The 66,973-nt window shown below is 56.5% G+C and overlaps 5 protein-coding genes across 13 annotated transcripts in view; 3 read left to right on the top strand and 2 right to left on the bottom strand.

Moving 5' to 3' along the window:
- Window positions 1–262: 262 nt before the first annotated feature.
- Window positions 263–9,306, top strand: CCDC9B (coiled-coil domain containing 9B). 7 transcript variants are annotated; one of them, XM_068549282.1, is made up of 12 exons: window positions 474–1,107; window positions 1,202–1,315; window positions 1,599–1,706; window positions 2,303–2,458; window positions 2,550–2,675; window positions 3,352–3,551; window positions 3,877–3,935; window positions 4,492–4,545; window positions 4,645–4,744; window positions 5,326–5,368; window positions 5,453–5,672; window positions 6,995–9,306. In XM_068549282.1, exons 1-12 carry the CDS (start codon window positions 1,012–1,014, stop codon window positions 7,072–7,074), a joined length of 1,356 nt encoding a protein of 451 aa, XP_068405383.1. In that variant the 5' UTR covers window positions 474–1,011; the 3' UTR covers window positions 7,075–9,306. The 7 variants fall into 7 exon arrangements, with proteins under 7 accessions (XP_068405355.1, XP_068405383.1, XP_068405373.1 ...); XM_068549272.1 differs by having other exon boundaries at window positions 6,214–9,306; XM_068549254.1 differs by lacking the exon at window positions 474–1,107 and adding an exon at window positions 263–389 and having other exon boundaries at window positions 5,453–9,306.
- A 4,831-nt stretch (window positions 9,307–14,137) lies between these two features.
- On the bottom strand, window positions 14,138–17,416 carry INAFM2 (InaF motif containing 2). The gene is made up of 2 exons (XM_068535449.1): window positions 15,902–17,416; window positions 14,138–14,453 (listed from the first exon to the last, which is right to left on the bottom strand). The coding sequence occupies exon 1, from the start codon at window positions 16,806–16,808 to the stop codon at window positions 16,344–16,346; it is 465 nt and encodes a 154-aa protein (XP_068391550.1). The 5' UTR covers window positions 16,809–17,416; the 3' UTR covers window positions 14,138–14,453; window positions 15,902–16,343.
- A 12,619-nt stretch (window positions 17,417–30,035) lies between these two features.
- Window positions 30,036–49,250, top strand: PLCB2 (phospholipase C beta 2). 3 transcript variants are annotated; one of them, XM_068535428.1, is made up of 32 exons: window positions 30,036–30,119; window positions 33,409–33,486; window positions 34,131–34,199; window positions 34,816–34,956; window positions 35,082–35,161; window positions 35,244–35,297; window positions 35,404–35,479; window positions 37,853–37,953; window positions 38,134–38,300; window positions 38,389–38,535; window positions 38,703–38,860; window positions 39,142–39,224; window positions 39,496–39,580; window positions 40,182–40,344; window positions 40,483–40,592; window positions 40,715–40,811; window positions 41,775–41,859; window positions 41,993–42,117; window positions 42,637–42,791; window positions 43,324–43,488; window positions 44,069–44,168; window positions 44,582–44,686; window positions 44,856–44,950; window positions 45,079–45,154; window positions 45,410–45,454; window positions 45,564–45,795; window positions 45,882–46,047; window positions 46,158–46,234; window positions 46,325–46,420; window positions 46,975–47,032; window positions 47,711–47,797; window positions 48,157–49,250. In XM_068535428.1, the coding sequence occupies exons 1-32, from the start codon at window positions 30,036–30,038 to the stop codon at window positions 48,358–48,360; spliced, it is 3,564 nt and encodes a 1,187-aa protein (XP_068391529.1). In that variant the 3' UTR covers window positions 48,361–49,250. The 3 variants fall into 3 exon arrangements, with proteins under 3 accessions (XP_068391529.1, XP_068391539.1, XP_068391519.1); XM_068535438.1 differs by having other exon boundaries at window positions 45,561–45,795; XM_068535418.1 differs by lacking the exons at window positions 37,853–37,953; window positions 38,389–38,535; window positions 38,703–38,860; ... (19 more) ...; window positions 47,711–47,797; window positions 48,157–49,250 and having other exon boundaries at window positions 38,134–38,237.
- Window positions 49,251–54,590: 5,340 nt separating this feature from the next.
- Window positions 54,591–55,739, top strand: ANKRD63 (ankyrin repeat domain 63). The gene has a single exon (XM_068535404.1). The coding sequence runs from the start codon at window positions 54,591–54,593 to the stop codon at window positions 55,737–55,739; it is 1,149 nt and encodes a 382-aa protein (XP_068391505.1).
- A 5,427-nt stretch (window positions 55,740–61,166) lies between these two features.
- PAK6 (p21 (RAC1) activated kinase 6) overlaps window positions 61,167–66,973 on the bottom strand; it is an 11,142-nt gene continuing 5,335 nt past the window's right edge. Inside the window, exons 4-9 of the mRNA XM_068535391.1 lie at window positions 64,344–64,841; window positions 64,087–64,220; window positions 63,594–63,720; window positions 63,368–63,493; window positions 62,753–62,887; window positions 61,167–61,334 (exon numbers count right to left, since the gene is read on the bottom strand). Coding sequence (XP_068391492.1) covers window positions 61,167–61,334; window positions 62,753–62,887; window positions 63,368–63,493; window positions 63,594–63,720; window positions 64,087–64,220; window positions 64,344–64,841 — 1,188 coding nt within the window. The remainder of the gene's footprint in view (window positions 61,335–62,752; window positions 62,888–63,367; window positions 63,494–63,593; window positions 63,721–64,086; window positions 64,221–64,343; window positions 64,842–66,973) is intronic.

The raw sequence follows: 66,973 nt of genomic DNA, 5'->3' as shown, positions 1-66,973 counted from the left end.
CATCTGTCTGCAGGCAGGCCAGACTGGGGTCCCACTGGAGCATAGGGCCCCCTGTGTGGACTCAACCCTCCAGGGAGAAGTCCCTGCCAGTCCGTCTGGGGATGCCGGGGCAGGGCAGGGAGAGGTGCTGGGCAGGGCCAGCTGGCTGCTGGGGCCCTGATCCTCGCCCTCTGAGGGTGGATGGTGAGGGCGGTGGCCACGGTGTTCCTGGCTGGGAGCCCAGAGGAGTCTTTTGTAATCACAACATGATCTCGTGTGCTGGGCGGTGAAGCCGGCAGGGAGAGGCCGGCAGAGGCCCGGCTCCGGTGGCTCCAGCTTCCCTCCTGCTCTGGCTCCCCCAGGGCTGCTCTGGAAATCTCTCGGTGCCTGCTGTTGCCATGCACTCGGCTGTGAGTGGCACCTTGCCTTTGGCGGGGGGCTTCTTGGGGCTGGGACGCCAGGCGGCCACACTCTGGGGGCAGCTGGGGGCAGCTGGGCCTGGGAGGAAGAGGGCTGTGCCTATGCCGGTGGGGGGCTGGGCAGGGGCATTGGCCACAACGGGGTCCCTGCAGCCAGAGAAGGAGGGACTCAGGGATCTCGGTGCTGAGGCACAGTGTGCCCCGGGTTGCTCCCCGGCTGGGCCTGCCCTCAGAGCTGGCTCTTTCCTGCCCCGACTGACTGCCGGCAGCTCAGGGCCTGGAGAGGCTGGGCCTGTGGGAGTGGCTGTTTCCCACAGGCTGGGCACAGGTTTGGGGAGTGGGGTCCAGGGCCTGGGAGCCGAGGACAGAGCAGGGGCCTCTCTTTTCACCGTGGTTCTTGGCCTGGGAGCCAAACAACCCCCCCTCGACCTCCTGAATACCCTGGCAACTTCCCAGTCACGGCAGGTTCCGCTGCCAGAGCCATTTATAACTCCCATTCCAGGCTCTGCTCGGCATTGGAGCTCCCTGGAGAGCCGGGGGGAGGGGCAGCCACTGCTGGGAGCTGCAGGCCTGGGTATGAGGCCCCGGCCTGGGCCGCGGAGGTGGCAGGAAGATGGGCAGAGAGGCCAGCGGGGTGGGGCTGGGGCCCTTCCATGGGCCATCTCCCCACGTGACCCTCACTCTGGGCCTGGAGTCTGCTCCTTGGGTGGTAAGAACATGGTAGAGTGGGCGAATGTGAAATTCGAGGAACTGGTAAGGGATGGGCCCAGCAGTCAGGAGCTTGGGCCCCCTGGCCTCTGCAGGGGCCCCATGGGGCCGAGTCCCCAGTGAGCAGGCAGGAGGACAAGGATGCAGAGCTGGACAGGAGGATCGTTGCCCTTCGCAAGAAGAACCAGGCCTTACTGCGCAGGTACCAGGTGAGTGGGCTGTGATGGGCCGGGAGGACTGACCGGGTTGGCGCTCCCTGCCCGATCTGCAGACCCTGAATGGCTGTCTCTCCCTGCAGGCTCTGGGCCTGGGACCAGGGTTAGGTTGGGTGTGTTCCATCTCAGGGGCTCTGTGAGGGTCCTGGGGACTCTGTGATGTGGTGCCTCTGCCCCCTGGTGTCCCACTGGTGTCTCTCTGTGTAGGCCTGTTGACATCTGTGTCTCTGTGCACCTGGGGGGCCATGGCCTGTGCTGACCCCGGGCCCTCCCACAGGAGATCCAGGAAGACCGTCGGCAGGCAGAGCAGGGGGGCATGGCTGGGACCACGCCGGAGCTCCTCCGTCCTGACGGCCTCACTGTCACCATCAGCCAGGTTCCTGGAGTAAGACCCACCCGGCAGACAGGGTTGGGTGGCAAGGAGGTGGAGGCCCAGCCCGTGCCAGGGGAGCACAGCTGCCCCCGCTCCTCTGCTTCTCCCGCTTACATTCTGGGGCATACCTACCAGCTCCCAACCTCATGCAGCCCAGGCCACTGCTGGCCCCCCGTCCCCAAAGAGCCACAGCTGAAAGGTGACCGACCAGATAGAAGCCTCTTCATGCCCTTTTCCAGCCCCAGAGCTCAGCACCCGTATCCCCAAGCACAGGCCGCTCGTAAACCCCAAGCCCCAGGGGCACAGAGACGTTGGGGCTGAATGCCAGGAACAGCGTCTGAGGGACAGAGCCTCATTGTCTGAGCGCTTTGGATTTCCCAGCTCAGAGATGATGGGCCACTGTGGAGCCTTGGGCCCCTGGGTGGCCCCAGGCCCGGATAACCTAATGCCACTGGTATGTGAACGCCTCGCAGCGTCAGCTCCTCTGTGGGCATTCCAGGGAGGGCCAGGGCTGGAACCCAGCCTGGGGAACCACCCAAAGGACCCAACCCCCAGCTTCTGTCCAGTGCCGTCTATGTGGCCTGACGGCACGGCCCCTCATTCTGCAGGGGAAGCGGGTGGTCAGCCGGAACTGGGCAAGGAGCGCCCTTGGACCTGGAGCAGCCAATGAGATGCTTGAGGATGAGGAGGCAGAGGCCCACACTGGTGCCTTCTGCTTGGGGGAGCGGGTGGAGCTGGCTGTGACCATGGAAAACAAAGCCGAGGTGAGCAGTGCTGGTGGGGGACGCCCGGGCACCAGGAAGGCAGCCTCTTCTTCTCTGGCTCTGCCACACTGCCCATCCTCGCTTTCCCCAGGCCAAGCGGATCGTAAGTGAGAAGCCCACCAGAGCAAGGAGCCAGGGGGCAGAAGGGTCACCTGGAGGGGGCTTGGGCCGGAGCGCCTCCATGCAGATGGCCATCAGCTCAGATTCTGCCCGGAAGGTAGCTCTTCAAGAGGGGCTGGGGACATGAATGTGGTGGTCCCCTTTTGGGGGAGGCATAGAAGCTGAGTCACATATGTCCCCATTCGTGGGGACGTGGCCCAGGCAGGACCTGCAAGAATTTCCCACTCCTTCTTCCTTTCTCTGGCCAGTCTCCACGTTGGGTGGGTCTTGCAGTGAGAGACAGGGTGAGCCAGGGGTGTGACCTAGCCCCTTACCCTGCCTGGACCTCTGGTAGCAAGCTCGGGGGCGGGGTGTCTGGAGGTCCGTCAGGAGGGTGTAAGAGACTGGCCATGTGCCAGGTGTGGCCTCTAGGTGGCAGCAGCCCCTAGTCTTGGCTCTCGCTCACAGCCACTGGGTGCCTCTCCACCCTGCCTGCACCTGACCACACACCCCAGCAACAACTCTGTGGATAGATGCTGTTATTACCCCCATTTTACAGATGAGGAAATGACACACAGAGAGGTTAAGTAACTTGCCCAAAAGACACCACTAACGCGTGGACGGAAACCGTGTCTATAGCAAACAGCATGTTAGAGATGGAATGGATCTAAATTTTTGGTGGGGGGACCTCAAGATCTTGAGAGAGGAAGGGGTTAGTAGACTCTGGATCCCCATGCCAAGCTCAGGGCTCTTTCTGCTTCGACCCCATGGTGCTTTGTGTCTTCTCCCTGCAGGGTGTCCGGGAGCCCCAGAGTCCAGGCCTGGTCCCAGGCCCAGCTCCCCGCCGGCCAGTGGGGGGCCCCCCGGAGGTGGGCTGGGACTATGTCCAGTGGAAGCAGGAGCGAGAGCAGATCGACCTGGCCCGCCTGGCGCGGCACAGAGACGCACAGGGTGACTGGCGCCGCCCGTGGGACCTGGACAAGGCCAAGCCCACGTGGGTGGCAGGGCTGGGCATCCTGCTGGGTCGACATGCTTGTGGGGCTGAGTCGGGCTAACTGTGGGTGTCTCTTGGAGGGCTGCTGGGACCCTCCCCAGGGTGGTGAGGCTCTGCCTGACCCTCTGTTCGGACCCTGGGCTCAGGGCTGTGTGTGGGCACTGTGTTTCCCATCTTTCTCGGGCCCACCCTCTCCATGCTGTCCTTGGTTCCGTGGCTGGGCTTGGGGCTGGGACTGGGGCAGGAGGTGTCGGCCCACCAGAAGCCTTGCAGCCTCTGTGCTCCCTGCCAGCAGCCAGCCTGACTCCCTCTCTCCGCAACGCAGGCCGCAGGACTCCAGCAAGCCTCGGGAAGAGGGCCCGGCCAGGGTGGGCAGCACGAGGGGTGAGCCAACACCCACTCCTCCTGGATTTTTTCACCCCTTGCCCCCGCTTCCTCTCTGTTCCCTGTCTCTTGGTTTACCACTTATTTTCAGAGCTGGAAGGAAGCATGGAAGGACATCTTCCTTCCTCTCCCTATCAGAGGAGGGCACCATGACCTCCCTTCCCATCCTCCGAACCCACAGCCCCTGTCCTGGATTCTGACCCCAGAAGGTCTGGGGAGAAGGGCTCACCAGGAAGTCAGCGCTGGGGTCCTTTTGAGGTGTTGGTCCCTTGTGGGCGGGCAGCTGCCCCTCGCCTGTTATAGGAACAGAACTTTGCGTCGCTGGCCCCTCATTTTACACACAAGGGAGCTTGAGGCTGGAGAGGCTCTGCCGGTCACCTAGTCAGGAGTGACACAGCGAGCACAGGGACACAGCTCCCCTGGCCCCCAGGCCAGGGCTCTTTTTTGGGAGCCAGAACACTCACAGCTGGCAGCTTCCCGGTCCCGAAAGAACTGATGTTCCTGCTTTGGGTCTTTTGTGACACCCACCCTTTCCCCATTTCCTTTTTCCACTTAGGCCCCAGGGGCCACCGAAAGCTACAGCCCCCACCGTTGCCCCCTGATGGCAAAGGTGAGTTGGGACAGGACGAGGAGCAGGTCCCACGTGCTGGTGAAGGAGCTGGGCTGCTATGGGCCTCTTCTCTCCTGATTTGTGGACCATCTCTTACAGGCGGTACTACTCAGGGTGGGCAACCCAGCAGACCTCTGGTGGCGCTGGCCACACGCAGCAAAGCTCGGGGGACAGAGAGGCTGACTGGCAGGGCCCGCAGGTAACATGTGGCAGGGAGCAAAATCGAGGGAGGCATCTGGGCTCCCTAATTTCCTGGCCCTCCCCTGCCCCTGGGAGGTCAGGCCCAGCACTGGCCCAGGTGCCTGCTCCAGCCCCCGGGGCCTCTGCCTCTTGGCTGACTGCTGCCTTGTGGCAGGTTAATGAGATGCGGGGAGAGGCCATCAGCAAAGGCAGCAGCAGCAAGAGCCTGGTGTCCAGGGAGGCTGGTGGTAATTACAGCAGTTACCTTCCCCTGGGAAGTCAGGCGCGCCTTTCCCAGGCAGCGCAGGCCGGGACACGCACGGAGTCCCCACAGAAAAGATGCTGCAGGCTTGGCCATAAACAGCAGTTGGGGACCTGCAACGGGGCCACGGTGGGCGGTGTTCAGAGGAAGTGGCTGGGTTTGGGGAGGAAGGTTGGGCTGGAAGGGAAGCATCCTGGAGCCTCGTCCTGGCTCTGAGGTTCCTCTGAGACCCTTGGGCTCTCGCTTCTCCCTGGAAGACATGGGCTGCTGGCTACGGAGCGGGTGACGTGAAGTGGGATGGGTAGGAGTGGGGCCTGCCATGTTCTGTGTTTCTGCAGGTGGGAAATGAAGGGAGGCAAGGAGGAGCTGGAGAGCCAGGAGGTGGGTACTTGGGCATAGGATGGGGCGGGCTAGGGACATGAGCCCTGAATTCACCAACCAGCAGAGCCAACCTCCTGTTGTCAGGGAAGCCCAAGCACCAGAAGGACTCCAAATGAGAAGGAACATGCGCAGACTCCGAGCAGGATGGAGCCGGGCGGACCCATGAGTGTCCCAGCAACCAGCCCAGCTCCAGCATCAGCGTCGCCAGAGGAGCCAAAAGAGGAGTCGGGAGCTTCGACAGCCAGTCCTGAGCCTGGCTCTCCGCAAAACACGGACTTGCTTCCCCTCGACCTCTCTCTAGGAGGTGCCAGTAGCCCTGGGCCTGGGGAGGGCACGTGTGTGCTCAGTCCGAGGCCTGGGACCCAGGAGAGCCCTGTGTCCTGGCTGGAGGGTCACGAGCAGCCCCTGGGGGGGACCGAGCCCCAGGCTGAGCCAGAAGCCCAGACTTGTTCTGGGCCCCCAAAAGAGGCAGGGCCCCTGGAACCCAGAGAAGACAGGCCTGGCAAGGCTGGGGCCCAGCAGGTCCTGGCACCTCGAAGCAGACCCCCCAGAGGAGGCAGCCAAAGGGCGAGGGGCGCAGGAGGTATGAGGAGCAGGACAGGGGGTCCTGCCCCTGCCAGAAGATGCTGAGCAAAGCTCTCGGGAGCAGGGGGCCGGGCTGGGGAGGGGAGGAGGGAAGACACCGTCAAGAGTCTTTGAGCTCTGGGCGTGCGGTGGCTGGCGGCTGTGGCAGCCTGGCTGAGCAGTTTGGCAGACTCTCCGGTGGAGTGACACTGTGAAGGCAAGGAGCCAACTCCTGCACCTCACGGGCACCCCCCTGTGCACGTGTGTGCTCTCACCTGCAGGTAGGGCCCCTGGTGTATCCCCACGCCATACCTGGTCTGTGAGGCTGGCAAGCCCTGTCCCAAGCCTACTGCTGCCCAGGCCACAAGCTCCCTGACCGTGGCGAGAGGACAAGGCTTGGAAGCACTCAGCACCTGGCTCTCCTGGCTTCCATCACCCCCAGGGCCTGGCCTCCCTCTCTGGCTGCCGGCTCCTGGCTCCTCAGGTACAGGCAGCCTCAGCAGCTGGCATGGCCAGCCCAGGCTCGGGCCCTTTCCTACACCCCTGCCTTGCACCCAGGTGAATCACAGTCCAAGACTCACAGGATGGCCAACCTGGGGATCTCACAAGCAGCTGGCAGCCTCCTGCCTTTCCCTGGGCCTCAGCCTCCTGGAAGAGGAGGCTGAGGCCCAGAGAAAGGGAGGCCACAGCCAGCAGGGACAGAGCTGGGGACAGAAGAGCAGAGCTCAGGTCTCCTCTGTGAAAGGAAGGGTCTCTGGAAAGTCTCTGAAATGGGGCGGTGGGGGGGAGTAAGGAGGGGCCAGCTTCCTCTCCCCACAGCAGGCGCGGGAGCCCACCGTCAGGGACCTCCTCCCCCACCCCCAGGTCAGACATGGAGTGCGCCCTGAGCGGGGGCAGAGGGAGCCTGCCACCCAGGGTCGTTTCCTGCCATCTCCAGCTTCCTCTTCCCACCGCCTCCCTGCACTGTGTCATGCCAGAGCAAGGTCTCAGGCAGTGACCCAAGAGGCAGAGAAACAGCGACTCCAGCTAAGTACGACACCAGGACTTGTCTTTCCTACTTAGTCTCCGTTCCCGTCCCTCCCCTGAGGCCCACGTCTCCGCACAAGCTGTGGCTTCCTCTCAATTCAACAAACATTTCCTGAGCACCTACTACCAGCAATGCAGCCGGTGGGCGATGGTGACTTTGCCAGCAAGAGGGAGGGAAGAAACCCCTGCATCCGGCAGACCCAGGCTGCGCAGCAGGAGCTGTTCTTGGCTGCAGGTGCCCGACAGGGACTGGGGATGGTAGTAGGAGCCCAGAGGGAACCATCCCACCGCTGCTCGCAAAGGCAGGCGCGTCTCCCTTTCTCATCGTGTGTACCCTTTGCCCCCAAGCCCCTGCTTGGATCTCCCCACGTGGCTCTGCCACGGTTGTTCCTCTCTGCTGAGGGTCCTGGGCCTCACCAGCCTCTCTGGGTTCTCCAGGGAGTGTCCAGATCATCCCCAGCATCTCTCCAGTGTCAGTGAGGCCTAAACTGTGGCTCAACTCTGTGAGGGCTGGGCTTCCTTACTGGCTCTTGCTCCGCTCTCCACCCCCTCTATTGAGGAAGCATGAGGAGGGGGTGTCTTTTTGGCAGATCAGATTGTTTAGAGCAGTGCCTCTCACACATTAAGGTGCAGAGTAATGCAGATTCTAACTAGGGAGGTCTGGGTTGGGCCTGGGAGCTTGCATTTCTACTAGGCTCCAAGTGCCGCCTCTGCTGCTGCTTCCTGGACCACACTGTGAGAGTAAGGGTTTGGACCAGGGTGTATGGAGGGCTAAGGGCAAAGACAGACTCTAGACTCTAAGGGCTGGCTACTGGCTCTGTAGGGGATGGGGGCAGGCTGCCCCTGCCCGGTGGGAGGTACCTGGCCTCAGAGTTGGGTGGGACGCTGATGCATTGGGTAGATGCTTGAGAGTGGGTGGTGTCAACTTCCTGTAGTGGGGAGTGAGAAAGCTGGTTGGGAACGGGATGAGGTGAAGGGGGTTGGAAGAGGTGAGGACTGATCAGAGGAATTTTGGAAAGGCTTGGGAACATTCTGTGCATATGGGAAGAAGACCCCTGTGAGATACAAAGAGGCAAGGGTGAAAGATTCCAAGCTCAAGTTTTCCTTTTGCCTTCCAGTCACACGTGCGTGGCTTTGGAATATGGCACTGGCTCTGGAACTCACGACTCCCAAAGGATGGAGCTGGGGTAGAGCAGGTTCGGGCAGCCTCGAATTCAGATGTCTCCCAAATAATTGTGATCCAGAATTTGAATTCTAAGATTCACGAACTTCCCCCAGCCCCCAGTGCCCCCAACTGTACAGATGTGCCTTCATTAAAGGGTCTGTGCCAAGGCATGTTTGACTGTGGGATGGGGATGTAGAACTTGGGCAGAGCTCTGGTTGAGGCCTCACAGCAAGACCTAAGCAGGAGAGGAAGCTGGACAAAAGGGCTATGGAGAAATAGGGCTTCTCTCCCTTCTGGATGTTAGGAGAAAGGGATGTCACGGGAATGAGTCACTAGGGCTTGGAGAGAATGGAGTCTGGCACAGGACGTCTTCGTTGCAGGAGGACTGTAGCGCAAGGCAAGTATCACCGAACTCTTCTCAAAAAAGGGGAGCCCTTCTTCAGGAGCAATGAACCAGCAGCTCTTGTGGCCACCCCTCCTGCTCTAGGATGGAACCAGCTAAGGAGCAGGAGGGAAGGGTAGACATCCCTCCACAAAGCTTGGGGCCATGGAAGGCTGCTCTGTTTCCTTCTGGCTCCTTTGGTTAAAGGCCTGGCTGGGAGCCTTCTTCTTGGATTCCCTTCTCCTCTCCAACCAACAGACAAGACTGCTCCTCAAAGGTGGGAAGTTCTTCATGGGACACGGCTTCAGGAGCCCAGGCACAGAGCTGGAGGAACTGACAAGGGAGAGTGCAGTGGGTAGTAGGGAGCCAGCAGGGAGATGACAGCTTTACCTAAGGCCTCAAAACAAGGAGGGCAGAAGAGGTGGAAAGCATCTCTGTCCTGGCCCATATCACCTTACAGAGGGGAGCAGCAGACCACATTGTAAGGGAGGTATTTTGGGGATGATAGGCAGCACGGTTGAGTGGAACAAACATGGGCCTTGGAATCTGAGAGACTGAATCTGAATCCTAGGTCTGCCACCTGCTAGCTGGACGACTCTGGTCAATTTTAACGTCTTAAAGCCTCAGTTTTCTTGCCTGCAAAATGGAGCTAGCAATACCTATGATGAAGGGTTGTTAAGAAAATTAAGGATGAGAATATGCAAAATATACCTGGCACACCGTAGGCACTCTATTCACAGTAGCACACAGAAGGCACTCAGTAAATATTTGTCGAATAAATAAAGTAGCTCTTTGTTGTGCTCTCTGTCTACTTGGTTTTCTATCTTTTCCACTGTCTTCTCTTTTAGTCTCATGGTCACTGGAGTCAATACACTCTCAGGGAAACAGGGATGGTTTGTAAATGTTACCCTGCCTTCTAGGACAGTGAGCTGCTTTTAATCCCCCGGGGTAGTCTGGCTGAGTTAAAAGCATCATGAAGTGACTCTGCTCTTACAGGGAATGTTCTTTGCCCTCACCCACCCCCTGGATCACAAGGATATCCTAAGCGTTTCCCCCTGACTTTGCACACTGCCTCTTGCAGCTCAGAGTGCTTCCTCTTTTCTTCTGTTTACATCATAGCAATCTCAGGAACTCACTCCCCAGAAACAAACTCCTTTGTGGAGTTTGCTGCATGCCTCCCAAAGTTTTATCACCCAAAGGAGGCAGCATGCCAGTATTTTCTTATAATCAAGAGATGGGTAATTGGGGATCCCTGGAAGCAGGGGATCCCCAGCTATCTAACAAGTCCCAAGTTTGGAAGGTTTGACCACCAGTCAGCTCCAGCCCCAAACCCTAGCCTCAGGGACAGGAATAACAGGAAAAGACGGCACTGGCCCCTGAAAAGAAAAAAGGAAATGGCAAAAATCCCACTTTGGCCATATCTTCTTATTTGGGGGACTAAATCGGGGGGGGTCAAGGGAATAGGAGAAACTAAAGGCACCGTTTCACTTCTGCCTCTTAAGTCATTTATCAGTGTCCACAGACCCCGCAAGCATCTCTTCCTGAGTGAGGGATATCAGGGCTTACGAGGAAGAGCTGACACAGGGTGACCACAGCCCCACGGAGGGGGAGAAGGCGAGGCTGGGGAAGGCAATGAGAGAAGCCGCGTAAGGCACAGACGAAGGCTGCTTTCTCTCAGCAAGTCTGCCGGCCTACGTCACGGCCTCTCATTAAGCATCCACTTGACGCCGGGGAAGTGAAATAGCACAGACCTGGCACCAGAAAGGACAAATGTGGCACCCACTGCTCCTTTTAAGGACCGGCTGGAGGAGCTGCAGGCCCCAAGGCAGGAGGTGAGGCAAACACATCAGTACCTTTGTGGGAGGGGGAGGGAGGACTCTTTCAGGCCTGCCTCCTTCTTAACAAGCTCTCCAGGGCAAGCAAGCTCTCCTGCAACCTTCAAGAATAACCAACAATGAAGGCTTTTTCCCTTTTAAAACTCTAGGGACACAGTGTTTCCTCTTCCCTCAGCAGGGTAGCGGGCTTCAACCAAGAAAGAGGGTCAAAAGTCACCTTTGGATAACCATCTGTTCAAACAGTAATACCCTAACCCCAAGTTACTGAATCAGAGGGAAAGGCTGGGCCAGTGTTTCTCACATTTTAGCGTGCGTCCGGAACACCCGGAAGGCTAGTTAAACACAGCACGGAGCTCCTCCTCCTGAATTTCTCATTCAGTCGGTATGGGATGGGGCCTAAGACATGGTGTTGCTAACAAGTTCCCAGGTGATGCTGATGCTGATGGTCTGGGCACTGGTGTAATGTTTACTCCCTGCCCCTTCACATTTCTTTCCATGCATCATTTTTGCCCAAAGGGACAGTCCCTCCCTTGAAAATATGCTAATTACCTCATGTGAATATACCGTACTTTTATTCCCAAGATCTTGAAGCCCTGTCACACCTGTTAGCTCCATTTGCTCTCATGAATTCTCAGTTGGTTAGGAGGCAAGAGAGAGGTCAAGGGCGATAACCAATGCCATCGCTGAGTCTGTAGGCTGCCTGTCTTCCAGTTCAGGGGTCCCTCCCAAGAGCACACTGCCTGCCCAACCCAGATCCGCGTGACATGTGAGCTGCCTGCAGCTCAGAGACTGGCTGCTGTGACTCAGCACTGCCCACTAGCAGGGAGCTGAAGGGACAGGTGGCCTCCAGCACAGGCCGGGGGAGACCTCAACTCATCCTCTGAGCATGGAGGTAGCACAGAGAGGTAGAGGTAAAAGGAAATCCTTGGTAACCAGCAACTGCTTTTTTGGACAAGTTGGTTTTGGGACTTTTGAGGGTCACTTCGCACACTGTAGGTGATAAATAAATAGTTCTTGAAATAATGGTAGTGGTTTATGGAAAATGTTCTAAGGAAAGTTAGAATCTTACTGCTGATTAACTGATGAGCTATTGTAAAAATCAGATTACTGAAGTTAAGGAAACCGGGAAGTAACAAGGGTAGATTCTTGTTGGTAAGCCATTTAGACTGGGCTTGTGTGGGTATCATTTCTTTCCCCCATTGTGCTGAGGAAGTGTTTCTCTGAAGTTTCTGGCATAAGAAATATTTTTAGCATTGGCCCTGGAGTCATCGTGGTGTCACTGTCATGATCTACTTGTGTATCCACAGCCGAGAATCTTGGTTCAGGGGAGTGAATTGCTAGCTCACAGCTGCACTGGGGCACAGGGAAGCTGGTTTGGCTCCGGTGCTCCTTACTGACCAGGTGGCTCAAGTACACTGTGTGCCACTGGGAGCCATGGCTGTTTCTGCGCTTAGGACAGACAGCCTGGTAGAGTCTGGGAGTGTGGTTAAAAAAAAAGATTTCGTCTTTGTATTTTTAAATTAGCTACTGGAGGGAACAAAGAGCGTAACACAGGTTTTCTGGCAGCAGAAACCTACATGTTATGTCAGCAAGTAAAACAGATGCGACCAAAAAACTGTTGATAGAGCAGATATTTTTAGAGCTCAAGATTGGCCACAGGGCCAGGACAAAGGAGACCATGAATGGGTTACATATTCTCTGTTGCCTCCTTGAAGCACCACATGGAATACAGCTGTGGGCTCCGGGCGCCTGGCAAGAACAGGCAGGCCAAGCCCAAGCCCCTCAACCTGGCAGTGAAGAAACCGCGGCCAGAACGGCCAGTGCAGCTGTGAGCTAGCAATTCACTCCCCTGAACCAAGATTCTCGGCTGTGGATACGCGAGTGGATCACGACAGTGACACCACGATGACTCCAGGGCCAATGCTATCCAACGCGGTGATCAACCAGGTGGTCAACAGTGCCAGGCACTGAGCTTAGTGCTGGTCCTCTGAAACGAGCAAGGCCACTGTGGTCCCTCCCTCCACCGAGGGAGACGACAAAATGTACAGCTGTGGCCCTTTTGTTACTGCACTGCAATTCCAGAAATACCACCATTCTCTGCAGACAGGAAGGGGAGGGCAATTATTATCCCTTTTAAATAGCTGTGGTAGTCCTAAAGCTCGGGACCTGACCTTTCAGTTCCCCTTAAAGAAACATGTAGAAACAAGTAGGTGCTCTCCACTCAGCATTTCAAAACAGGATATAAATACTCAACGAAAGAACACACTATCTTAGGATTCCCTAGTGAAAACCAAAAAACAAGGTAGACAGAAAAAATTCCAAAGCTGTGGTCTCATATGTGTAGGAATCTCGAGCTGTTAGGAAGAAAAATGTTTCTTGTGCCGGAAACTTCAGAGAAACACTTCCTCAGCACAGTGGGGGAAAGAAATGATACCCACACAAGCCCAGTCTAAATGGCTTAGCAAACTCCTCACCCCTCACCCTCCAGAACTACACTTTCGAAAGAGGATTATTTCATCAAATGCAGGCTGTTGAGAAATAAACGCACACGGTCACTTCTAACATAAGCAAACACCTAGAAATGATCCAGGTAGTCCCAGTGCAAAGCAGTTAAAGGAAAATAATCCCCCTTTGCCCAGACCTCTCCTTCCCGGCTCAAAACCTGACGGACAATTTTGCAGCTAATTTCTAACCCTTGAAAATAAAGCTATTCCAACCGCTGCTCCCTGCCACCAGGCCCTGTTCTGGTGGAACAGTGACCTTCGCATTGGCCAGCAGGCTCCTGCTGCACACACTGCTGTATGTGCCCAACGTGTGAAGCCGTGTGCAACTGCAGAAGCCACATGTCCCCGTCTACAGAAAGGAGGGGTTGGCTTGAAGAACTTTGGAAACTCACTCCCCTTCTGCTCTGCCTTACCAAGCCCTCTCACAGAAAGCCATTGTGTGGCTCAAGAGGGAAATAAAAGAAGGGTGGACTTTTTCCATGCTCCCCTGCGGACCACAAGGTGATGTAAAAGCACAGCAGCCACCCCCCAACAGCTCCGGAGAAGTACAGGCCTCAGGGGGCCCCACCGACACTGGCATCTCACTCGGTTTCGCACTGGGCAACATCGTCTAATAATGAGCTGAGCTCAATTGCTTGCTGTGTATTTGCAGCACAACTAATCCCTTCTATTTGTGCTTTCCACCCACATGTCTTTTATTGTTTGCTCTAGGGAAGAAAAGCCTCACCTTTGAAGCAACCTACACCTTCTCTCTGCCCTGTGGCTCTCTCACCTCCTCCACTGTAGACAAAGCTCTGTCCAACCACTGCAGACACATCCATTCGTCTCCCCAGTATTAGCACTTCTTGAGCTTTCTAGGGGCCAGTGGTTTAAGGGTGAGAACAGTGATGCTATCAGGCGGCTGATCCTCACCTCAGCTCTCAGCCAGCTCAATGTTTATAATAATTCTTAATCTGCATGCTTACTGGTCTCTTAGCTTCCTCAGCTGGGCAGCTGCTCAGAGTCCTTTAAAAGCAGAACTTTTTTCCAACCATTTTAGGGTTGGCAAAAGGTAGCTGAGCTAGATATCACTGTTCTTCCAACCCCGTGACTGCTTCCCGACTAAGATGGATTCCTGCCGCCTTTCAATTTGGTCAAACCGTCAGGCACAGAGAACATTAGAGCAATTGCTTTTTCCTCCTTCACCTATTCATTACCACCCGTCCACCACATCTTAGACCATTGCCTCTTCCAACCTCTACTCCTTCCCCAAGAAGCATGAAAAGAGAAATGATCAACTTACACAGGCTGATGTAGAGTTCTTAGAATGTATTTTTGTTCACCTGAAAAATAAAACTTTTAAAAAATATACAGGACTTTTTGAGTACAGGTATATCTTAAATGGCTGAATTATAAATAATGTCTCTGGTCACGCTCACAGCTAGAGCTGGAGCTAATGTCCCAATTCCAGTGAAGGCGTTAGAGAGTCAGGAGACCAGCAGCTGGACCCACGAGTGGTTTCTCTAGACTCTGATCCATCCCAAAGTGGATTAAACAGTCCAGAATGCAGGGGTCAGGATGGGGACAGGGGATTAGACTCCCAGATGTTCTCTTGCAAGTTCAAAGGATTCTTGGAATAAGAGATTGATTTACAAATTATTAAAATATAGGACTAAAAATTCACACAGTAAATATAAATTACAGACTATTATTTAAGTTACAAAGTGGCATTTTATGTTTCTTCCCCCAGGCCCTCACCAAAAATTTAAAAAGGCCTCAGGGCTTCCTAATGACCGAAGTGCTCAGAAATCTCCTTCAACCAAGACACCTTGGGGGTGCTACCAGCCTGCCCCTAGGCTATGATAGCTCAGCTGCTATTATCTTGCCCACACCAGGACATGGCTTAAAGCAAGGCTGTTGTCCTGTAAACTTGGATCAGAGCTAACTGGAGTGTAAGCCAGAAAACTGGAGAGACAAATTGTTTCAGGACTCAGGTGGATAAATTGTTGTTGTTGTCATTGTTTTAAAGTGCCTCATTTCCCAAAAAGGAAACACGAAGGGGTTTGATATCTTGTCACTACCCACACTCAACTGCCTAAAAGCAAGTGGCGGAAGGAAACGGAATTCAAATTGAGGATGTATAATTCTTGCTGCCCCAGAGCTAGCTCTACATATGTCATTTCACTCGATGTTTCTCATCTCAATAAAAGTATAGGCTGCATATAAGTAGAGCTTATCAGGAGAGGTAAAGACAAGCCAATTTAACCTTCCTACGGCTGGTCTATTATCTGGCTCTCCAAACACAATCCTGAGGTTGAAGCCCACCTTTCGGCCTTTTGCGTTCCACAGTACAACTCATAACCAGAGGGTGGGCTCAGAGCTCTGGTTTCACAACAGATTTCGTCCTAATCACAGGGCTACACTGTCACTACAGGCTCAGGGAAGAGGGAAGGTGAAGGTGATTACTGGAACAAGACCAGATCTTGAAGAGCAGGAAAAAAAAAAGATAAAACACTTGTGAGCCACTCTACTTACAAAAGCTTGCTCTTCCTAAAAGAACTCTGTGAGAAGGCCAAGGGGTGAAGCACAGAGGCATTACTTGTTCCCTTCCTTCTTCCCTGGCCCATATCCAGATACTTAGGGCTGCAACAGAAAGTCTCTTAGGTGGCGGCACTAAGGTGGGAAGAGGAGAGCAGGGGATCAGTACATTCCCCACCCTCCCTGAACTGCTTCTACTTCTCCAAAGGTTTTCCATTGTCCTTTCAACAACTTTAAGAATGATTATACTTTTGTCTTGTCTAACCCTAACGTGTCATAAATCTATCTTTCTGAAATAGGAGGGGGAAAAGGGGAAAGAGTGGGTAATGAAAAAAGTGTTTGTGCCCTTCTGGCTAGCTGCACTTTGGGGGCCAGCAAATAGCCCTTGCTTAGCCCCATCCATCAGTCAGTAGCTACCCAGGGTGTGGGAGAATACATGTAGTTCTATGACATTATAGCTTCTAGTGCATATATCAACAACTATATACAGGGATCTATAAATTAAATGCATCTGTGGCCACTGCAACTAGGTTGACGTACCTGAGCTCCACACTTTTGGTGCCCTCCTCCTTGCGAGAGCTTCGGCTTATTAAAGAAGAGCCCCTACAGCTCCCTCCTTCCCCTGAGTCTTGGGGGAAAGCCCGAGTCACCTCTCCCCGTAAGATACCGAAGAGCTAGCGGCGCAGAAGGGTTCGGTGCTGGGATCTCCCCACCCCTCCCCCCATCCCCCTTATGGCTCAGGGCCCTGGCGCAGCACGGTCCTAGGAAGACAAAACCCCGAACTCCCGGAGAATCGTGGTCCCTTGGCTGAAGATCCGACTTCAGGCCCCTCGCCCCTGCGGCGAGCGCGCGATCGTCGGGGGAAGGGAGGCGTTCACTCCCGTGGGGGTCACTACCGCGGGCTCCCCGCCCGGTCCTGCTGCAAAGTCCTGCCTCCGGGCTTGGGGAGGATGGTTTCCGGCCACCCCTGGCACGGAGGGGTTCAACGACTCCCGGGCGCCGCCGCCGCTTCCTTCTCGTCCTCCTCGGCCCCCTGCGGCTGCTCCAGCGGCCCGGCCAGGGGGCTGTCGGCAGAAGGCTCAGGAGACACGGGCCGCGCCGCCTGCAGCGGGGGCGCGGCGCGCGGCGCCTCGCGGCGGGACGACCCCGTGGTGTTGGGCCCCGCCGCAGCCGCCGCCCCTGAAGTCCCGGACGGGCCGGTGGCGTTGGAGCCGCCGGGGGGCGGGCCGGCGGCTCCTCCCGAGGTCCCGGCGCCCACCGGCTGCCAGATGAGGCTGTAGTAGACGGCGAGCACGATGGCGGCCAGCGACACGGAGAGCACGTAAGCGAACACGGTGGCGAGTCGGACCCACTTCTTGTTGGTCTTGGCCGCCATCTTCGCCTTCTTGTCCCCGGTGTAGGTGGCCGGCTTGCCCCGCTCGGCCGGGGCCGCGTCGCGCTCCTTCATGGGAGGGCCCCGGCCTTTGCCCCGGTGCTCCACGGCCCCGGCTGGAGGGGGCCTGGCGGCCTGCAAGGAGTGGGCAAGGGGCGGCCCGGTGCCCTCGGTTCCCGGCCACTCGGCTCTCCGCCGCCGCTCCTCACGCCGCCAGCCCGCAGCCCGCCACCGCGTCGCTGCAGCCGCCGCCGGGGCCTGGACCAGTCACCGCCGCCAGCGCCGCCGCCGCCGCCGGCCCGTCAGCTGCTTCCCCGCCGCCGCCACAGCCACAGCCGCCACAGTCGCCCGGCTCCGAGTCCCCATCCGCCGCCGCCGCCGCCTGCCCGGCCGCCGGCCGCCCGGTCTCCAGTGGCCGCGCGGACAGCGCTCTCCTCTCCTGCCCGGCTCCCCCGCCTCTCGCGCCGGCAACAAGGGGCGGGAGAGGGCGCTGCTAGGGGCTGCCTCTTAAAAGGGCGACGGCGGGGTCCGGAAGTGCCGCGCGGGGAGGCGGGCTGCAGGCGGGCGCCGCAAGCCCCACCGGGACGCCCCGTTAAGAGAGAGTTAACGGAGGCTGGCTCTTAAAAGGGCAACGTCGCCGCAGCCCCTTACGGGCTGGCGCGGCGAGGGTGGGAGCCCGGGGCGCTTCTTTAAAAGGGGAACGGCGTCCTTTGGGGCGGAGTGGTGAACTGGGATGGGGGGCGGGGCGGGGCGGGGCGGGGCGGGGCGGGGCGGGGCGGGGCGGGGCGGGGCGGGGCGGGGAGGGGTGGTCGGAGCCCAGAGCTGTCAACTCTGGCGCCTCCCCTCTGTGTCCAGACTGTCCGAAGTGACAGGTGGTATAGCAGCAACGGCTTCCGCTCCCAGGCCCCAGGCCTCAGTTTACCCCCAGAAGTGGGGGTGATTTCACGTTGGTGCTCTCGATTCGCGCCCCGTTCCACGTACCCGCCGGGCGGGGCTTTCAGACCCCTTTACACCTAGCGAGCCTGGACCATGTCGTCTGGCGTAGGCAGCCAAGGAAGCTGGAGCGTGCACTGTGGTTACAGCTGGTCGCGCCCTTTCCCAGCCCTCACCCCCGACCCGGCGCCGGATCCCGCCTGGGCTTCAGGGCTCTCCCGATTCTCTGTCCTCGGAGATCCCCGAGTCGGCTGCCCAGACCTTCCAGAGCTTTCGGGACAGTACAAGTGCGGAGCTGTTTCTCCTCCCACCTTAGTCCTGGAAGTTTGCAACAGGTCCCAGGTCCCGCTTTGGGGGGATTCCGACTCCCGGGTTTGGGCTTGATTCATGGACTCAAGAGGCTGCCCTGAACCGCTGGAGCGGCTTACAGGGCTTTTCCCTTCTCTGATTCTCTCCGGGTCTCAGAGCCCGGGCGGCTGTTCCCCTGCCATCCTTCCTAAGTGAGGCTTGTCATCCCTCGTTTAGGTGCCGACGAACCCCTCCAAGCTCGGACTCTCAGCAGCCGCTTACCCTGTGCCTTCCCCCTCCTTCAGCCCTCCTCTCTTTTGGCTTCTCTCCTCCCCATTCCCTGTCTATGAGGTTTTCTAGAATTTCTGGTTCTCTCCTCCTTGAGTTCTACTTCCTGTGTTCCCACAGCTGGGTGTGTGGACCGCCTGGGTATCTCAGTGGGTGTGGGAGACAGCCTTGCGGGGCGGGGGGGGGGGGCGCGAGGGGGGCAGAGGACTGCAGTCGGTCCTAATTGGGTTCTGTGGGCGAACCACCCTTCCTGACTCCTGGCTTCAGATTCTGTGGGGCTGGACCGTCCCTGCCTTTTCCATTTCCCCTCCTTCTCTACAGGAACCCTTAGCTTCCAGACACTGTGCCCCCTGATGAAGAAGCCCCACCCCACCACTGCTGCCCTGCCTCCCCCACTGCACGGAAGTCAAGTGGCTACCAGAGCTCAGTGTGCTGATCAGGGCTGGAACTCCAGGCCCATAGCCCAGCCCCTGACTCCTGAAGCTCAGGTGCGAGTCTGCCACTAGCAATGGCCAACTGGATGCTTATTTCCAAGAACAGGCTGCCTTTTTACTTTCCGAGAGATTTTAAGGACATTGAAAGTTTGGAGTGCTTATTGCCTTCTGCAGGCTGATGGGGAAAAGACAACCACTCCTTCCCCATCCTGCTGCCAGGGTGGTCAGAGCCCGTCTAGCAGGGCGACCTGTTAAGTCAAAATCCCTGAATTGCCTCTGGATGTTGAACTCTCTCTCTACCTTACTCTCTGGCCTTCCTGGCGGGACCGATCATACCAGCTGTACCAAGGTGAATTATTCTTAAAAGATTCCAGGTGAGGCCAACCCAAAGCCTCCTTCCATATGCTTCCTTGAATGCACTCTGAATTTCTTCTGTTGCAAATTAAACTTCTTTCTTCCTGCTTGGCTCCCAGCGGAGTAGCAAAACAGCCTGTCACTTTTTTCCACACTGAAGAATAGATACACTTGAAGCCCCTATTCAATTCCTCTCACCCTATTCTTCTCCAAACTAAACAGTGCCAGATTCTTTAACCTGTCATCAATAAGCCGTATTTATTATCTGGATTTACATAGTGTCTTTTACCCTAGGAACTCAAAATGCTTTCAGGTATAATTGAGGCTCATCTCCCTGGTGCCTGAGCCATTAAGAAACCATTAGTGTATTCCTGTTGCAGGCAACTAAACAGCCCCCTGGTGGCCTGAAACTGAATATGCTTCTCTAAGTGCCTCTCCTGGACTAAGGGTAGGCAGAGTCAGAACAGAGAATCAAGGCAGCTTGGGGATAGAATGGGCCCAAAAGGTCCTCTTTTGTAAATACCCTCATGGACCCTAGAACCTTCCCCACAGCATCCCTATGGAGCGCTCTCCAGCGTTAGCTAAAAGACCCTCCACGTTGGTGTACGTTATTGTCTGCTCCCTAAGGCAGCCCTTTCAGGCTTCGGAAAGTTCTGACCAATTGTAACAGCAGCAGTTCTGACCAATTGTAACAGCATCCACACCTTTATTATGTGTTAGGCACCATGCTAGGCACTTACATTCCTTGTCTCACAACAATCTATCAGGTAGTTACTATTTATCTTCATTTTAGAGATGAAGAAATTGCCTCAAAAAAGTTCAGTAACTTGCCCAAGGTCACATAGCTAGATAGAATTCAAACCTGAGTCTTTCTGACTCTAGAGCATTAGATACTGATCCCTGTTCTACTCTGCCTCACTGGCAGAGCTGAACTTTGTCTCTGTAGTGGATATTGGGAGTACCACGCACATCACCCTCGGGATGGAGGCTCTCATTCCTCCAGCTGCTAGGAATGTTGGCTACTGATGGCTCACAGCTGCCACTGTCCCTGGGAATTGCCCTGAGGCACCAAAGGAAGCTGTATCTCTCTCTTGGCCTACAAGACCAATAAATAGGGCCAAGTTGCAACAAAACCCAGCCAGAGATGTGCAGGGTTCCTGTTAGGGAAGAGGAGGGCTCTATCTCCAAGGAGCTGCAGAAGTAGCCAGTATGTACTGGCAGGAGCCAGGAGAGGATGTATCGGCTGGATCGAGGGGGAGGTGGATACTAAGTTGAATGAGGGGGAGTTTATTGATATGGGAACACTCTCCCATGAAACAGGATTTAACATCCTGACAAGGATCCTGGGAGACAGGCTCACCAAGTGAAATGGAAATGCCAGAAGTACCATGGCGGAAGATGGAAGAAGGGTTCAGAAAGCTCAGGGAAGTGGGCATGCTCTAGTGGGTATTCCATGTAAGATCAGAAACCCACTTAAGTTCTGCAGGAGGGCCCAGAGGATACTCTGGGTATCAAAGCAAAGAGGAGTGCACTGGTGAGAAGCTGAGTTTTGGCTGTCCTACGCAGGCCAGGGCTGACAGCAAGAGGCCAAAACAGAACTGGCTCCCTAATAGCAATGGGGATGTTAGGACTGTGAAATGATAGAAACCAGAGATTGGCACACTATTGTAATAAGCAGCAAGTCGCAGTGGCAGTGGGGGGGGTCCTGACAATAGAGCTATGCAGATGGTTAAAAGGTCGTAGCATCTCTGGGGCAAATTAGTGCGAAGAGTGCCTTTTTTTCACATTTTTGCAAGTCACTTAAATGTGGCTTTATAGACAACAGCTGGATTCTGATGTCTGCTTTGGTGGGCAATATGTTGTTTTGGTTAAAATATGTGAAGAAAATCCAGCCTCACGAATATATGTATTAACAGTTGGAAAAGAGAGGAGCATTTTAATAGACTTTTCAGCTAATTGTGGGCATTTTCCTTTGATACTACACCAAAACTCAACAAGTAGTATTTTCTTAAATGGTAGTTGTAATGTAGAATATGAAACTATGTCAGTGAACTTTTTGTACTCAATCATATTAAAGTCTATTGATCTACCTTGCATTCTGAATGGCTCTTCTACCTATGCATGATTTTGTAACATCCTTTGGTCATTTGGAAAATATTGGTTCATTGAATTATACAGATCTTTCAAATATTGATACAATTCATTATACAATACTAAAAATCATATTTGTTAGTATCATCAGAAAAAGTTTTAAGTATTGGGAATCTGTCAAGTTCACGATAGTGCATACAAGTTTCCTAAAATTCTAATTTTCATTCGAAAGCTCAAATTGTATCATTGGCAAAAAATACTATCAGTTGCTTTCCTCAAAGTCACAGGCCTACTTGGTTTGAATCTGAGAAAATATCTGCCAAATAACCAAGTCTGAATGACCATAGTTTACCTGTCAGTTATTTTGTCGAGTGAAAATGGTGTTCTATGAAAAAAATGGCTAGTTTAGCTCATACTTAATTGCACAATTGCTTTTTCTTGAGAGAACCATTATATTTCTGGGTGCAGTACGGTACTTTCTATTTAATTACAGAGAATATTAAAAAAACATGTTTTTAAGGGTTATGATTTAATAAAATTTAACAAACTTTATTGCTTCATTAAGGACATTCTTAAGTGAAACTGACTCTTTTCTTCCCTTCCTTCCTCCCTCCCTCCCTCCCTTTCTTCCTTCCTTCCTTCCTACCTTCCTGCCTTCCTTCCTTCCCCTTTCCTCCCTCCCTCCATCCTGTCTTTCTTTTTTTCTTTTTCCTTCCTTCTTTTTTTACAATGAACTACCAGAACAGTTTAGTGCCACTGCCTTGGTTTGATAAGTTGCCAGAAATTTTATCCAACATTGTGTTTGCACCATCAGTGCAAATGTCAACACAGTTAAAAAGGTATATAATGTCTTAGTATTATTATGCAAATATTTTGACCTTGTGAAATACCTGAAATGGTCTCAGGGACCCCCAGCGATCTGCAGACCACACACAGAATTGCTGAGCTGTACAATGAAAAGAAATCAGGAATGAAAGATCAGGAGGTTGGTGACAGTTGCTCCAATAAAGTCACGATACCTTGTCTGGTTTCCAGACCTGCCTCAATTTTCAGACCCAGAACGCTTTTTTTTTTTTTTTTTTTAATTTACTTACTTTATTTTTATTTATTTTTGGCTGCGTTGGGTCTTTATTGCTGTGCACGGGCTTTCTCTAGTTGCAGCGAGCGGGGGCTACTCTTCATTGCGGTGCACTGGCTTCTCATTGTGGTGGCTTCTCTTGCTGTGGAGCACGGGCTCTAGGCACGTGGGCTTCAGTAGTTCTGGCACGCAGGCTCAGTAGTTGTGGCTCATGGGCTCTAGAGCACAGGCTCAGTAGTTGTGGTGCACAGGCTTAGTTGCTCCACGGCATGTGGGATCTTCCCAGACCAGGGCTCAAACCCGTGTCCCCTGCATTGGCAGGTGGCAGATCCAGAACCCTTTGACTAAAGGAGAGGTTGGGTCTCCAGGAGGAAGGCTTCCGTAATACTATGGCAATACAGTAATGATTTTCTACTCCTTCTCCAAAGGGACCTGTGGCCATTTACTTGGGTAACTGTACAGTGGGGAAAGTGGAATAGCCAAACATTTTAAGGTCATGCCGTGTCTGAGTTGACACTGATATCTGGAGACCCGAATCATCATCATGGCTGCCTGGTAGAGTGGCTCTACATAAAAATATGTACAGCCTCATGGGCTGTAGAAAACAGCTTGATGAGTTGGTTAGAGGCCTAGAAAGGGAAACAATGGAAAATTGGGAAGAAGAAGAGGCACGTGGATGTATCTATGGGAGTGGACACAAAGTGTGAAGATCTATACATTGCATGTTAATGTCCACCCGAGAGCATCCACCATGGAGGAGAGGCTAAATAGCCAAGTAGATAGAAGGACTTGGCTAGTTGACATTAGCCAGCCTCTGTCATCTACCTCTTGTGCTGGCCCAATAGGCACATGGAAAAGTGGTCATGTTGCCATAGATGGAGGCTACACATAGGCATATAGTGTATGGCGGCAGGGGTGCACCCAGCAGAATGGGCTCCCACTCACCAAGGCTGGCCTTTTTATTGTTGCTGCCAAATCTCCAACCTGCCAACATCTGATGTTACTTGGTAACAAGGTGACTACATTGCACCTGTTCTAATCGGGAAGGCTTGATGATTCATCTTGACTTGAATCAGCATGTATTCTGGACGGCTTTTTCTTTCCTGCTAAAGGCCTCAACCAGCACCACTCTCTGAGAGCTTAAAAAGTGTTTGATTCACAGATATGGGATCTCATATAACATTACATCAGACCAAAAGTCCCACTTTACAGCAAAAGAATGGGCACACGGTCGTAGAATCTTCTGGGCCTATCACATTCATCGCTACCCACTGGTGAATAGAGATGATAGAGTGAAAGAAAAGCCTTTCAAAGGTGCAGCTGAAGCACTCTTTTAGAGATGATGGGACACCATGCTCCAGGATGAAGTACGTACCCTATTCAATAACTATAATATGGCGCTATGGACCAACAAGTAGGATATAAAAGCCTAATAAACAAGGGGTTGAAGTAGGAATAACCCCACTCACCATCACTCCCAGTGATCCTTTGGGGGGAATTCGTGGTTCCTATTCCTACAGTTCTAGGATCTCTGGGTTTAGAGAATCTAGTTCCCAGAGGTAGAACACTTCCATGAGGGCACAGAAAAAGAATCCCATCAACTTTAAGTGTGGCTGCTTCCTGCCTTTTAGATTCCTTGTACCAAGACACCAGCAGCAAAAAAAAAAAAAAAAAAAAAAAAAAAGAGTCGCTTCCTGCCAGAGGTACTTGACCCTGATCCTTGGGAAGAGATAGGGCTGCTGCTATATAATGGGGTCAGGGAAGAAGATGTTTGGCACCCAGGCGATCCTCTAGGGTGTCTCTTGGTACTCCCTTGCCCAATTTTGGTAGTAAGTAGACAAATTCAGCAGCATGGTTTGAAAAGGGCATGGTGGTCAGGAGCTCAGACTCCTTGGGGAATGAGGATCTGAGTCACCCCACCAGGTGAGCCACTTAGACCAGGAGAGGTACAAGCTGAAGGTAAAGAGAATCTAGAATGGGTAATGGAGGGATGCTGAATATCGGTGTGACACCAAGACAAGCTTCAGTAGTGAGGGCTACTTACCTTCCTATAAGTTTCTCAGAGGAAACAATCACTAGAATTCTGGAGGGGCTATTCCCAGGCAGAGGGTGCTTACCATATGATGCAAAGAGTTCCAGGCTGTGCAAAGGGGGTGCTGTCATGGTTGCTATGGTGCACCACCCAGATCCTGCCTCTGGGACCAAGAAGCTTATCCCCAAGTTGCTAGGAGTGTTGGCTGCTGAATGCTCACAGCTGAGTCTCTCCCTGGGCATTTCCGTCAGCTGCCAAAGGGAGCTGCCTTGCCTGACGTCATGAGGGATAATCTGCCTAGTCAATGTTGCCGGGTGGGGGTGGGGCGTTCAACCTCAGTTGGGCCAGCTCTGAAGTGTCATCCCAACCCCCGAGCTCCCTGTGGAGGCGTCCTTTGTTGTGACTGCATCCTTGATCAATTTCTTCCTCTGCTCAGTCGTGATTCCTTCACTCCCTCAGATGTGTTGTTTCTGAGAGCACTTCCCAATAAACTTCCTACAAGAAGCAAATCTCTGTTTCATAATGTTTCACGAGAAACCTGACCTAAGACAGTCACCTCAGTCACCTAAGATTCCAACCTTTAGGACCCAGGTGAACAAGTCTCATCCATTTGAAGGTGGACCGCCTGACCACCTTTATGTCCATGCTGTGGTTCCCTCCACCAGCCCTCACAGAATGTCAGGTGCCTCCTACATCCTGGCCACCTTCCACCAAATGCCCTCCAGCTTGTGCGTTTCCCCATGATAAAGCCACCGAGACTGAAGTCCCTGAGTGCATCAGACGTGGTCTGACATGCCAAGAATGAGAATGTGACCGACTCTTCCTTGGTTCCAGAGCCCTGGCTGCACACTGGAACCAAGACTGAAGCTCTTTGGAAATCCAAACGCCTCACTTCCTTCCCCTCTCCCCACCCACCCATCCCAGGTCCTGAATCAGAGGGTCTGGGAACAGTAAGGAGCATCCAGTGTTACCAGAGCTTCCCAGGCGATTCTGATTGATATCAAGATGGCAGTCACTGGGCTCAGTACTCCACTTTAATTCAGCAGCCTAAGAGTCTGTCCGTTTTTTGGGCAGCCTTCTCGTTTGACTCATATGAAGCTGGCTGTCGGTGAAAACCCTCAGTTTTATTCACACATGCTTCTGCTAAGCCGCTACTTCCCCACCCTGTCCTTGTACAGTCGGTGCCTTGGAGCCAAGCCCGGATCTCTCAGTTAAGCCCTGTTCATTTTACCTTGTGAGGTTCAGGCTGTTGCTCCAGCAGGTTAGGATGTTTTGGGATCCTGAGTCTGTCTCTCAACACCTCCCCTAGCCTCACTGGCTTCCTGCTGTTCACAAAGTTGAGGGGCCGGTTCACTGTGGCTTTGCCCAGGTCCTGACAAACAGATGGACCAGGACGGGAGTAAGGAGGGAAGCAATCAAACAGTTCTGAGGGCACTCCTTATGTGCAATGCACCATGCCCACCTGGAGAAGGATGTTGTCTAACTTATTTCCATCACACTTATGAAAATGGGTCCATTTCACAGACAGATAAACAGAGGCAGAGAAGACGAGTAATGTGTCCAAGAACACCCGGTGGGGGGAAGAGCCGATCCTTTTCCTGCCATCTTCACCTCTCATCTCTAGGTTTGTCATCTCTCAGAGGAAAGTGACAAGGTTGGCCCTTCTGATGGGACAGAGATTTTTAGAGCTGGAAGGAATCTTGGAAATGATCAAAAACTTAACAGATCAGGGAGCTCAGGTAACTTGCCAAGATCTCACAGCTAACCTTTGCTCTGGTTGAAACTAAAATCTAGGTTTCTTGAGGATGGATCCAGTGTTCCCCTAGTTACACCTCCAGGTAAGTTTGATCCAAAATGATACTTCAGGGCTTCCCTGGTGGCGCAGTGGTTGAGAATCTGCCTGCCAATGCAGGGGACACCGGTTCGAGCCCTGGTCTGGGAAGATCCCACATGCAGCGGAGCAACTAGGCCCGTGAGCCACAACTACTGAGCCTGCGTGTCTGGAGCTTGTGCTCCGCAACAAGAGAGGCCACGATAGTGAGAGGCCCGCGCACCGCGATGAAGAGTGGCCCCCGCTTGCCGCAACTAGAGAAAGCCCTTGCACAGAAACGAAGACCCAACACAGCCAAAAATAAATAAATAAAAAATTAAAAAAAAATAAAGGAATTCCTTTAAAAACACAAAACAAAACAGAACAACAAAAACCAAAATGATACTTCAAAGGGAAACACACGTGGGACTGATTCTTTTCCACTTCTAAGTCCAGGATGGTTCCTTCTATGATTCTAGGAGGGGTTGGCATGGGAGGACAGGCAACGTCTTCCTCCTGGGTTTCTGCAGAGAACTCTTGATCGCCTGTCCTTTTTCCCTAAGGGATTAGAGCCTCAGCACCTGCTACCCAGCCTTGTCCTTGTCTGCATTCACACTCAGCTCTCAGCGTGCAGAGGGTGGCTGGATCTGGAGCCAAAGCTGGACATACAGCCGGACTGATGGACACCTCCTGGTCTTCACTGTCATGCCTGCCTCATCAGCTGTGATGGTGTGGAGGTGGTGGGAGGTTGGCGTTTGCCCGTGATGTGACTTCACGAGTTCAGGCTGCTTGGGGGACAGCCTGCTTCACGAGCACCCCTAACTCAGCCTGCCCTGGGAAGGTGGGTCCAGGCCCTGATCCACACAAACTGTTGGAAGAAAAAACCACAAAAACCCCAAAGAGCAAGTCAGTGAAGATAGTTGTGGAAAGAATAGCAATATACACTGAGGAGGAAGTAATAAGAAACTGCTTTTCTCCTGTCAGCGTCTGCTAACAAGTAATTAATAATAATAATAATAATAATAATAATAATAATAATAATAATAATATTGAGCTCATGTGCAGGCAGGGTATTAAGTACTTTACATCCATTATATTATTTAATTCTTACAGAGTCCTGTGAGGCATAATTATCCCCATCTTACAGGTAAGGAAGTTGAGGCACAGGGCTGTTACAAGATAAACCAGCTAGTAAGTGGCTGGGTTCATAGAGTAGTGAGCCCAGCCTGGCTCCCTGTGCCTGACTAGGAAACAGATCTTCGAGGATGCAACATCTGAGCCAATCTTCATTCCAGAAGTAAGCTAGCCACTGGCCCAAGACACTCAACAGGCCTCCGGGCTTCTGAACCCCACTGCTTCATCAGGTAAGTCATGGCATCAGGTAATCTGACTCTCTTGTTTGTCTGGTAACTGGGCCACCCAAAGATCTGAGTTCAACTTCCACCGCTAAACTTCTCTGATGAACAGGTTGAGAAACCAAAAAGCAAGAGGTCCCCACACAAAGCTGCCAAGTGAGCAAGTGACTTCCGGACCTGCCCCCGGGGCTCCAGGCCACCAGTATCTCCCTGGGAGACAGCACGACCTTCTATGGCCCAAAGTTCTCACAGCCTTCTATGGCCCAAAGCTCGGACATGCCAAACTCTCCAGCATACCCATCTTCACAACTGATCCAGACCTAGCAGCGACTTCCCTAAGGGTCTGCCTTCGGGGTTCCCAGCCTTTCCCCAGGAGGCACGTGCTCTCCAGTGTGCCCAGCAGGGGGCATCCTCGCCCTTCCACCTTCTGCCCTGCGGGGGATGAGATTGGCAGACTGTCTGAGGCGCCCTCTTCTCAGCTCAGCCCGGGAGCCAGTCTCCCAAACTGTGTATTCGTGTGACCTCTCTGATTTTCTCTATATCCAGTCTACCATTATTTACACAATATTTTTGTCAATTCACATTTTAAAAAAGCTAAATGTATTTTTAAAGGAAAAAAATCCCTCTTGGATGAAGGTTTTCCCAGCTCCCTTTGCTGCTTGGATTTCTTGCATTCTGAGGGCTGCTTTGCAGGATGTGGGCAGGCGAGGACAGACGAAGCTGCGGCTGGGGGTCTCAAGAACTGGGTCCAGGCAGTGTCATCACTGGGTAAAGATGGGTGAGGCTTTATTCTGTGGATTCAGAGCCTCAAACTTCAGAGCCGGAGGGTAAAAGAGGTAAAAGAGTAAAGAGCCCTGAAATCCTTGCCTTCCTTGTGGCGCCCCCAATCCTGTGAAATGAGAGAGCCTCCACCTTCCCCATCCCCATGCCAAGGGAGAGAGAGGGGATTGTCTTTCCAGGCCCAAAGTAGAGAGAAGGCTGCAGGGTGGACCAGAGGGAGGGACTTGGGTACAGGAGCAGGGACGGCTGCAGGTGACAGGTGCAGGGGCTTTGGGAAGGGACAGGGATTTCCCTTGCAAAATGCATTCAAACAGACAGAGAGGGAACCTGATTCCAGGGAGGGAACCGGAAGAGCAGGAGACACCAGAGGGGCCCCCAGAGGGGTCCAAGGCTGGAGGGATGAGGGAGGAGAGATGAGAGACAGCAGGGCTTAGAGGGAGGGGAGGAAGGCTGAGTCCTGAGGGCACAGGGCATGGCAGCATGGAGGATTCCCAAGCTGTTTCCACAGGTTCAGTCAGGCCTTGCTCCAGGATCCACCCCAGTGGTCTTAGAATTATTTTTCCAGGGCTTATTTTTGTGCTAGGAACCCCCTCAGCTCCAACCCCTAGAGGCCCCCATCCTCCTGCCCTGGGCCGGACTGGCCATCAGAGGCAGTTCTAGGGCCTGGGTGAGGGTCCCGTTGTCGTCAGGGGGTGGCACAAATGTCCATGGTGGGACCTGGAACAGAAAGCCGGGCCCTGAGAGGGGAAGGAAGTCCGGGGCAGAGCTCCCGGCTCCCCCAGCTGGGTTAAGAAGGGTGATGAGAGCAGATTAGGCAAGAGGAAGTGGGCTGGGCTGGACTGGGCCGTGACTGAGCTCCCCGGCCGGGCCCTGGGCCGGAGCAGAGTTACGGCCATGAGCCCTGAGCAGCACCCCGAGCTGAGGCCCCTGCAATCAGCCCTCCTGCCCCAAGGTTCTCCTCCACAGGCCCCGGCACAGGGCAGAGGAGGGAGCCTGGCAGGAGACAAAGGTGGAGGCTGGTGGCTGAGGGGTGCTTGAAGCAGCCGTGTGTGGAGTGGCGGCTGGTCAGTGAGGTTTCAGGCCTCGTCCAGGTCCCGAGGGCCAAGAGGAGGGAGTCACGTGTGACTCGGCTGAGGGGCGCGATTGCCTCACTTGCACCTCATTTTCACGGGGAGGAAGCACCGAGATGGAGGAGCTGGGTGGTCAGCAAACTTTGCTTATTCAAAACGCTCAGTCCCAGCTGGACCCTGCTCCTCCCTCAGCTCCCACCTCCAGGGTGGTCCCAGGCTCCTCGGCCTCTGAGAGTGACCCCTGTGCTCTGGGCCCCACCTCTGTGGGGGTCCCTTCCCCTCGTGAGCTCCTTGCTCGCCCCCCTCAGTGTCCACCTGGGCAGCGGTATCCCCAGCTGGCCCCTCCCCACCTCTGACCAGGGATTACCCCTGGGGCGGAGAGGGCCCTGCTCCGAGGCGGCCAGGCCTCGGGACCTGCCTCTCAGTGCTGAGCAGCACAGAGAAGGAAGCCCTGAGCAGGAAGTGCTGAGGCACGGGGTGAGGGGGTGAGGGCGGGGGGCTTTGCGGAGGGGAGCCCGGCCTCCCTGCGGGAGCAGGGACCACAGCCCCCCACTGCGGGCGGGCGGGACGAGGCTGATTTAAAAGGCAGATGGGCCTCTGGCCGGAGCACTCAGCTCTGCACCCAGCTACTGCCCCCCGCGGGCTGTAAGAGCGCCCAGACTTCCGGACTAGCTGGGGCGGGTGCTGTGTGAGCCCAGCTAGTCTCCCCCCACCCCGCCCGCCCTCCTTCCTCCCCTCCTCCTGCGCGCTGTGCCTGCCCAGCCTCTCCTAAGACGGACGCTTGGCACTATGTCTCTGCGTAACCCTGTCCTGCAACCCCCCGGGGTGAAGGCCTATCTGAGCCAAGGCGAGCGCTTCATCAGATGGGATGATGTGAGTGGGGCTGGGCGGAGGGCTGCAGGGGTGGCACCCACGCTGCCTGGGGCTTTGCGGGGCGGCGGCGGGGGGCGGGGGGAGGTTGCTGGCTTGGTTTATGTTTGCCAGGACTCAGGCGCCTGTGTGGCTTGGCCAGGCAGCTGACACAACTACCCAGATAAACAAACCTGGGCGGGAGGGTGTGTGCCACGAGCCTGTGTCCCTGGGCTGCTGGGGCTAAGGCTCTGTGTCTGGATGTGGGAAGACGATGGCTGCCTGGGTGGTCATAGGAGGAAATTGCTTTGGGTCTGGGTCTGTCTTTCCCTAAAGCCCCCAAGAAGAGAAGGGTGTGTTGCTCCCGGTCTCGGCAGTGGGAGGAAAGGTGTCCCAGAGCTGAGGCAGGGCCAGCAGCAGCGGTGAGCCAGGCCCCTGCTCCCAGCACAGACAGCCCATTCCAGCCCCAGCCGGGCGCCAGGACTGGAATCCTCACCCCTCCCCACCTGGCCCCGGCCCTGTCCCTGGGATGCCCTGCTCTCCCCCAGCTGCTGTGGGGTGGCCACGAAAGGCTCCTGGACCCCAAGTGAGAACCGGAGGCTCTCCTCCCAGGGGCCTGGGAGGGAACGGATAGACTTCTGCTTCCGCCAGCTGCTCTCAGCCTGGCTCCCTGACACCGGCCCGTCTGCAGGGAAGGGGAAACCACACTTTGCCCTGCACCTCTGTCTCCACTGTGTCTGCTGCTTCCCAAACTGGGCCTGCTTCCCAGCCTCCGGTCCTCCCGGAGCCTGAAGATGTGTGTGTTGCCATAGGCCAGGGATTCTCCTGGGCGGCTGAGGGGAACAACTTGGGGCCCCTCCTTCAGGGAGGTAAGACTGCTGGGCTGGCCCAGCATGACAGTCAGCGCTGGCTGCTCCCAGGAAGGGAGCCTGAAGTCTCTGGACTGGCTGTGGGGGGAGGAAGGGCCCTTAGGGCTGGTTCCTCCTCCTTACAGGTGGGATGAGGGGGCTCTGGGTCTGTGAGTTACGGCTCTCAGGCCTTTGGGGCTGGGCTAGGCTGAGTAATCTGGTTGCCATGACTATGGGGAGCGGGCCTGTGGTGAGAGGCTTTCTGCTTCCCCACGAGTGGTGTGGTCACTGCGGCATGGTGGAGCCATGTCCCAGGAGCCCGTGGAATGAGGGAAGTGGCTCAGAATGAAAAGTGAAGCGGCCTCTCTCCGTTCCTCTGGGAAGTGTGTGTAACCTGACTGGGCAGAGGGTCATCAGGGATGGGGACGTGCTATGTGGCCTTCTCTGCAAGCCAGCATCCGTGTACCTGGCAGGCCCGCTGCCCTCCCCAAGGCAGGGCACTGCAGGGTCCTGGATCCTGCCTCCCACGAGCAGGAATCTTCCCCGTCACGGGGCACACGCACCTGCCAGATGAGGCTCTGCTCTCAGACCGCCTTTGGCCCAGTAGGCAGATGACCTGGGTACTGGATAAGCACAATGCACAGGATGTAATCAACTCCCAGCTTACATTTGTGTCCCACAGCCCGTTCACAGTGTATTCTGTGGGAGAAGCTCCCCTATGACCCATGGAAGGAAACTCAGCCAGTCATGAGATGTCCCATTTGCTCCTGGGGAATAGACAAGCCTAGGACACTTTTCCTCACAAAGCCCAGTCTTACTTCAGAAACTAGTTATAACTCACAACTCCAGTCTTAATTTAGAATGACATCTTCTGCCCCACCTCCAAGAATGGTTTCAGGTGGGCTGCAGGCCCTGTGGAAAGGCCTGTGGGAGGATTCCCTGATCTTCCTCTATGCCCACTAGGGGTGGGGTGCAGTGAGGAAGGAGGGAAAGAGGTACCAAAGTTCTTAACTGAGCAGCTGCTATCACGAAGTGGGCCTGGTGGAAGTGTAAGGCTTCTTCTTTCTCTCGTGCGCATTTTTGAGGATTCTTGGGAGACCCTCCCCCTGAGCTGGGGATCTCTTATTTAGGGTCCTCCTGCCATCTCTGTTTCAGGAGGTCACTCGAAATTACTTCTTTAGCCCCGCAGAATCCAGTTACCACCCTCAGCTTCGTGCACCTTCGGCTTTGCCCCTATCTCCCACAGGCCCACTCTGGACCCAGAAAATACTCACGGGTTCGTTGCCCCACAGACTCTGGGGGTTCGGGCTCACCTAGCACACCAGCATCTCTCTCATCCGCTCAGTTTCCTGGGCAGGAGTCAGACCCCAGTTTGTCATGCACCACAACTGCAGGGGTGACGAAAGCTCTCCAAGTGCGAGCTTAAGGTGAGGGGTCAGGTACCCCAACCCTCCCTTTGGGAGGGAAGGGAAGGGAGCTCACAACACAGCTTTCTCCAAAATTAGGTTCCTCACACAGTATTCTCTTTTCCCCCATATCCTAACCGCCCCTGATCTGAGAACCTTTTTCTGGACCATTTCCTTTGTAAATTCTGCATTTGGTCTGGTTTGGTGTGCAGCAACTCTCATGCCTTGTTGGAAACTTCGATTTTAGGATCTTGTTATTTGTGCATACAAAGACCATTAAAATAAAAGTTAGGCTGTGTGCTCTGTGAGTGGAGCAGGAACTCAGAAGCGAGTTCATCTTTCATTCACTTGCTCCTTCAGCAAACATGGCGCATGCAGCTCATGGTCTAGTACAGGCTTGTTTCCTGGGAGTCCGTGAGCCCCTTGGGGATTTCCTGGAGGGGCTTCTAGGTCTGAGAACCGGCCCCCGCCCTGTTGTTGCAGCATGCCTCAGGAAAGGCTTTGCAGAAGCTAGTCTTTGACGGTATTTTAGGCAAGAGGGGCTGGGTGCTGAGGCTGGGAGGTGGGAAGGCACTTGGGACAGCTGGGGGGTGGGGCGGTGGGGTTCATGGATGGAAGGACTGGGCAGGCAGGAAGCTAGGCAGCTTTGTGGGAGTTGGGCTCTCGGCTCTCACCGTGTTCCGCTCTCCCGGGGGTAGCATGGAGTCTTGGCGAGGGACATTCTACCTCTTTGGCTGAGCTGTGGGCCTTGAAAACAGGGTGAGGTGGGGGCCAAGACCCTGCTTGGGGTCTAGAGGGAGAACTTCTATTTGGGATTTAGAGGGGAAACCCTCCTCTCTTCCAGAAATGTCATCTCCAATCCTCTACCCCTCCCCACCCCTGGTTCAGAGCTTTTAAGGCTTATACCCAGCCCTTAGCTCTGGAGAACAAAGAGAAATGCCTGCAGATCCCTGGGACGGCCACCTCCTAGGCAGATGGTGAGCTCTGAAACCCCTGGCCTGGGCCAGGAAAGCTCGGCCTGAAGTCTCAGAGCAGGGAGCTGACTCCTTCTCTCTGCAGGAAACAACCATAGCCTCCCCGGTTATCCTCCGTGTGGATCCCAAGGGCTACTACTTGTACTGGACATATCAGAGTAAGGTGAGGCGGCCCCTACCTACCATGGCCCTGGGCTCCTGCTGATCCATTGAGCCCAAGCAGCCTCTCCATGACGCAGGGGTGGAGGTGTGGATGCCAGCAGTATAGAATGACCGGGAAGGGTGGCTCTAGGGGGATCTCCTGTGGGCAGGGGCTATTTGCTTTGGGAGGGAGGATGCAGTCACTCCAACCATGGCTGCCTTGGGCCCAGATGCCTCAGCTTTAGCATCCCTTGGAGAGAGAGAGAAAGGAATTAGAGCTACTGCTGAAGGCTGCTTCCCTGCCTGTGGTTCTGGGTAAACTTGAGGGCTCAGAGAGATCAGAGAAGGTCCTCAGCACCTGGGCGGAAGGAAGGGAGGGGGAACCTGGGGAGAGTCCAGGATCGGGGAGGGGAGGCTGGAGGTCACAACTCCCAAGTAACTCAAGTGGCCAGGGGAGGAGTGGCCAGAGAGGAAGGGAGGAGGGTCACCATGAGGAAGGAGAGCCCGATCACTGAGAAGGGAAGGTTGGGGTCTAGGAAGCCCCCCCCGTCTTGGCACCTAGAGAGGGCAGCTGGCCAAGATGTGAAGGGGTGTGAAGCTCCCTCCTCGCTGCCCTTCATTCTTGACCTGATGTCTTTGTCCACATCCTGTCTTTGCTCCTACCAGGAGATGGAGTTTCTGGATATCACCAGCATCCGGGACACCCGCTTTGGGAAGTTTGCCAAGATGCCCAAGGTAAGTGGGCCCAGTAGCAGCCCAGGCTCAGCACGGCCACCAGCTCCACGAGGCTGGGGCAGGAGTCCCTGTGGGGGCAGGGAGCCTGATCTCTGGAGCCAGGGGAAGGGTTTGTGGGCTGAGCAGAGGGTCTCTCCCTGAGCTGAGGAAGGGGCATGACTGCTCCCTGGCTTGCTGGGGCTTTGGTATCAGGGCACAGTGGATGGAGATGTTGCGTGGCCAGCTACTGCCCCTAGAGCACCCCAGGCCGTCTGGGAGGTGTTGCTTGCATCCTCTCCCCTTCCACCCCGACTGCTTTGCCTATATTTGCCTAATGCTGGTAGGAAAATTGGAGGAAGGGATTGGTGGGAAGCAGGATTCCCTGAGACCGGGGACTAAGAATCTGTCTTCAAATGAAAAATGGCAAACAAAATACACAGAACTCCCAGGCCCCAAAGTCTTGGTTAATCTCTTCCTGTGGGCCTCTCCCTCCCGTGGTTCCTAAGATGGGCATGGATGGGATGCCACCCCCGTGGGCCAGATTTCAAGTGGCTGAGAGGGAAAGACAGGGAGAGCCACAGTGGGCAGGGACGGGGGCACACACCTCTGATCCTAACCGTGTCACGACCTGCTGCAGAGCCAGAAGCTCCGGGATGTCTTCAACATGGACTTTCCTGACAACAACTTCCTGCTGAAGACGCTCACCGTGGTGTCTGGCCCTGACATGGTGGACCTCACCTTCCATAACTTCGTCTCCTACAAAGAGAACGTGGGCAAGGTGCACCGGGGGCGCCTGGCCTGGGGCTGGGCACCTGGGACAGCCTGAGAGACAGGCCTGGGCCACGGCGTGGGGCGGCACCTTTGTGGCCGGGGGCCTGACTGCTGTGCCCTGGGGTTCTGCAGGACTGGGCTGAAGATGTCCTGGCTCTGGCCAAACACCCGCTGACGGCCAACGCCTCCCGCAGCACCTTCCTGGACAAGAGGTAAGTGCCTGCCTGCCTGGCTTGAGCGCGTGGGGCTAAGTGTGTCAGCCCGGGCCTTGACGGGCTGCTTTCTGCCCACCAGCCTGGTGAAGCTCAAGATGCAGCTCAACCCTGAAGGGAAGATTCCTGTGAAGAAGTGAGTCTCCCCTCCTCCCTCCCCACATGTCCTCTGAGCTCCCCAAGGCCTTCCCTCTCCAGGCCTGACCCCTCTCTTGGCCTGGTGCTTTTCTCTGCTTCTTCAGTTTTTTCCAGATGTTTCCTGCTGACCGCAAGCGGGTGGAAGCTGCCCTCAGCGCCTGCCACCTCCCAAAAGGCAAGGTGAGTGGTTCCTCCCTCCCCAGCCCACCCCCAGCATTCTCCTTCTCACCTGAGTTGCCTTGGACTGGAGGGCACCCTGGGCAGGCCTGGTGGGGATGGGGAGGGCAGGAATGACAGTTCAGTCCCAGCCAACAGCCCAAAAAGTCAGTTCACTCTAGAGCCACCGGTTCCTGGTACAAGGCACAGTGACAGAACCGGGGCAGGGGGTTGAGGTGCCCGGGTTCAGAGCAGGTTGGTCTATACCCCTTCAGCTCCAATAGGAAAACATTTTTCCTTTCTTTTTACTTAAGTAATTTTTAATTACAAGTCGTATGCTAGGTCACCCCATGAGGTGCCTTATGTGACTTACAAAAAGGAGCCCTGTGCGCAGATGCAGTCCTGAGCCAGGGTTCCTGCCTGGCGGGGGTAGATCTCAGGCCCCTGTCCTCCCTTGGCCAGTGCCTTTGTGGAGTCCATGGAGTCTTTTCTCCCGGTAAGAATTTGGAACGTTATAAATAAATAAAACTAAGTCCTCATAGATCACTTGTCCACCTGAATCCCAGGAGGAATACTTCCCCCACACTCAACTCTACGGAGTTGGTGACCCCTTGGTGCAATGAGTCACAGGGGATGCAAGCTTGGGGTTGGGGAGAGGGTGGGAATGGGCTCCTGCTGAGGGCACCACTTGCTGCTGTCACATCCACCCTCCTTTTCTCCTGCCTCCTGAGTTCCCACCTTGGCTAAGTCCTCCTTATTTATCAGCTCTCCTGCATCCCAGTAGGAGCCATTGAGCCATCTTTGCTTGCAGCTGATGGGTCCAAGATTCGGTCTAGCTATCCTGCTCAGAGCCTCTGCTCCAAACTAAGACTGATGTTGGCTTTCCAGACTGATCCTGGAAAACATCTGATGGGTTTTTCTGGAATGGAATGCAAAGGCACAGAATCCCTGAATGCCACCAAATCTACTTTCTGTTTCTGTTTCTATGGATTTGTCTATTCTGGACGTTTCACGTAAATGGAATCAGACAATATGTGATCTTTGATGTCAGGCTTCATTCATTTAGCACAGTGTTTTCAAGCTTCATCCATGTTGTAGCATGTATCAGTAGTTCATTCCTTTTTATTGTGGAATACTATTCCATTGTGTGGATATACCACATTTTGTTTAACTGTTCAACAGTTGATGGACATTTGGGTTGTTTCCACTTTTGGGCTATTATGAATAATGCTGCTATGAACGATTCTGTCTGGACGTATGTTTTCAAGTCACTTGAGGACATACCTAGGGGTGGAATTCTTCGGTCATATGGTAACTCTATACTTAACATTTTGAGGAAATGCCACACTGTTTTCCAAAACGACTATACCATTTGACAATCCCACCAGCATTGTATGAGGGTTCCAATTTCTCCACATCTTCATCAACACTTGTTATTGTCTGTCTCTTTTTTCTTTTTTTTACTTTAGTCATCCTGTGAGTGTGATGTGGTATCTCATTGTGGTTTTATGTTATTTATTTATTTTTTTTGGCCGTGCCACCTATCTTGTGGGATCTTAGTCCCCCAGCAAGGGATCAAACCCGTGCCCCCTGCAGTGGAAGTTGAGCCCTAACCACTGGACCGCCAGGGAATTCCCCTCATTGTGGTTTTGATTTGCATTTCCCTAACGACTAATGATGCTGAGCACCTCTTCATGTGCTTATTGGTATTTGCATATCTTCTTTGGAGAAATATCTAGTCAAATTCATTGCCCATCTTTCAACTGGGTTTTCTTTTAGTGTGAAGTTGTCTACTACTGGATATCTGATTTGCAAATATTTTCTCCCATTCTTTTTACTTTATTGACAGTATCCTTTGGAACACCGTAATTTTTAATTTGGATGAAGTCCAATCTGTCTATTTTTTGTTATCGTTCCTTGTGCTTTTTGGTGCCTCCAACTATTGTCGTTGAATTGTCTATTTCTCCCTTTAATTCTGTCAGTTTTGCTTCGTGTATCTTGGGGTTCCGTTGTTAGGTGCATTGTTTGTATGCAAATTGCTTCTTTTTGAAAATGTATCCTCCATTTAAAAAGAGAAAGATAGCCCACAGCTCTGGCAAACAGGTAGCTTGCTTCTGACCTCTTTTCTTCCCAGTTCTGGTCACTCTTAGTTTGAATCCTGTCCCAGCCAAGAGACTAGCCAGTATCAATTCAGGGGCAAAGCAAACCAGCTAAGATGCTCTCTGCTCAGCAACCAGGGCCTTGAAAAGTGGGGCCTCAGGGTGCCCTTGATGCTCTTCTGTCTGCCCTGAGCCCTCCCTCTCCCCAGGCCCCCTCGCGCAGGGCTGGGCGTAGTCTGTGGTTCTTAGTGCTGGAAGGTGGGGGCAGGAGTCATCAGGTGACTCTCTATCCCCCCAGAACGATGCCATCAATCCCGAGGACTTCCCAGAATCCGTCTACAAGAGTTTCCTCATGAACCTTTGTCCTCGCCCAGAAATAGATGAGATCTTCACTTCCTAGTGAGCTTCTTGGGCTGGGCTGGTCTCGGGGAAGGGGTGGTGGCTAAAATTCCCACCTGCCATGCTGACAATTAGGTAGCGTCGCTGGAGAAGAGGGTTGTCCCAGCTCCCACCACACACACCCCCGCGCCCAGCCCAGGGGATATAGAGGGGACCTGTGCTCCTCTCTTTGGCCTGCAGCCACGCCAAGGCCAAACCCTACATGACTAAGGAGCACCTGGCCAAATTCATCAACCAGAAACAGCGCGACTCCAGGCTCAACTCCCTGCTGTTCCCGCCTGTGCGGCCTGACCAGGTGCAGGGCCTCATCGACAAGTACGAGCCCAGAGGCGTCAACGTGCAGAGGGGTGAGGACAAGGGAACTTCTGACCCTCCACGGTCCTCTCCGGTCCTGGCAGCTGGGCTGCTGCCCTGACAACCACCCCTGTCCCCCAGGCCAGCTGTCCCCCGAGGGCATGGTATGGTTTCTCTGTGGGGCAGAGAACAGCGTGCTGGCCCAGGACAAGCTGCTGCTGCACCACGACATGACGCAGCCGCTCAACCATTACTTCATCAACTCCTCCCACAACACCTACCTGACAGGTGGGCCCTGGCGACCTCACTGCCAACCTCCCCTTTTACGGGGGCTGTTCCTGCTACCTGAATCCCCTGCAGGGGTTGCCCCCGGGCTGCCCACTATGGAGTGGGGCGGGGCAGAGCTGGACTGCCCTTGAGTGAAGCCCCCGTCCCTCGCCCCTCCTCTGGCTCAGCCGGCCAGTTCTCAGGCCTTTCCTCTGCGGAGATGTACCGCCAGGTGCTGCTGGCGGGCTGCCGCTGCGTGGAGCTGGACTGCTGGAAGGGGAAGCCCCCTGATGAGGAGCCCATTATCACCCACGGCTTCACCATGACCACAGACATCTATTTCAAGGTGAGACTCGTCGTGTGGGGGCTGGTGGCAGCGGCACTAGGGAAGGGCCCTGGGCCATGAGCTTTTTGGGGTTGGGGGGAGTGAGGCCAGAGAGGAGGGATGGCTGGGAGGCCTTGGACCAGTGTGGGTACTAGAGAGGACCAGAAGAGACACAGGGCCAAGAGTGGCCCTCCAATTCTATGTGTGTGTTGAAACTGGGGAGCGGGGAAGGGCGCCGTTGAGGGAGGGGAAGCCTGGAGGCACAGCACTGACCTCCCCATGGGGGTCCCCTTCTCCTCCAGGAAGCAATTGAAGCTATTGCAGAAAGTGCCTTTAAGACCTCCCCTTATCCGGTCATCCTGTCGTTTGAAAACCACGTGGACTCGTGCGTATCCAGGCCATCCAGCCTCATTCTCTACCCTGTCCCCATCTCCCGCCTGCAGCTGCCCTCCCCACAACTGTCCCCAGCCTCTAGCCATGCCTTCTGGCTCTCTCCCCGGTCTCAACGCAATCTCCTTGGGACCCCAGGCTCTCCTGCCTGCGTCCCTGCCTCCCCAACATCTTGAGCCCCTGATCTGGGTCATCAGGGGGCACAAAAAGATGGACAAGAGGGTGGAGTGGAGCCGCTGAACCACACCCACTTCTGCTCCCTGCAGACCCCGCCAACAGGCTAAGATGGCCGAGTACTGCCGAACGATATTTGGGGATATGCTGCTCACAGAGCCACTGGACAAGTTCCCAGTGAGTGGACTTCACTGTGGGGCATCTGGGTCTGAGGGCTGGGGAGCCAGGGCAGGGTGCCAGGTTAAGGAGGCAGATCTCCCCAGAGGATGCTGGGGTTCATTTGGGAGGACGTGGGGCTGGGGTCCTATCATCTACCACGTGTTAGGCACTGTGCTGGGCTTGGGGGGTATGTCAGTGGCAGAGGGGCAGTCCCAGCCTTCAGATCACTTACCCGCTAGTCAGGAGGCAGACAAGTAACCAGGCCATTACAACCAGTGGCTGCTATGAGAGTACCTGGGGCTCCAGATCTGGTCATGAGGATCAGGGAAGGCTTCCTGGAGGAGGTGATGGCTAAGCTGAAACCTGAGGGAAAGAATGGATTTATCTTGGTGAGAGTGGGGAAGGGTGTTCTAGGCAGGCTGAGTAGTTGAGAAAAGATCACTGAGGAGCTGGGATAAGTTGGGTCAGGCAGGGGTTTAGCGCACGAGGTGGGAGTGATGAGAGGAGAGACTGGAGAGGTAGGCCTGGGGCAGGTGGGGCGTAGCTTGCCATGCAGGAGCTTGGGCTACCTCCTGAAGGCGAGGAGGTAGTGCTGAGGACCCTCTCTCCTCTCCCACAGCTGAAACCAGGCATCCCCCTGCCCAGCCCTGAGGATCTCCGAGGCAAGATCCTCATCAAGAACAAGAAGAAACAGTTTTCTGGTCCCGCAGGCCCCAGCCAGGAGCCGGGTGGGGAGGCTGAGGGGAGCGGCCCACCCAACGTCCCTGTGGGTGAGGACACAGGTGAGTCGGCCTGGGAGGAGTGGGGGTGGCCGTGGAGGAGCATCTGGAATGGGAGAGAGGGGCTGGGCCTGGAGGGGAGAGCCAGCCTGGTGCGGGGGTCTCCCCCGCCCCCAGTGCTGATGGAGCTGTATGTGGCAGTGTGGGCTGGTGAGGAAGGGGCTGAGCTGGAGGAGGAGGAGGTGGAAGAGGAAGAGGAGGAGTCGGGAAGCCTGGATGAAGAAGAGATGAAGAAGATGCAGTCAGATGAGGTGTGTGGGGAGCCCCGAGGCCCTTCTGCCAGCTCCACTGCAGAGCCCTCCAGGCGGGGGCGTGGGACCGGGTCCCTGGGCTCTGAACTGGCCTCTTCCCCATCCTCCCCCCTTCTCCCTAGGGCACAGCGGGCCTGGAGGTGACGGCTTACAAGGAAATGTCCAGCCTAGTCAATTACGTCCAGCCCACCAAGTTCATCTCCTTCGAGTCCTCTGCCCGTGAGTTAGCATGCGGTGGTGGTAAGCTGGAAGTTAGGCTAGATTCAGGAGAAGGCCCTTAGGAAGCATGTCCTGATGCCAGAGCAGCCTGATGGGCGGGGGTGAGAGCGAGGCGGGTCCTCCCTCTCCTTGGGCTGGGGGCCCTGCTTATAAATACCCAGCAGAGGAGCCAGGCAAAGGCATGTTTAAGTGGCAGTGGCTCCCAGTGTCCCATCACTGTACTGAGAACTTGGCACCAAGCAGAATGCTCTGGAGTGTGTCGGTGACAGGCATTTACCAAGGGCCACCTCGGCCGGGCGGCCTGGGGCTCCTGCAGCTTCCTTCTGTGGCTGCCTGAGCATGAGAACTCCTGGGAGGGGGAGGAAGGCAAAGAAACCAGCCAGCGCACCTCTGCCCCTTGTTCCCTTCCCTTTGTGAGTGCGTCCATGCTGTTTACCTTTATCTTCTCCGGACATGCGCGCAATGAGTTCCTCTCACCCTCTGTGCACAGCCCCTACACGAACACCTTTTTCTGTATGCACTCTGCAGCACTGGCTCCTCACCCCTGAAGCCCCAGCCTGCACCCCCTCCTGTGCACCACCCTTGCTGTGCGCCTCTCACTCCTGCACCCTGCTCCCTGTGCATCACAGCGTGCTCCTGACCCCCGGGCTCGTCGCTGCATGTTTCCCACACCCTCTGAATCCACCCAGGGCATGTACCCCACCCCTTAGGACTCTGGCACGCACACCCCATCCCTGTGCGTATGTATCCACTGTGCGTACCCTTTACCTCCAGCACACACTGCTACCCACACAGATCTGCACATTCCCCACCCCGGGGGTGGCCCCTCAACCCTCAGCCCTTGGTGGAAACGCTAGGTTGGAGGCATCTCTGTGCTGGAGGGAGCCGCGCCACAGGGGAGGGCAAGTCTGTGGGAGGGGACGGGCTGACGCGGACTCTCCTTCCTCTTTCTCCCCTACACAGAGAAGAACCGAAGTTATGTCATTTCCTCCTTCACGGAGCTCAAGGCTTACGACCTGCTCTCCAAGTCCTCAGTGCAGTTTGTGGAGTATCCTTCAGACCTCAGTAGCCAGGGTCCCTGGTGGGGTGGAGGGAAGGGGGAGGCCTGGGACGGGGCTCGCAGGGGGTCTGTGGGTCTTCCCGGTGCAGGTGGCTTTGCCGGCTCCTATACCCTGCGGCAGCTACAACAAGCGCCAGATGAGCCGCATCTACCCCAAGGGCACCCGCATGGACTCCTCCAACTACATGCCCCAGATGTTCTGGAATGCTGGTTGCCAGATGGTTGCTCTCAACTTCCAGACGATGGGTGAGGGCATGCTCAGGCCCTTAAGAACCTTCCCCTGCCCCTCCCACCTTTACCCCTTCCCTGGGGATGGGGGGTCTTTGGAACAGACCTGGGGGCGGGGGGGGGGGCTGATGTTCATTTAGACTCTGGGCGCATGTGCATGTGTGTGAGCGTTTAGTGCATCAGCTCATGCCTATGTGACTGCACGTATACGAGTATGTCTGTGATGATGCCAGGGTGCTGGCATGGGTTCTGGCTGCTCGGCCTGAGTGGGTCTGTGGGAACACCTGCTCCACTGGCCTCAACTCCCACTGTGAGCTTGAGGTCCGGTTGTGGCTTTGCTCCTGCTGACTCCAGGTTGCGGGCCCTTCCTGAGAGATGAGACCCTAAGGAACCAGGCTGGGACATGAGAAACCCTCATCCTCACGGTCCACCCAACCTCCCCATTTGCGAGACGGGAAAGGCTGGGAACTGTGGAAAGAGAGGCTGCGTGCAGACCCAGAGCCGGGCCGCCCTTCCTGAGTGCCCTTGTCCCCCCAGACCTGCCCATGCAGCAGAACATGGCGCTCTTTGAGTTCAACGGGCAGAGTGGCTACCTCCTCAAGCATGAGTTCATGCGTCGGTTGGACAAGCAGTTCAACCCCTTCTCGGTGGACCGCATCGACGTGGTGGTAGCCACGACCCTTTCCATTACGGCAAGGCCCTGAGGTGGACAAGTGGCCGGGAGGGCGGGGGTCTTGAGGAGAAAGACACAGGAGCCCCACTCCTCCATTCCCAACCCCCTCCCCTGATATCCCGAAAACTTCAGCCCCAGCCACTTCGTGCAGTAGCAAGTTGCCTTGGAAACTGCCTCCTCCTCAGCACTGGAGGCTGCCTCTTGGTCCCCATGGAAACCAAGGGGAAGGGCTGAGGCTGGGGTGGGGGAAGGGGAGAAGAGTGGGGCAGCAGGAGCCCCAGGCCCCGGGGGGAGGGCCCTGTTCCTTCCTCGCTGGGGAGGGAGGTGGGGAGGCCCACACCTCTTCCCTAAATGCTGGAAGCACCCTGGGTGCCAGAGCTTAGCTGTAGCCCTTAAGCCACACAGCCTCTACTCTGTGGCCAGAATTGAATGGGGCTCTTCACAGTACCCAAGAATGGATGTTTCAGCTAGGGGGGCTGGAGGCCCTAAGTTCTGGGGAATGGCCTGGGTGGGGGAGCTGATGCTGGTCTCCCATGGGCCGCAACCTCCAGGTGATCTCTGGGCAGTTCCTGTCAGAACGCAGTGTGCGCACCTATGTGGAAGTGGAGCTGTTTGGCCTTCCTGGGGACCCCAAGAGGCGCTATCGCACCAAGCTGTCACCCAGTACCAATTCCATCAATCCTGTCTGGAAGGAGGAGCCCTTTGTCTTTGAGAAGGTGGGGTGGCTAGATCAGGGCAGGGGCTGCGATCTGTCCCTAGTTCTTGGTCTCTACTTGTAGAAGAGAAAATACATAAAAGGATTTCCTTGATCCTCCTCCTCTCCCCACCCCTCATCTGTGCCCTCCTGAGTATCAAGAGTCCAAAAACCAAGTTTACAGAGATTTACTTCGTGGGCAAGTTTTGTATGTGTGTGTACATGTGTGTTTGTGCATGCTTGTCCATGTTATGATTAGAGGCAGAAATGTGAACTCCCAGACCAGGGTGCAGGGACCCAAGGAATCACGGGGGCCTTTTGCTCCCATTGGATACTTGTTGACAAAGCTTCCAAGGGCTGTCTGCACCAGGCCCCCTGGAGCCCTGGGCTGCATATCCAGCTCTCTGCTCTGTGTGGACCAGCCATGACATGAGCCGTTAGGATGTCTACGTGTGTGGCTTAGCGTGGGCCCTCTGTCCTCACCAAGTCCAGTAAAGCCTGCCATGTTCTCACACTGACCCTAGATTTCTGGAATCAGGGAAGGGGGGCAGCTTGGCCACTCTCTCCCCTCTCCAGCTTGTCCTGTCCTGAACTCTCCCCAGATCTTGATGCCTGAGCTGGCCTCCCTCAGGGTGGCTGTGATGGAGGATGGCAACAAGTTTCTTGGACACCGCATCATCCCCATCAATGCCCTGAATTCTGGTAAGGATAGGGGTTCTTCTTTGCTGTTCCCAGTGGGTCTGAGACCAAGACCAGCATCAGGATCCCGTCCAGAGGGTGGGGCAGCTTCAGGGAGGTGGCCTTGTCATGTTATCAGCCCGGGAAAGTGGGGCAGGAATAGTACCTCTCCAGGACACTGACAGAGGTGGGGACTCTGCCCACCCAACAGAATGTCTCTAATTCTCTGGAACTACTGGGGCAGTTTCCCAAGTAGCTGACACTTATTGGGCACTTAAAATGCTTTACGGGCTTATAACACTTTCTCACTTAATCCTAACAATAACCACATGAGGTAGAACCAGACTAAAGCTGGAAGTGTTGAGTACTGGGCTGCTGGTGAGCAGGGCTGGGCAGCAGTGGGCTCTGGCTCACTGGCCACTGGTCATGTCCCACAGGATACCACCATCTGTGCCTGCACAGTGAGAGCAACATGCCGCTCACCATGCCTGCACTCTTTGTCTTCCTGGAGATGAAGGACTATGTACCTGACACCTGGGCAGGTGGGAGGACCGTGGAACGTTGGAAGCCCCAGGGTGTCCATCCTCCCTCCTCTCTCCGCAAGCCAGCCTCCAGAGGGGGGGCAGGACAGGGTATCCTGGGGTAGGTGAGGATAGGGGAGGCTCCCAGGTACATCTCCTTACCAGGCCCACCACGTCCCTGTGCACCCAGATCTCACGGTGGCCCTCGCCAATCCCATCAAGTTCTTCAGTGCCCATGATAAGAAGTCTGTGAAGCTCAAGGAAGCCATGGGAGGCCTGCCTGAGGTCTGTGTTGTCAGGTCCTCTGCCAGGGGCCCCCACGAGCTGCACCCTCTCTGTGGGAAGATGAGGGAGGGGGCAGAGTCCAGGGCACAGGGAGAGAGGCACCTTCCTAACACGCTCTCCCTACACAGAATCCCTTCCCTCTCGGGGGTCCAGTTGCCCGCCAGGTCAATGGGGCATCGGCTCCAACGAGCAACGGGTCAGCAGGTACGCACTGCGGGGTCCCCCCACCTACCGGAAGGGTCTCGACTTCTCCGCTGCACCGGTAGGCACATCCCAGAGGGGCGGCAGTTCTTTATAAAAACAAAAGCAACCCCGAAAACTTTCACCTGGGGAGGGAACGGCTGCATGTGAAGCCTCGGGTTGGGCAGTGCGCAGTATGGGGCCCACACCGCCACCCGCGGGAGGCGGGGGAGCGGCCGAACCGAGGGCACCGGAGAGCCTCTCCTTTGGCCCTTGCAGCAGACGGGGCCAAGGCCAGGGAGGAGGCCACGAAAGAAGCTGCGGGTAAGGCCTGCTGAGACCGAGTGACGTTGGGGTCGAGCCCGGGGAGGGTCCGGGACTCGGGGTGGGGGGCGGTTCCCGGGGGGCGCGCGCCTCACCCCTGCCGCAGCAGAGCCGCGGACCGCCAGCCTGGAGGAGCTGCGGGAGCTGAAGGGCGTCGTGAAGCTGCAGCGGCGGCACGAGAAGGAGCTGCGGGAGCTGGAGCGGCGCGGGGCGCGGCGCTGGGAGGAGCTGCTGCAGAGGGGCGCGGCGCAGCGGGGCGAGTTCGGGCCGCCGGGCGCTGGGGGCGGCGGCGAGGGCCGGGGCCGCAAGCTCGGCCCGGGGAAAGGCTCCCGCAGAAAGAGGTAAGGGCGGCGGAGGCATCCTGCCCCCCGCGGCTCGGGCTCGGGCGTCCTGGGGCTCACGGCTTGTCCCCACATGGCCTCCGCAGGACCCCGCCGGGCGAGGACCCCGCCGGGGCGGCGCCGGCCGAAGGCCCCGAGGGCGCGGACGCGCGTCTGCGAGAGCTGAGGGACAGGCTGGAGCTGGAGCTGCTGCAGCAGGGCGAGGAGCAGTGCGAGTGTGTCCTGAGGCGCAGGGAGCAGCAAGTGGCCGAGGTGCCAGCGTGGGGGAGGGGAGGGAGCGACGGCCCGACCGACCCCACACCCTCCGCACAGCCAAGGGCATCTCTTCCGTCTTAGCTTAGCCGCTCCTTCCTCTCCCGCAGCAAATGACCAAGATGATGGAGCTGGCCAGAGAGAGACAGGCTGCAGAGCTGAAGACCCTCAAGGAGACTTTGGAGACGTATGCCTCCCTCCCTTCTTCGCCTGACTCTTACCTCCCAGGAGGGCCCAAGCCGCAGGAAGCATCTTCCTGATGCCCGTTTCTCTGCAGTGACACCAAAGAGATGAAGAAAAAGCTGGAGGCCAAGAGGCTGGAGCGGATCCAGGCCATGATGAAGGTCACCACAGACAAGATGGCTCAGGAGAGGTGAGCCCTGGAGGGGAGGCGCAGGACTCAAACTCCAGGCCCAGTGCTGAGCAGGAACCACACTGGGTGGGAAGGGGCCTTCCTACAAGTGGGTCCTGACTTGCTTCCCAGAGATGTGCCTGTCTCCTGGTTCTGGAAAGTTAATTCTACTTCCGTCACCTCTGATCAGAGAATGTCCTCCTTAGGCAAAACACAGATGCCACCACTATTTGAGGACAGAGGAGAATTTAAGGGAAAATCAAGTGTGTAAAGAGGGAGGTGAAACCTTCGGAGAGCTGATTCCCACCTGCACTTTCCCACGCATGCCTTGAAGAACAGTGCGTTTTAGTGAGGAAGGCCTTCCCTCAAAGGGCCCCCAGGGCTCCCAATATCTCCTTAGATCCTCCTTGGGTCCCCATGCTTACCCCTCTGGCTGGTTCCCAGACCAGACATAGATGCATGCCAGCCACAGAGGGTGGATGTTCTCATGTTGCCTACACCCTGTGGAGACTTTGTCTCATCCAGCTCTTCCCAGGGGCCTCCTGCCCTCTCTGAAACTCTGATCACCCCAACAGGTTGAAGAGAGAGATTAACAACTCCCACATCCAGGAGGTGGTGCAGGTCATCAAGCAGGTGTGTAAGAGCTGGGCCCTTCCCAAACACACTCTCTCTCTCTGAGGGAAGGGGTGGCCCCAAGGCCTTTACTTTGCCCTTAGGAGATGCACTGTTTAGAGTGGCCCCCCAGCTAGGGATGGGGGGGAGAGGCAGTAGAGGGGAGGGGCTTCCCCTAGGCCATCCAGGGTTCTGGCCTTTGTGCAGAGGTTGGGATACCAGCCTAAAGGAGTCTGTCTTTGGCCAGCTGCCCTCGATGGAAATGATATGGGCCAGCTGGCCAAGGGGAGGTGGGATTGGGGTGGGTGGGTAAGAGGGAGCAAGGGGGCTTCCAGAGTCAGGCTTCCAGGGAGTCAGAAGAGGAAGGAAAGCCCTGTGGAGAATGGCCCTAAAGCTCCCTGGGGATTACTAACAACAGTAACAGAGCTACCAGCTCCTGAGTCCTGACCTTGTGCAGGCACTAAGCCGGGTGCTTCACATGAACTGTCTCAGATAATCCTTCACAATCCAGCAAGACAGGTACTATTATCCTCATTTTACAAATTAAAAAACAAAACAAAACAAACAAAAACCCCAACTTTTCAAAGGTTAAGGAATTTGTCCAAAGGCTCACAGCTGGTTAACTGGGATTGTAGCTGGATTTCACCCCAGATTGCCTGCCTATGCTGTCCTGATTCTCTGTCTCTCACTCCTGCCCAGATGACGGACAACCTGGAGAGGCACCAGGAGAAGCTGGAAGAGAAGCAGGCAGCCTGCCTGGAACAGATCCGGGAGATGGAAAAGCAGGTGACGGGGGGACCACTACCCTGGCCCACAGCAGAGCTGGCCTGGCTCCAGGGTGTAAAGGGACCCAGCTCCGGGGAGCTGCCAGTCCAGAGGTGGGTGGTGGTGGGGGACTCGCCCCTCTCCAGGGGGTCAGGGCTCTGATTCCCAGGGGATCATTAGGCAGCTCTGCAGATCTCTTTGCTTGGTTGGCATTCCCTCTCCTGAAAGACCCCCTGATGGGCTCCACTAACCCCACCTCCCACCCTGATCTCCTGGGAGGTCTGAACAAACCAGGCATCTCCTGGTTCCACTGTTCAGGCAAGAAAGAGTGGGCAGGTGGCCCATCCTGAGCCAGGGGGTGGTCCTTGCTGTCCCCACAGTTCCAGCAGGAGGCGCTGGCAGAATACGAGGCCAAGATGAAGGGCCTGGAGGTGGAAGTAAAGGAGTCGGTGAGGACCTGCCTCAGGGCCTGCTTGCCCTCTGCGGAGGAGGACAAGCCTGAGAGGACCTACAGGGTCTCCAAGGGGCTGTGTGAGCAGGATGCCCTCACAGAGAAGACAGACGCCCAGGAGAGCCTCCTCTGATGCCCCCATGCCCTTGGGACGTTCTGCAAGGACATTCACCCTTCCCTGGGATGTGGGTCCATTCCCCCCGGAGGAAAGGGCCCCAGCACTGTGAAGCTGCGGGAAGCTGGAGCTCCCTTGGACACTGGAGCCCCTTTCTCAACAGCCAGGCTAAGTAGGAGGCAGGAACCAGGCCATCTGGGGCCCATCTGGGGCCTGGAGCTCCTCTCCAAGCCAACATCCTGCTCCTCCTGCTTCCCCTTCCCCTCTGAATAAGTGTCTGTCACATGTTTGTTGAGGGCAAAAGAATATGAACTTGGAGGCAGGAAATGCGGTCCTGGCCCCACTCTGCATTTCCTAGTGTGCCACTCTGGACTCAGTTTCCTCACCTGGAGGGTTAGGCCTGGCCACCTGGAACCTCCACTCCATCACCTGTAGTTCAAGCAGGTCCAAACTCCAAACTCTCCTGCCATAAGGCGGGCAGCTCACCCTGGCTTCTAGGCCCCATCTCGGGCTTGCCCTGAGTTGGCCTCATTGTCAGCTCCCTGATACAAGAGTCCAGCGCTTCCTTCCAGCTCCCTGGGGACAGCTGCTCCCAGGATCCCAGGCTAAGGTGGCTTCCCTGCCTCCTGCCCTTGGGGGATGGGAGGCTGATGTGGAAAAGCGGCCTCAGCTGTGTGGCCCTCAGGCCACTGAGACAACTGGGGCTGGGGGTGAGGGGAGAAGGACGGCCTTTTGTGCACTCTCCCACCCAGAGCCCAGCCACACCTTTTCCTAGGCCTGGGGGGTACTTCCCAGCATGTGCCCCTGCTCAGACTGTCTGACAAGGTCAGCACCATTTTCTCTCCTGACTTTATGAGGTTTATTTATTTTTCTCTTTCTTACTCCTACTAAAGAACCCTGTCTCAAGATTTCCTGCCTAAGCCTGGCCTCTGTTCTACAGCTAAGAAAGAAAGGGGGGGCAGGGCTTCCCTGGTGACACAGTGGTTAAGAATCCGCCTGCCAGTGCAGGGGACACGGGTTCGAGCCTTGGTCCGGGAAGATCCCACAGGCCGCGGAACACCTAAGCCCGTGCGCCACAACTACTGAGCCTGCGCTCTAGAGCCCTCGAGTCACAACTACTGAAGCCCGAGCACCTACAGCCCGTGCTCCGCAACAAGAGAAGCCACCGCAATGAGAAGCCCGCCCACCGCAACTAGAGAAAGCCCGCGCGCAGCAACGAAGACCCAACACGGCCAAAAATAAATAAAAGAAATGGGGGGGGGGCAGTGGAGTAGAGTGCCCCCCAAATGAAGTGGGCTGGGGAAAAAGTCCATGAGAGTTGACCTGGGCATGAGGTCCCTTCTAGAGCCCAGTGGAATGGCCCTGCCTCTGGGCTTGAAGAGGATTCACTTCCCCATCTGCCGGCCCTGATGCCACAACCACTGGAAAATGATGTCACCCTTCTGCACCACTCCTCACCAGATGTGGCCCTTCCTTGTCTCCACCCTCAGGGCTGGAGCAGAAGAGCCTCCTGCAGAGGTCCCCCCCACCCTCTTGGGGAGTCGCAAGCTGTCAGGCCACCTGGGCCCCTTTAGGCAGACTTAGAGCGGTGGGATTCTCAGGCTCCTGTGGCAGTTATGGTTGACCCAAACACAGGCTGTAGAGAGGCTTCTGGGCAGCTATTCACTGCACCTATTGACATAGCCCAAATCCCAAATGAAGACAGACACTGGCTTTGGAGAGGCAGGGTCCGGGTTGATTCTGGGAAGAGGTTGTTTTCTTATCAGAGAGTTGTAGCAAATGCCATTAGCCAACCCCCCCATCCCTCTGGGGGCTTGATCTCTGGATGCTAGCAGTCCCTGGCTGCAGGGTGAGGCTAGGCGGCCTGCTCATTCACAGGAGTAAGGCCTGTCATTGGTCAGCCTGCATACACACTGGAGACAGCAGAGGTCGGGACACCTACACCCAAGGGCAGTGCCCTGTCTTCAGCACTCTAGCTGAGCACTCAGCTGCCCCATCTCCTCCCCAACCCAGGGGTAGAACCTCACAGGGATGAGGATCCAGGCCTAGAGGAACTCACTGACCTGGGCATGGGGCATAAGCCAGAGCCAGTGCCAAATAGGGCCCACTGGGCTGTCCCCAGCTTTGACCAATGACCGCTCAGGGGAAGAAGACTGCCTTCTCTTTGCCCCTCAGTCAGGCTGGGCAGAGTCTCTAGGCCTCCAGTCTGGGGCTGAAAAGCCCAGGAATGGGGAAGGGCATGCAATCCTCCCTCCTGGAGAGGCCTCTGCACAGAAGGCTGGGGGCTTCCCAGGAGGACAGGGCAAATACCCACCTCCCTGCTTTCCGTCCTCTGGAAAAAGGGCAGGGTGCCCCTGGGAAAATGCCATAGTCCTTGGGCCCTGGATGTGAATTAATCTCTGGCCTCAGGGGATGTGCAGAGGAAGAACTGATGCCCTCCCTCAGGGCTCTAGAGCAAGGGAAGAGCACCTGGCCTCCACTCCTGCTGCAGATCTGTGGGGCTGGGCCAGCTTCCCTGTCCACTTGGCATGCCTCAGTTTCACCTTTTGCGTAAAGAGAAGGGTCCCTACCCCCTTCCCAATCCCACTGCTGACTCAGACGCCAGAGTCCCCTGCTGACTCACCCCCCCCCCCCCACCAGCTCTCTGGATCTCCCAGCCACGTGCCACCAGGCCCAACCCTGCTGAGCTGGTGCAACGTGACAGGGTGAGGGGGCTGGTGACACTTGAGGAAGAAAGAAGGGGGCCTGGGAAGGGGGGCAGCTGCAGACAGAGTGACAGACTGCAGACCTGAGCCGCCTCTGGGAGGAAGCCCTTTTGCCAGCCTGGGGCCTGCAAGGGGGAGGCTCAGCAGGTGGGAGGGGAGGGGAGTGTGGCGTGCCTGCCTGCCCCCTGCCTGCCTCAGCTCCATCGCCTGTCAGCCTTCAGCTCCCTAAGCGACAGCTTCTAATTCCGGCTGTTGGTGCCTCTGTGCTCCGCAGCAGAGTCTCAGCTTTTTTTCATCGTTGCTATTTCTTTTCTGCTCAGAACATGCTGAGCCCACTGGGAAGTCAGAGCAAAGGCTTTAGGGCATGAGACGTGGCACTGCTCCCCCCACCCCATCCCACCACAGGCCTGGCTGGGTTGGTAGTACCAGCTGGGGCAATGGAACGGCCACTCCTTCCAGAGAGTACCCAGCACAGCACACCCTGATGGGCCAGGGTGAGGCCCTGATTCAGCTCCTCTTCTTCCCTGGAACTCTCCATCCACCACAGAGAAAAAGGACACAAATGAGGCTGAGCTGGCTCAGGGAGGAGGGGCAGGGCTCTTTGGGACCAGTGCCCCTTCTGTGTTCCTGCTGCTTCGCTCCTCCACCTGGGGTTATCACTGCCTGGCTTGTTGGGCTGGCCTGCCACACAGATTCCTGGGATACCCCCTCCCCTAACTCTGGAAACAGAGAAAGAAGAGAAGAAAGCAATTTCTTTCATGCTGCAGAAAAAGGAAATGGAGTCATGAAGAGAAGAAAACCTTTCTTCTGCTACCTGAGTAAACAGGGAGAGCATTCCTGCGTCCTTACTAGGGTTGGCGAGTCTATTCCTACTCCAGGTGATACCCCAGGTGGGGCCCGCAGGTCTGGGGGTGGGATTGGGCTTTCTGCACTCTGAATAACTGTGCAGCTCTTTCCCTGACACTCTCTAGCTTGCTGTTGCTTGCAGCAGGAAGGGTTGGTGTTCTTGGCTTCTTTTTGCAGATGAGAGTATGCAGGCCTGGAGCCACACTGCTAGTAAATGCCTTCAAGCTGGGACTTAACTCTGCTGTCAAATACTGTGCCCTTTCTGTGACACCATGAGAGAAAAGTGGCAGATCCCAGAGTAGGGGGATTAAAAAATGCAAAAAGTAAGAAGGGGGGCTTCACGGTGTGCACAGGCATACATCACATGCTCTGCCTAGGAGAGAGGGAAGTGGGAGTCCCCGCTTCACGGCTGGCCCCGATGCCATGTGGGCATCCCTGAAGCCTGGGAGCTGGAGAGAGGTGAGAAGCTCAGGGTGCAGAGCCACGTGCCCACTTTGCCACGCCCCCATCTGGGCCCAGGGGCTTTTCCCAGAGGCAAATCCTCTCCTTGCCCATACCTTTCCCCAGGCAGAGCCTGCTGCAAAGCTTCTGGTCACTACTTTGCCCAGGCTGAGGACACTTGTGTTCTTCCCTTAATTTCCTGTCTTTCATATAAAGGGACCCCTTAAAGCAGCCCTCAACACTGTCCCCTAAAGGTGTTTTTCCTGCTTATATGCCCTTGCGTCTTAGCAGCCAGATCCCACACATCCTTGAAGACCATCTCAGAAGCCCTATTCTCAGAAGACCCTAGAGTCCGCCTTTCCCCACAACTCCGTTTTCTCCTCCAGGGACTGTCTCCGTTTTGTATTTAACATACGTATTCAACCCCCAGGCGATAAACTCGACTTTTTCTGTCCCGATCTTGTTTTCCCGCTTGAGAGGGGAGGTTTCTTCCATCCAGAACCGAATTTCCGCCTCTGTATTTCCCACGGCTGGGAACACACAATACCTGGCTCACAAAAAGTCTCAGTAAATTCTGTAGTCGATACCTGACTCACTCTTTCTTCACAAATATCCATTCCAACCCTACACACCCTCCCACCCTCTGCAGCTCTTAGGTGCTCTGACTCCCCTCCTCCGAGGCCTGCTCCCCCCGCCCCCCCAGGGCGGAGCAGCGGGCCGGAGGGAGAGGGGATGCGGTGGTTTTCTCACACTCTGTTGACTCGCGCTCTCTTCTTATCTCGGAAGGGCTCAGCTAGTGGTCAAGGTCAGAGCCCTGTGGTCTGGGGGTGGTTTTGTGCTCAAGAGGGAGACGGGGACCCTGGGGGACGTTTGCATGGCCCTCGCTCTTTCCGGGGTGGCGATGGGTCCTGAAACAGCGGGGAGGCGGCGCCGAGGAGTTGCTAACGCGGCTGCAGTACTCCCGGATCTTAAGGCGCCCGCTCCGGTCGCCGCGTCTCCGCACCGCCAGCTGCTCAGCCGCCGGGAGCTGGCAGGCGGGCGCGTTGTCTCGGTTGGAGACGTCCGAGATACGAGAGCGCACTCCCCCACCGCCACCCCCGCGCCGAATCAGCGTGTGCGGGAGGAACAATGGTGTGTGCGTGCGTGATTCGCTACACTTCCAGTGGCGGTTCCCAGCCAGACTGAGGGCTCCCAACCCCGCGCAGCGTAGGTACCCCCCTCCCCCGATTTGGGGAGTGATTTACTCCCCGCCCGCCTTTCGCCACCACCCCCAGCTCGCTTATGGTCCAGTTCTGCCCTCATGGGGTCCCATTTCCTTCCACCCGCACCGATGGGGGCAGCCGTCGTCTTCTCCGACGGGCTCAGGGTCCCGCCAGTTTCTAAGGAGACCCGGGCACCGACTCCGGTGGGGGCGGAGGGTGGGGAGAGAAGACTGTGACTTTGGGATTGGCCCGGTCGGGTGCATGTGGCCCCCTGCGAGCAGCCCCCGCCCCGCCCCCGCTGCCGCAGCCCCAGGGAAGCGCGGAGTAGAAGCTGCTCCCCGGCGTCGTGGCCCACCGAGAGGTGGGTGAAGGTCAGGGGCGGTCTCCGCCGCCCCGTCCGTTTCGGCCCTGACGGCTCAGCCCGCTTCCTGAGCAGCCATTGCCATGCAGACCCCCGAGACTGTAAAACCAGGTATCTATGCGGGCGGCGACTCCCGCGCCGCCAAGCCCCCCAAGTAAGGAGCAAGCGCCCTGGCGTGGCCCGGCCCCCGCGAGAGGGGAGGAGGCGGAGGAGCGGCGCCAGCAGATTGAGGAGCGGCGCGCCCCGCCGGGGCTAGAGGCAGGCGCGCACGGCGGGCGCCACCGTCTCAGCAGGGGAGCGGTGCTGCCCCGGGTGCGGGTGAGTGGCGCGGCTCCCAGCCACTACGGACTGAGGGGCGCCGGACACTGGGAAAGCAGCGGGAGAGTCAGGAGGAGCCCGAGCTTCGGCTCCCATCGTCTTGTGGCGGGCCAGGCGCGGAGCCCGGAGTAGCGAGCAACCTACACCTTCAGGCGGGAAGCCCAGGGAAGGAGCAGCGAGACGCCGGGCGTGCGGCCCAGGAGCGGCGGGGCAGCTGGAGGACAGAGTGGGAACCTCAGGACCCTCGGCCGCAGCCGCCCACGCGCGGAGGGAGTCATACCCGAGCGCCGGCGGGGGCCGGAGCCCGGCGGGGCTCAGGAACAGGGGCGCCCCCGTGCGGAGCTGCCGGGCCGCCTGGGCGCGGCGGCCGAGGCCATGCTCAAGCCCAAGGACCTGTGCCCCCGAGCGGGTACGCGTACCTTCCTGGAGGCCATGCAGGCGGGCAAAGTGCACCTGGCCCGCTTTGTGCTGGATGCGCTGGACCGCAGCATCATCGACTGCCGCGCGGAGCAGGGCCGCACGCCGCTCATGGTGGCCGTGGGCTTGCCAGACCCCGCGCTGCGCGCGCGCTTTGTGCGACTACTGCTGGAGCAGGGTGCAGCAGTGAACCTGCGGGACGAGCGCGGCCGCACGGCGCTCAGCCTGGCGTGCGAACGCGGCCACCTGGACGCCGTGCAACTGCTGGTGCAGTTCAGCGGCGACCCCGAGGCGGCCGACTCGGCGGGCAATAGCCCGGTGATGTGGGCGGCAGCGTGCGGCCACGGGGCGGTGCTCGAGTTCCTGGTGCGCTCTTTCCGCCGCCTCGGCCTGCGCCTCGACCGCACCAACCGGGCGGGCCTCACGGCGCTGCAACTGGCCGCTGCCCGCGGCCACGGGACCTGTGTGCAGGCCCTCACCGGGCCCTGGGGCCGCGCAGCCGCTGCCGCCGCGGCCCGGGGCTCCAACTCCGACAGCCCCCCTGGCCGTCCGGCTCCCGCGCCCAGCCCGGAGCGCCGAAGAGCCAGCCCCCGCCGCCTACCGCGGCCTCTCCTGGCGCGCTTTGCTCGAGCGGCCGGTGGCCATGGTCACGGCGGCGAGGCTGGCTCAGGGGGTAAGGGCTTCGGTCGGCACCGGGCGCAGGGCAGCGAGCGGCCGGAGCTGGGCCGGAGCATGAGCCTGGCGTTGGGTGCCGTGACCGAGGAGGAGGCGGCTCGACTGCGGGCGGGAGCCCTGATGGCCCAACCACGCTCGCCCCAGTCTTCAGGGGCTGGGCGGTGGCGTTCGCAGGAGGTGCTGGAGGGAGCGCCCCCAACCTTAGTGCAAGTCCCCGTCGGCCTTAGCCCCCACCCCGAGGGCGCCCCCGGCTCTGGCCGCTTGGGTTTGCGCCGACGCTCCACAGCTCCAGACATCCCCAGCCTGGTCGGGGAGGCACCTGGGCCCGAGAGCGGCCCAGAATTAGAGCCCAACGCTCTGCCCCATTCGGTGCCTGGGCCTCAGCCTTGGCAGGCGGGCACGGAGGCCGTGGTGCTGCACGCTCAGCGGTAAACAGCCTCGAGGCCGAGCCCTGCTCCCCCCACCTTCCCCCCTCTGCTCCACTGGGATTTCTTTTTCCCAGGTCCCTCACTTTCCTGGCAGTTTCCCACCCCCAGATCCTAGAACCTGTCCCTACTGCCAAGGTGAGACCTCCCTCAGCCCTCTCTCCGAAAAGGACCCCTATCTTATTTCTTTTTTGTGCTTGTTGGTATTCCCTGCCCGAGTCTCTCACCTTTTCTAAAGGCCTGCCGTTCCTGTCATGGAAGCGAGGAGTAGAAGACTGGATCCATAGGCTACAGCTTTCCAGCTGGACCCCCTTCCCTGGGCGCTAAGGCGCACTCCTGCGTCCTTCAGGCTCCTGCCGGGTTTCCTTCCCCTTGCCGCGTTTTCCCACACCCTAGTCAGCCAGGCAGGCAGAAGAGTTGTCCTGTAGAACAAAGGCCTAGTCTCCCTAGCCCCACCCCCCACTCCCACTCCCCCACCCCCCAATCCCTGCCCCTCTACCCCAGTGATGCTGACAGTAATGCCCCACATGACCCAAGTATCCCTTCCCCTTGTGTTGGAGTGACGGAGAAGGGGAGCCTGGAGATGGGCCTCAGAGCTTTTCTGAACGGGAGGGAAGGAGTCTGGAGGTTAAACTTTTGGGGGGAGAAACTCCTGCCTCAAGACATTGAAAGCATAGTTTGGGGGTGGCAGGAATGCCAGTTGTACCTTGAACCAGCTTCTGGGTAATTCCGGCTCCTTCTGCCTCAGCCGGAGGCTGACCCAAGATTCAACTTCATCGACAATGTGGGGTCATTTCCCCCCCGCCCCGCTCACGCGCCCCCCTCGCCCCCCTTACCCAGCCCAGCTCTGGGCTCTTGAGCCTATTTCCTCTCACTCTCAGAGGCCTGAAATGGAAAGGACTTAGCACTTCCCCCGCCCCCACCGCCTCGCAGCTCCCGGTCTTGCACGTGGGTGCTCCCGCAGGGGGAACGGTTGCGAAGGCTTTGATTAATTGTATTTCTTCCAATCCTCAAAGAACTCGTGTTTTGAGTCTTTGTATGTGAAGCAGAAAGCAGCGGGTCTGATCCGAGGCTTAAGAACCTGACAATGTCTCTTTAAATAGAAGCTCCGCGAGGGGGATAATTGACTGAAGTGTTTGCCACGTTAAACGGCGGCGGCGCGCGGGAGTCTGAAGCCCACACGAGCCGCAGGTCCGGGTTTAAATTATATCAAACTCCTTTGAGAGCTGGAAGAGGGCTGTTAAACGGTTCCTGCTTCTCGCTGGGCCGTTAATGGAGGGCAGGGTGGATGATGGATGCTAGAGCTCGAGACCAAGGACCCCTGCCTCTGCCCCAAAGCGTGGGACGCAGGCCCGGCTCAGCTTCAGTACTGGGCAGATTAGTGAGTCAGAGGCAGCAGCGGAGAGGTGGTTAAAGGCCCTTTCCTAGCCTGGCCCTTCGTCCCCATCCCTCCCCGCCCCCGCCCTCATCTTTGTGCCGGCCAAGCGAGAGGGGTCTGGAGGGTCTGGCGAATCGCGTGCCCTAGGATCCTGCGGAAGCGCCAGCACACGAACCTGTGTGCCCAGCCCGTGGGGTGGCAGCGCGTGGGGAGATTTTTGTGAACCCCGAAGGTTGAGCGTGCAGCCCCTCAGCTGCCGGCCGTGGGGTCTTTTCAAGACGTCGATCTATTCATCTTTGCAGAACGGAAGTTTTCTCACCAATAACTCTAGGGGAACTGCCCAGAGCGAGAATGACCTGTGATGAGAAATTGGGCCTGGGGTGAGGGATGGGTGATGAGGGGCCGGCCTCGTGCAAGTGTCAGACACCTCCCCAGTGCTTCCACCGCTCCAGGGTCCGCGAGGCCGCGAGGGCCCAGACACTGGACGTGATCTCTGGTGCCCCCTGGTGGCAAAGTTGCGTTCTCGCTGCGCCCAGGCTTGGAGTTCAGCCCTGTGGTTTTATTTGGAGCCACCGCTGTGTACTTCTCCCTCCCTGTGCACTTTACCCATGGAATCCTCTTCCTCTTGTGTATTAAATCCGGATACTTGAAGTCATTTCACAGCAGTGAAGTGAGGGACAATGAACAAAAAACTCGCATTTGGAGTAGCAGGAGCCCAGACCCTTTACTTAGGACACCAAGATCTTCCAGGTTAAGGCTCCGTATAGAGAGCTCCTGCTGTCTTCTGAGAAACTGGAGCTTCCAACCCATCCCTTACGATTTCTGAACCTTGAGACCTGCTGATTATGCACTGTTTTCTTCTGATGCGATTTGCTTTCGTTTCTGGGGTGTTTTGCCCTTCCCCCATTTTTCTCTCCCCAAATATCTGCCTCTCCTCAGTCCCACTGTCTGGGTGGCGGCTGAACTGAAAAGTTCTGAAAAACGCCTGAAAAGCCAGAAGGAGAGGATCTGGGGTGGGACGGGTGGTAATTGGACGCCCCAAGTGCAAACTCCTTTTTTCTGATCCTTGCTTGCTCACTTATCCAACTGTGTTTAATTTTTATGAAGTTTAATTTTAATGGTGTAAGAATACAAGTATTTTGGCTTCTTCAAAATACCACATTGAAGACGTGGGTCTGGGTTGCACATTGTGTTGAAGGTGCTGTCATGTTTCAAGTGTTGCTGACACGGGGCTTTCTGGTTGAACGTCACCTTGGGCCCTCTTTATTGGATAAACAACCATGAGGGCTCCTCTCTGGAATTGCCAAGGGTTTGGTGGTTGAAAGTGATGTTTCTAAAAAACCACAGCAGATCTTTCCTGTCTGAACTGAATTGTGTGTTTGACTGCCTTGCTGTTCTTGCAGATTTCTTACCAGGCCCAGCTCTGTGCAGAACTTAGATGTTTCACCACATTTCGCTATCCTGAACTTCCTCTTATTGTCAGCCCCAAGGCATTGAGGCTGGGGTCCCCTCGAGCTCAATCTGGTTTAGAAGAGACTTTTCTAAACATTTTGGTTTTCCAATTCTTGTTGCTTTCGTCACTGTGAAGTCACCTGTGCCACTGGAGCTGGTACTCTCGGGTCAAGCTCAGAACCGGTCTGTGTGTGAGGCTAAATGACATACGCACATGCTTTTGGAATGACACTGTGCAGTGGAAGGACTCTTAGAGCTCAAAAGAATAGTTAATAAATCCAGTGTTATTCAGTTGCAAGAACTGGCCTCTTTTTGCCTTGCCAACCACTCCTGACCGTGGGCTTCGGTTGGGAGGTGGAAGGTTCCGCCTTCCCTCAGCCTCCATCCCTGCCCAGCCCACTGTGGCTGCTTCCTGGAGGTAAGACTCAGGTGCTGCTTCTGGCTGAGCTGGTGGGACAGGGGCCCTTAGACCAGGGCAGCTGTCTAGGTGGGGAGCTGTGGGGGAGGAGGTCTGCAGGACTCCTTGCTCCTGGGTAGAAGGTTTCAGTGACCCTGACAGAGAGGGGGTAGAATGAGACCTCAGGAAGTAAGTGCTGGAATCAGTGTCAGAGCTAGAAGATTAAAGACCCAGGTTTCTTGGTTTCCAGTTGCGCTCTTTCACAGCTCCTCACGGTCGCCCTCTGTTCTGAGAACCGAAACAGAGACTGCTTTCTCACTGGAAGCAGTTCCAGGCCACTTGCTATGGACAGTTTGAGGAGAGCAGCCTCTGACTTTCCGGGGAGGTGGCAGGGGGGAAGCAAACGGGGGAAGGGAGATGCTGCTGTAGAAAGTGGTCATCAGCCCTGGAGGCTGCCCCAGAGCCCCTGTGGAGCCAGCAAGCACAGCCCACGGCCCTGGCTTTCCGGGTTGGGTTCTTCTCCCCTGGGAAGGAGCCCTGTCTATTTCTCAGCTCGTTCAGTCCCAAGGGCCTTTCACTTCCTGTTTCTCTTCTTCTCTGCCCTCATTTCAGGCCCACATGCCACCAGGGAGTAGGATTTTCTGCGGATCAGAATGACCGTCGGGGGGCTCACAGCAGAGGAGGGAGGGCCACCCTGGACACCCACTACAGCGTGTCCAGTTTGAAGACAGCCTGGCTCCACTCCCAGGGACAACAGGAAGGCCAGAGGTTTTGAACACTCAGTTTAATTTAAAACAGGCACAAGTGCAAACAATTCACAAAAGGGACAATGCTTTTGTTTTTAAAACTCTGACCCTTAAAAAAAAGTCCTTGCAATTTTTTTTTTTTTTTTTTTTTTGCCCCAAAGCAGGCCACCTAGGGATAGAGGAATCTAAAAATATTATCTAGATAGGGTCCAGACACCTGGAGTTCTTCCCTGGGATTCCCTGTCTCACAACAGCCCTGAAGGTGGGCAGGGGAGGAGGACAAGGAGACAGGTGTCTGAGGAGGCAGCTAGGGGCAGGTTTGCACAAATGGGGTGCCCGTTCCAGTGACATGATGGAATCGGGAGCTGGTTCACCTCCCCCAGACCAGGATTTTGAAAAGAACAGGTCCCCCAAGCACACAAAAGAAGAGCGGGTCCCCGAGGACCTGGTTGTTGAGATGAAGCTCACAGGTGAAACAAGTTTGTTCCCTCACCATTCTGGTCCCTGGCTCTCAGATTCCACAGTACAGGAGAAACTCGGAAACCGGCCAGGCCCCCAGGATGTGTTTGACTCAATAGAGACCTCTTCACTGGTCAGGTAGAACCCCGGGACTTAAGAGGTGGGAAACCAGGCCAAGGAAGCAGGTCACCTTCAGAGCAGAGCTTAGTGGGAGAGAAGATGGAGAAGCCTAACCGAAGACAGCCGTGGGTGACCTTCCTCCACACCACACACACACACACACACACACGCGCGCGTGCGTGCACACGCATCCTGTAAAGTGAGACCACTTTACCACCAGCTGCCTTCTTCCTCTTTCACCCAGAAAATTCCCCTCCCCCTCACGGCTTCTGAGCAGGCTGTTCACAGTTGGGCGCGGGCTGTGCAGGGAGTGTGTTGTCAGCACAGGTGGGTCGGGAAGCAGGTGCAGGTGGGACTGTGCCTTCAGGAAGTCAGACACAAGGGAGGAAGATGGAGTCAGGCAATAAACACCTTCCCTGTGGTCCTCTCAGACCCCAGGATTTGGAATTGGAGCTGAGAACAGCAAGCATCCTGATGAAGACAGGCAGTCTGCCTCTTGGGTGACCTGGGATGCTCGTGTACTACTACTTTAAAATAAAAAACCACAGCAGCCTTTTCTGCTGTGTTGGCCACAGTGGCCAGAAGCACTGGTCTCCATGTTTCATAGAAATATCCCTGTGCAAATAACAAAGGGTCATCCTACAGAAGGGGTCTCCATCATCCCAAAGGCAACTGGGGACTCTTGGGAGGGAAAGTGACTGAGGGGCAGGTCCGGCCTGGCCCAGTGGGCTGAGGGGCAGGAGGGCAGGGTCGGGGCTTCACATTCAATCTTTGGAGAGAATACTGAGAGAATGAGGCAGGCAGCCAGGCCCTGTTGGCAAGTTGGTGGCCCAGTGTCCCCTGCCCGCGGGCACAGGTGGCAGGTGCATTCTGGGGCTGGGCTCAGCAGGTGGAGGCCTGCTTGCGGTAGAGCTGGATCAGGGGCACCAGGCACTCGGGCAGCCCCGTCTGCAGCAGGAAGGGGTGGTCCAGGAGCTCCTGGGCCGTGGCTCTCTCCTGGGGGTCTCGCACCAGCATCCGTTCCAGGAAGTCTCGCAGCACTGGGGAGACCTGTGGAGGCAGGGCAGTGAGAGGAAGCCACAGTTTGCAGCCACTTTGGGGTGACCCAATCTGCCTGGCCCCACTGTCATTTGAAAGTCTTAAATTCTCTTGTTTCTTACTTCCTGGTTCCTCCCAGGCTCAGTACTTTCTGGACTATCAGGTAGGTAAAGAAAGTCAGCATCAGTCCGGGAAAGGTGGCCAGTTCACCTATAGGGGGTGCTGGTGAGCAATGGAATTAGGATACCAGGAGAGCTGGGGAGCTGGGCTCCAAATACAGCCCATGCACCACGCTGCTTCTCAGGGCTCTCAGTGTTCAGGCTCTGTGGAAAGGGGCACGGGATTGGTACCCAGTGATCCAGTCCTGGGTCTATCCCTAATCTCCAGCAAGTTGTACTTTTCTCTAGAGCTCAGTTTTCTCATCTGTAAAATGGGCTAATGATAAAATGTGCTTTCCCTGTCTGCTGCATAGGGCTTTAGTGAAGATAAAAAAAGAGGTCAGGGAGGAAGGAGTGTTTTGAAAAATAGAAAAGGACAAAGTGGGACCTGAAAAAGGAAGATTCCTTTATTTCTCTAAGTCTTAGAGTCTAAGTCAAGGGCTTACCCTGGTTCATTTTGAGTCAATATTTTGGGATAAGGCTGAGTCTTGGGCTGTAACGGAAGGCTGCATCCTCTGGGGAATTAGCCAACTAGAAATATCTGCTAGTCTAGGGGGTCAGGAGTGCGGGTTCCAAGGACCAGCTGTCTCAGAAAGTGTTTCCTGTCTCTCCTCCCATCCAGCAGGGCTACAGAACTATCTTGCATTTAGAGACTGAGCTTCAACCCTCTGGGACATTTCTCACTCTGGCCACCAGATGGCAGTGCCATTCTGCAGCCCTGTGCTGAGCTGGCTGCCAGCAGGGGGTGCCCACAGGTAAGGGCTGTGGGTTTGGGTGGATTTGGCAGAAAAGCGTTACACACACACACACACACACACACACACACACACACACATTGGTTTTAAGGGAAGAACTGGCTCAGATGTGGTTAGGATGTACATTGCTGGAGGGCAAGCCAATTCTCTGTGATGGACTGGGAACACTGTGCCTTGGTATGCCTCCCCTGACAGATGGGGTAGAGGCGTTACTGCTCAGTTAACTTCTCTAGATTCTTTCCCAGGACATCAGGGACTCCCGCCGGCCTTGCTTTCCCTTCTTTCAGGCTCCCGTCAGTTGTCTGCAGGTGGAAACTTGTTGGAGTGACCATGGGAGTTTGTGACTAGGCTCCACACCAAGGTGCGGGATTTGTGTGGAGAAAGAGGAGCCTTTTCCGGGAGCCCGGGCCCTCTGGCTTCTGTGGGAGGGAGAGGCTGGGCTTGACAGCCCAGACTCTGATCCTTGAAGCCTCAGGAAAACGGGGCCTGCAGGGTCACACCTTGTGTACCGACTGACCTTGTGAGTGTTCTTCAGCTTGGGTGGGGCGCTGTCCCGGAGCCTCTTCATGGCTTGCACTGGGGAGTCACTGAAGTAGGGTGGCTCTCCATCTACCATCTCAATCACCATGATGCCCAGAGACCAGATATCCACCTGCAGGAGGAGAATGTCCCTGACTCCACTGGCCAGAGTCTGGCCCCTTGGTAGCAACATGCTGCAGCGGGAGGGGAGCAGCTGGTCCCAGGTTTCCTTGGTGAGTCGGCCTCCTTCCTGGTCACCTTCCCTGTGGTAGTTACTACCTGCGTGAGTGACCACTGACTGCAGGGGCACAGCTGTCAGCCACTCTCTTAGAAAGGCCACCACACATGGGGAAGCCTGGCCATACCCCAACCTACCCTTGAGCTTGGGGGAGAGCATTTTGGGGACCAGTTTGTGGCAGCAAAGTCACAGGCCAGAGAAGACCCAACCAAGAGTGGGAAGGGGGCAGTGGACATTGGGGTAGGGTATTGACTAAGTGGGAACCCGACAACCGGGGTTATTTTGGGTGGGGGGCTCTGGAGGAGACCACAAGTAGAAGAGCTATGTGTTCCCAAGCCTCTTCTGGGAGGACTGGGTGATGGAGGGAGCAGTTACCTCAGTCGCATACAGACACCTGGAGATCACTTCAGGAGCCATCCAGTAGGGGGTTCCCACCAGGGACTTCCTCTTAGGGACATCTTTGCTGATCTGTGCACAGAATCCAAAGTCCGAGAGTTTCACCTGGGGTTGGGGTGAGAGGGAGAAAGGGGAGTGAGTGGCGAACTAGGAGGAGGAGCCGTGAAGTGGGGTCGTGGGTGTGCCAGGTTGGGAAGGGCCCTACCCTGCCGTCGAGGGTCAGCAGGATGGAGTCGCTCTTGATGTCCCGGTGGATGACACCCTGGGCGTGCAGGTAAGCCAGGGCCTGCAGCACGGCCTCGCACACAGTGGCGATCTGCTCCTCATTCAGCCTGGACGGGGAAGGCAGGGCCACCAGTGGAAGAGCATGTTAGCTTTGGCGGGGCTGCAGGGCAGACGGGCTGGGCAGAGTAGGTGCCCCTGGTAGGGGGCCCCACAGCTCCTGGACGATGTGTGTGGGAGCCCAGTCAGGCCAGAACCCTGATGGAAACGGGCCTGGGCCTAGGCTGGAGACCTAGTGTCTTCCCCACTGCCCTGAGACCCCTGGGTCTGTTAACCCGAACAGATGGGGGTGGGCAGGGTGGCTCAGGACCACGTGACGGGCACCCCAATCATCCGGGCCTGAGGCTGCCTAATATCCCTGCCAGGGCAGTGGCGGGAGCAGCCAGCGCTGGGTCCCAGCCCTCCCAGCTGCCCACCTGACTTGGGAGATGATGTCCGTGAGGGCCCCGCCCTGCAGGAACTCCATAAGCACCCACAGCTCCTCGCCCACCAGGTAGCTCTTGTACATCTCCACCACGTTGAGGTGCTGGTAGTCCCGCATGATCACCACCTGGGGGCAGGAGGGGACGCGTGAGTGCCGGGCACCCTCCCCACTGCCCCTGCTTGCAGACGTCCAGCCTGCCTCCGCCATCACTGCCCGTCCCACATGCCCCGCCACGCCCTCTCCTCCCACCTCGTTAAAGAGCAGCTCCCTGCGCTGCTGCTTCCTGAGGTCCATCATCTTGACGGCCACCTGGCGGCCCGAGTGCTTCTCCCGGGCCAGGCAGACGATGCCCGTGGAGCCCTCGCCGATCTTCACGTAGCTGTCCAGCAGTAGCCGGGGGTCACCCTGGTCCACCACCATCCTGAGTGCAGCCTTGAACTGCTCGTGTGTCACAACGCCCGTTTCCTCACCAGCCAGGGCACCCTTGGCCACTGTGGGGTCCTGGGGCAGGTACAGGTTGCTGGTGCTGATCTGGGCATGCCGGGTGCGGGGGGAGCCTGCCGGGGAAGACCGTCCTGGAGGAGGGCCGGCAGCTGGGGCTGTGCGGAGGGACTTCTGGGGGCTGCTGGTATCCGAGGTGGCCAGAGGGCTGAAGGTCCCCACGGGCTGGTCTGAGGGGAAGGACTGGGCCTTGGCCACCAGGCTTGGGGGGCGGTCTTTCTGCAGTGGTCTGGAAGAGGAGTTGGGCTGCAGGGAGAAAGGAAGAAACAGAAAGGGGTTTGGCTGTGGGAGCATTTGGAGTACCCTTCCCAGAGGCAGGGGGTGGCTGCCGTGACCTCTGGACACGGGCAGGGTTGGGCAGAGCCGAGCTGGGCATCAGACTAACGTGGGAGGTGCCACAAGCGAAGATTTTCAAATGGAGCTGAAGCCAAACCATAGTCCTGCTTGAGAAGTCAACCCCCAGTGTTCCCAGGTGAGCAGACAAAACAACAGCTCTTTATATCCACACTGACCTTCCTGCGAAGACAAAGCCGAGTCCCTGGGGTGCCCTGGGCTGGTATTTCTTCCTTGGGTGACTGACAGCCAGACCCCAGGGAGGCCACCAGGAGGCACTCTGGGTCAGAGGCGTTCACAACCGTGGCTACCCTACCCAAGGGCCCATGCGGGCAGAAGAGGCCCTGGGCATAGGGGCGGGGGCTGCAGCGAGGCAGCTGTGACTGACTCCCAGGACAGGGCAGGGAAGCCACGGCTGCCGTCTGATAGTCCTGCTTGTTCCTGACAATGGGGAGTCTGCGCGTCTGTGCAGTGAGATTAGGTCCCCAACAGAGGACCACAGAGCCATGTTACCATCTTGGGGGGTCCTCAGGTGTCTCCTGGGCTGGGGATCTGGTGCTAGAGAGATCTGGAATCAGGAGGGTAGGTCCAGCCAAACCCAAGCCTTGGGGCCAGGGGTGAGGGGGTTTCCTCAGGGCTCCCCAGAGCAGCTCCTCCACTAGCCACATGGAACTCCTGGCTGATGACCCCCAAGAAGGAAGAGAAGGCAGGGGGCCTATCTTTCTGGTCTCTGGCAGGGAGGGAGGGAGGGAGGGAGGGAGGGAAGATGGAACTGAGCAGCAGGCTGGGCCCCCAGTGAGTCCTGCTCAGGCCCAGCCCTCCGAGCAGCCCCAGCAGGAAAGGGTCCCATCCCTGGGTTTCCCCAAGGAGCTGGCGAAGTGCAGCAGGACCCTTCCCAGGGATTATGTTTAAAAGGGCCACCTGGAGAGGGCGATATGCGACCTAACGGGCGACACCTGAGGAGCTGCAGAGAGGCCTTCCCGGAACATCTCAGAGCCCATCTCATAGGCGGTTGTCTAGGTGCCCAGAGGGTGCTGGTCCTCATCCTCAAAACTGAATCAGCTTCCAGGGAATCTACTCAAGCACTCAGCTTGGGCTGGGCTGCTTGAATCTGTGCCTTGGGCGTTACCAGGCTCAGCCAGAGTCCTTTCAACCTCTTCAGCACCCCTTCCCCCCTAGAATTCAGGGCCCTCACCCCAGTCCCTGGCCTTGCCTAGGATCGGGCATGTGCACGGTGCCTCTTCTGGCAGAGAGCCATGCTGTGGCAGGCTCTGCCACCCCCAGCCCCGCAGGCCCACTGAGTGTGCGCCAGCCTCTGCCAGGCCATGCCTGGCTCATGCTCAGCCCTCGAGGTGAAGGAGCCAGGAAAACCTCCCGGGACTGCCGTGACTACTCCATCCCCGCCCGGCAAGCACATCTGTGCAGTAAATGGATTGTCCCCGCCAGCAGCGGCACCCGACCGCACCCCCCTTTCCCTACTCTGTTGTGGTGGAGCAGTGGGAACTCCAGACTGGCGGGTCAGGACCTGGGCTCCAGTCCTGCTCCGCTCTGACTTGTCATGAATCTTAGGCCATTCCCCATCTCTGAGCCCCAGTCTCCTCTATGAAGGCACAGTGATCTGGGGAGCTGGATAAAATGCAGATTCCCTGGTCTTGGAAACGGCTTCAGTAGGTCCCTAGAGCAGGGACTCTGCAGTTTAACAAGGCCCCTGGCTTTTGATGTGAGAGGCACCTTGGACCACAATTTGAGCAGCTCTGTAATTCCATGGCCTTGGGGACCCTGTGGGAGGGCTGGGACTCGGGGTGGAGGGAGCATGGCCACCACCAAGGCTGTGAGGCCACAACCAGGAGCAGCAGGACCATGAGATGTCACCCGGTAGCAGCCTCCAAGGCTCTGTAAAAAGGCTGCCTGCTGGCCTGCGAGGCATGGACCTAACACAGAAAATGTGCTCTCTGAGCATCTGTGTGGGGCTGGGCAGAGACTGGGGATCCGAAAAGCTCCTAAAGCTGCTCTTGAGATTGCTCTCACGGCCCTTGACCTCTCTC

This window comes from Eschrichtius robustus, chromosome 1 (genome assembly GCF_028021215.1).
Source record: "Eschrichtius robustus isolate mEscRob2 chromosome 1, mEscRob2.pri, whole genome shotgun sequence".
Classification (NCBI taxonomy): Eukaryota; Metazoa; Chordata; class Mammalia; order Artiodactyla; family Eschrichtiidae; genus Eschrichtius; species Eschrichtius robustus.
Note: the sequence above shows the minus strand (reverse complement) of the source record. Positions and strands in the feature narration are given on the sequence as shown.

Bases quoted from the DNA above. Each gene is read 5' to 3' on its own strand.
- CCDC9B (XM_068549234.1), top strand. From the start codon at position 1,012: ATGGGCAGAGAGGCCAGCGGGGTGGGGCTGGGGCCCTTCCATGGGCCA. The intron at 1,707-2,302 runs GTAAGACCCACC...CTCATTCTGCAG, and splicing joins CCATCAGCCAGGTTCCTGGA to GGGAAGCGGGTGGTCAGCCG. The intron at 2,459-2,549 runs GTGAGCAGTGCT...CGCTTTCCCCAG, and splicing joins CCATGGAAAACAAAGCCGAG to GCCAAGCGGATCGTAAGTGA.
- INAFM2 (XM_068535449.1), bottom strand. From the start codon at position 16,808: ATGAAGGAGCGCGACGCGGCCCCGGCCGAGCGGGGCAAGCCGGCCACC.
- PLCB2 (XM_068535438.1), top strand. From the start codon at position 30,036: ATGTCTCTGCGTAACCCTGTCCTGCAACCCCCCGGGGTGAAGGCCTAT. The intron at 46,235-46,324 runs GTATGCCTCCCT...GTTTCTCTGCAG, and splicing joins CTCAAGGAGACTTTGGAGAC to TGACACCAAAGAGATGAAGA. The intron at 46,421-46,974 runs GTGAGCCCTGGA...TCACCCCAACAG, and splicing joins GACAAGATGGCTCAGGAGAG to GTTGAAGAGAGAGATTAACA.
- ANKRD63 (XM_068535404.1), top strand. From the start codon at position 54,591: ATGCTCAAGCCCAAGGACCTGTGCCCCCGAGCGGGTACGCGTACCTTC.